Here is a 72,089-nt window from a genome sequence, read left to right on the forward strand (position 1 = left end):
AAAAATAAAAAACAAAATTTTAAAGTTTTGATCTAGGAGTAAAATTAAAAAAAAAACAAAATTAGAAGTTGAATTGAAATTTCAGAAATTAAAAGTAAAAATAAAGTTGAGAAAATTATTTCTTATGGTGATTTTCCAGCCTCCGATTGTCTCGGTTCGCCTTAGGTTAAATCATTGGCTTTTAAGTGACCCTTCTTAAGCAAAATAAGCCAGTTATAGTGGAAGAGGACGCCTACGACCACCAGCTCCAAGAATTTAGACTTAAGATTTGGTGGAACCTGACTCTAGCCAATAATCGCTTTTGTGAGACTATCTTATACTAGATCATCATCTCCCAACAGCGAATACCACGCCATTTTGTCTCTTAGAATCGCCAACCTCTGACATAGAAAGCCAACGAACTGACTGTACAACCTTCCCAAAACGTACAAAGCGGCCGTTCCTTGCACAAGTTGAAAAGATCACCTATTAAGGGATATGGACGGAAGTGTCAGCCCCGTAATGCAGAGAAGCAATAAATACCCTGTTGAGAAGACTAAGCGCGGATTTTAAGCCTCATGAACCCTTTTTGGGGAATTTTGGCAACCTTTGGTTAGATGGATTTAGTGGCTCATGATTTTTGGGAAAGAAATAAATATAATGGAAATGGAAATTTTATTAAAGAAAATATGGAGAGAATAAAAACTAAGTTTTTTGGGGGAGAGAGAGTTTACAGAAAAAGATGTGTCCAATTTGTGTCACTCCATCCCCTATTTATAGTATTAGAAAACCTAGTCTATTCCTAATTAAATCCTAAAAGATAAATACAAATAAATAAAGATAATTAAAGATAATAAAAGATAAATGAAAATAAGTCCTAAAATTAAATCTAAATAATAATCCTTAATAATTATCCTAATATAATTGGAATTAAAATGGAGTCTTATGCTATAAAATCTCTTCTTTTGTATTTTTACCCCAAAAGTCTTCCACACTTTGCATTTTCAACACCACTTCTCTCCTACTTCGCATGCTGACGCAATTCATCTTTAATTTCACGATTTTTGCCCACAAATTTCCTTTTGCCTTCAATTTAGTCCCTACAAGACAAAGAACCATAAATAGCCCAAATTAGTAGGATCATACTCAAAATAAACATGTAATTAGCACATAAAAATATGACGTTCTAGAATATTATCACTTACTTTGGGTTATTTTGGCATGTTTGAATCATGTATATATATGTGCATGTGATGCTTGTGGATAGTTAGCATAATAGATATCTGATAGCCAAGTTTTGATTGATTAACATACTTGAGAAAATATATCAAATGATGCATAGTTGATAATGGTCATATTTATGAATTGAGGAAGTAAAGTTTGGTACAAATAGTATAGCATATTTTGGTGATTTGTGTATATGTAAAATGGAAGTATAGAATGTGTATGATTTACGTTTGAATTGACTAGTTTAAATGTTTATATATGCTATGTGTTGGTCCCAATTGATGTGGTGTAAATACATATAAGTTTGGGTGGAAAAATTGGCTTAGTAAATAGCCTATTTTTTTCCACACGGGTAGAGACACGGACATAACAACATAATCATACAATTCAATTCAATCATATTAACATACATTTTTAAGTTATACGAACTTACCTTGAAAATGGTTCGTTTTTGAATTTCAACTAATCCGAAACCTTTTTCTTTCCTCGATCTAGTTCCGTAGTTGGTCTTTCCGGATCTATATGGATAAATTTAACTATTAATCTATCACATTTCATATACATTTGCATTCTATTGCATCCTAGGTAAAATTACCATTTTGCCCCTATCATTTTCAAAAATTTTGATTTCGTCCCTAGGCTCGAAAAATGAAATTCATGAAATTTAACCCTCTAAATTTATAAACAACATTTACAACAAACATTTTTCACAAATTTCAGAATTTTCATGGGTTTTTCACCATTTTTCATTTTAGTCCTTAAATCAAGTTTTCATCAAAAATTGCTTTGTAAAAGTTGTTTATCTATGAATAAATTTTCATTTTCTACCATAATTTCAAATTTTCAGCATATTCATCCATGACCCAAATTTCATACCTTAATAACTTTTCATATTAATACCCTAAATAGAGAGATTAGACTATCCTAGTTTCAAAAATATAAAAGTCATTAAAAACGGGACTTGATTTCATACCTTTTCAAGCTTGGTAAGTAGTCTTCCTCTCTCCTAGGGTTTTCATAGAAATTTTGGGAAAGATGATATGAAATTAGATGAATATTTCTTTTTATTTAATTTCCATCTTTTACTTTTAGTGACTTCCAATTTAGTCCCTTGCCTTTTCTAATTTTTCCATGGATGAGTCAATAAAATTAACTTCAATGGTCTAATTACCAAATAAGGACCTTAAGTGTTGAATTCTACAGCTATTTGATACCTATAGCTACTAGAATCTAACTTTTACATTTTATGCAATTTAGTCCTTTACCTAATTTACCACACAATCGATAAAACTTTCGTATCAAAATTTTCATGTGACCTTTCTATCATGATGCCAACCATAAAATAAAATAAAATTATTTTTATTTTTAACTTGGATTTGTGGTTTCATAACCACTATTCCGACCTTATCGAAATTGGGTTGTTACAGTCTAGGCTAACCTAAGCTCCTTAATAATGCATTGAATTGTGTTAGAAGCAACATGTAACAGCCCGATTTAGGCCCTAGTCGGAACGGTGGTTTCAGGACCACGAATCTGAGTCGGAAAAATATTTAAAAATTTTATTTTGTGTTTATTATGTATGAATTTATATGTGTGAAATTTTCGTGATTTAATTTTGTCGTTTGAGTGTCTAATTAAATAAAAGGACTTAATCGCGTAAAACAAAAATTTGATGGTTAATTGTAAAAGGTCCAAATTTTTGTTGTCTTTATAATATGAAGTATTTATGTTGCAATATTACATTTTTTTAGGTGATGGACGGTTATAACTATGACTTATAATGGTTTTATATTTTATTTTAAAGGTTTGGTGTGTAAAATGATTATTAAATTAATATATTATAAAACATAAAAAAAAGCCATTATATGTGTTTAGATTGTGTTCTTGTCGAAACTAAAGAAAATAAGAAAGAAAAGAAAGCTTTAAGGGTTCGGCAACTTGCTAAGCTCAATTAAGGTATGTAATTAGCTCGATTTTTGATAATTTTTACATTTTTGAGATCATTGCTAAGTTATCTACAAGACCCATGCTTGAATTTTTGATTTTGAAGAATATTTTGAGTTATGCCATTGTTGATAGCTTGTGATTTTTGTTGTTTAATATGAAAGATATGTTTTAGTTTAACATATTTTGTATTTGACTTTTTGATGATTTTGAGTAATTAGGACTAAATTGCAAAAATAATAATTTGAAGGACTAAAATGTGAAATAAATGAAATATATGGGCTTGTATGAGCACTAGGAATAGTTGGCCAAACATGGGTATCTTGAAATTTTGAATATTTTGTGTTTTGTGTAATAGGGACTAAATTGTAAAAAGTGTAAATGCTAGGGGTAAAATGTTAATTTTCCCATTTATGTATTTTTGGACTAAATTGAATGAAAATATGTTTGAATTAGCTTATTTTGAATATGTTTAGATCAAGAACCAAAGAAATCGGATTTGGATCGGAGAAAAACAAAAGTTATCGACTAGCAGCCCTGTCTCATTTTATAACGTCCAAGGTAAGTTTATAAGCAAATAGACATACTTAATTTTAATTAAATACACAGTATATATGCTGTAATGAAATATATGAATTAATATATGCTAATGTCGAATGTGTATAAGCATGGTAATTATATTCATGCATTCGTTTCGACTGAGTTATAACATTTGGAAGTCCGTATGAACTATATGGAATATCTGAAATTTTTGATACATGAATTGTTTATGAGACAACTTTATAATAGTGATATTCGGGATTTGAGCCTAGCAAGCCTTGTGCTGGTGAATTAAATCAGGCTTATGCCTAGCAGGCTTATTGTCGGTGTATAAAATCAGACTTAAAGTCTAGCAGGCCTTGTGCTGGTGTGAGATTCAGGCTTAGGCCTAGCAGGCTTTATGCCGGTGAATTTTTATAAGTTGAAGCCTAAAAGACTTTATGTTGATGTGGTAATTGAATACGTTAAACGAGCTAAATGATCAGGTATGAGTTAGCTTGTTGTTTACTTGAAAATAAGGTAAGCTGATCATTTGATATGTGATACAAACAATATGTGTGATGTTAGTCTGAAATTTGTAAGTAATTGTGAAATATATTCAGCCAAAGTTAAGTATAATTATGTGGTACGAAGATTTGAGACATGAGTATATGAAAACAAGTGTTTAAAGATTCAACTTTATGCATTGATAATATGATTTTCATAGTGTATGACATTTCGGTATAGATACATGTATATTCGATTATACGATAAGTGTAAGTATGAGATATTAAAGTTTGATTCAAGAATATATGTTTGTGGGTGTGTATATTCGATTATATAATGGTATAATGGTATTATGGTTTTGAAATTGAATGTTACATTGATAATAGTTATAGTACATTCGCTCAAAGGTTATGTATAGTAATATCATATTGTAACCTATGTGCAAACTTATATAAATGATTATATAAGGCCTAAATGATGTAAACAAAGAATAATTATAAGTGATTCATGAATATATGTATATGAGTTTATATATATTCGGTTAATTATTGATATTGTGGCTTTGAAATTTGAATGATATATTAATATTAATTGTATGGATATTTGGTAAAAGTGAAAGTATATGTATTATATGAAATTATAAGTTTGAAGTTAAATGTGATTAAGATAGTATAAATTGGCTTGGTAATTAAATCGATATTGACAATGAGTTATTTATTTGCTTATAACTTACTAAGCTCTTAAAGCTTATTTTGTGTGTTTTTCCTATGTTTATAGATTTTCAGAAATCTGCTCGGGTTGGAAGTCAGTGGAGATGACATCACACTATATGGTTATCATTTCAGTAAATAATATTTTGAGATTCAATTATGTGGCATGTATAGGCTAGTTTTATAGTTAATTGTTTTGAATGAGTATGTATTAAAGCCATGCGAAAATGGCTTAACTATCTTGCTTGAAATCGGTTATGTTAAATTATGGTTTGTGTTCATTTTAGTGATAATATTAGGTGCTATGGTTGAATAATATTTATGATATGTGTTATTGTGCATTGAAGTTGATTGGTGAGCTGGATGTGGTTTGAATGATTTGGCCATGGTATACTGGTAAGTATGAAGTATATTTGTTATGTTACTTTTGGTTGAAATGCTTCGGTTATGACTTGTAATGATAGTAATAACCTCATTTGGTTGACTAATACATTCAGTTAAATGATAGTAAGAGATATTGACTATAATTGATTATTAGTTCGACACACACACACACACACACACACATATATATATATATATATATGTGAAATGCCGTAGTTTATATGATAAGGGATGTGTTAATATTTGGTCTTGAACTAAACTTATGTTAAAAATATATCCAAGGTACTATAATGTTTATGAAATTGTTTATGTGTTTCGGCTACATGATATATAATGATTGTTAAATGAGCTAAGTATATCACCTACTAGTTAGGTGACAATTAAGATACATGCATAGAGTATATTCGGTGTTCCATTATGGTTCGAATAATGATATGTATAATTCATGATTTGTTTATTATGGTAAAAGATATGTACTAATTTAATCAGATATGCTTTGTTAGTTGAATTTATAAATGTATATGAACAAATGCACTTATACTATGGTTGGTATATGTGTAAAATCGAATAATACTTGTCCTTATGATTCAGTTTATTTTGGAAATGCATATGCATATATCATGCTTATATGATTTGTAAAATAGGTACAATTGATGAAGGTAAATATTGAGTATGTGTTAGGAATGTATTGATAGAAAATGGTTAATTAAAAGTAACATATATATGTATATATATTTTTATGCGGATGTGCAATTGGTAAACTTTTAATTTAAGTTGAATGATGGAATTGATATTACCTAAATGTTTAGTGATATATTATTGATTATTTATGAAATTGATAATGCCTTGTAATATGACTTAATTGGTTAATCCTGCATGTACGTAATTAAGAAATAAAATCTTTAATTTTTATTTTAGTATTCACTTATCATTAAAGTGATTAACCTGTGATTTGTATATGTAATATACTTATATTTAATTTATTATATGCTCTACATATATATAAGAATATGACTTGTGATAATATGAGAATGTTCAGAACTGTGCTTATGTTCAGTAATGCCTTGTGACCCTAGTCCAGCGACGAATACGGGTTAGGGGTGTTACACAACAATTCCGATCACTCACCGACTTTCGGTTGAATGTCAAAGGCTAGGTAAGCTTCTCTTTGGCTTTTATCTTGCTCGTAGAAGCTCCCGATTGATCCAGCACTTTGAATACATAATAAAAACATTACACACTTATTAATTACATACTTATTCCCATCCAAACCATAGCAAAAATACAAATCTGCACTCTTTTATTACTACCGAAAATTAACTAGTTTTATCAAAATAAGAGATTCCTTGCCAAATTTTCATTTTTAAACCTCGAATTTGATTTCAAACATCCTAATACCATTCAATTACAGATATAAGTCTTCAATTTCATCTAATTAGTCGGATTTAACTTTTCCAGAAAATCAAGCTCTCATGAACATTTAAGAGAGAAAAAATTCTATTCTTAAAAGTTCATTAACGATTTATTAAATTGATTTAAAATACCTTCTAATTAGTTCAAAATAAGTCAAAAATCACTTTAAAATAGTACGTTTACTTATGATTTCTGGATTCATCATTTTTGAATCAAAGCTTGGTTTAAAAACGTTGGATCTATCAAAATCTCCATACAATCAATTAAAACTAGAATTGAATTAACAACATGTTTTGTTTGATCATAAAAAGTCAAAATGTTACCTTAATTTGTTAAAAAAGGCAAACTATGGATCTAATTCAATGATGAACGTGAGAAGAACAATGGTGAAATTGATAGAGAAATCATAGTTTTTTCTTTGAAATTGGAGGTTATTTTGGTGTTTGGGAGGCTAGAGAGTCTGAGTTGTTTGGCTAATTTAAGAGGAAAACTTAGATTTGGATTTTTAAACACTAAGGTGTTTAAAAGCTAACCATTTTTCAAAAATTGGGCAATTTCCCTTTTAACCACTTTGGATTTCCACTCTTTTTCAAACCAAACCAAATTTAATTAAAAACTCATTTCATCAATTATTTTCAAAACCGGCTTTATATTTAGAATCCGTTTTAAATTAATTAATAATCAAACGCTTAATTTTAATTTCCCTACCTAAATTTTAGTCTCATTTATTATTTTTATATTTTTACCTAATTATTACTACGATCCTAATTCTAGTATTTGGTTCACTAACGCGATTCTACTAACCTAATTTTTAGGATGTGACACATCAATCCATTTTAATATGACTTACACTTAGGTTGAATTAGGTAAAGTAAAATTCTTGAAGTACTTACAATCAAATGCTTGGATGAGCTCTTTCTTCTTCCTTCATTCTTTTGCTACTTCTTTCCCCTTATCAAGACCTTGTTGATCACCTCTTTTCTCTTTCTCTTCATTAACATATCACACACATACAATATTTAATATAAAAACCACAATCACGCATCATTTCCATGCACCTTTAATGAAATAAACATGAAATCCTTAAAAGAAACTTCGTCATCCTTACCTTAAACTTTAACTTAAATCCCTAACTTCACTTTTTCTCTCCATAAATGTGAACATTAACTAACTTTACAAGAAACTTAGCTTGCTATGAGGTTGCTCTATTGATTTCACTAGGAATCAATGGAAATTTTGATATTTTTGAGCTTGAGGAGGTTGGAAATGGTGAAAAGGACTATAATAAAAGAAAATGAAAATTGGCTATAAAGAAGGTGGAAGGTGATGTGAAAGAGAATGGATGAAGATAATGGAGAAGATTTTTCTACATCTTTCTATATTAAAATCTATTTAATTTAATATTTTAAACTATTAATAATATCTAATTAAAAAAAATCTAAACATCATCATACACATCAAGTGGTACACATTCAATTTCAATCTCATCCAAAATTTATTGTAGTTCTTGGTTAAATTATACTTCTAATCTTTCCTCTTTTTCCATCAATCTAATGCAATTATTCTATTTTAAAAAAAAAATCATACTTTTACCCCAACACTTTTCATATTATTGCGATTTAGTTAATACCTCAATTTAATTTTTCTCAATTCAAAAGTCTTGTTAATTTCCTACAGGATCCAACTACATTCTCTACTCATACTCATAATTCCTATTTTATTTACTTAGAAAATTCTAACACATGCGAGTTCCAAAATAACACTACTCTCATCTTAAGGGGTATTACAGATATTACATCTATGATTTTAGTTCAAATTCATATAAATGTATAATTTTTTTAAAAAATTCTTATATTTATATTATGAAATAATAGGTACAAAATCTTTTCATATTTTTATTTTTGAATACAAATTTTCATTTTCATTTAAAAACATGTTTTTAAGAAAGAAAATTTAAAGAATTAAAATTATTTTCGAAAAATGAAAAGAAAATACAGAAACAGAAACTATTTTCCTAAACCAAATGGAGGTGTGTTTGGTTTTAGAAAATATGGGTTATTTTGTTTTATTTTTTGGAAAATAGATTTTTCTTTTTAAATGTTAGAGTTGAAAATTTTGAAAAATATTATAAAAATGGAAATATGTGAAAACTACAACATAAAAAAAGTGTTTCATTATTTCCGCTAAAACTATTTTGAAAAATTAGAAAATACATAATTTTTAATTTGGATTTAATCGATGAATTTATCCTAATTTTAATCTATTAAGCCAATAACTTTTCTTAACGAATTAGTGACCCTAGTTTGAGTTCGCAATAACTTTTTTTTATTTTTTAAAAATAATAAATATTTACTTTTTATTAAAATAAAAATATTTTATTTTCTATATGATCACTTATGTTTATTTAAATTAGTTTTATTTTATCATATTAATAACATTTTTATTTATTAACAACCTTTTAATATCAAATCATTGATCATGACTTGAGTCTATATACATGTAGGGACTTCTTTTATTAAAATAAAATATTTTTACTTCAAATTTTATTAAAAAATTCTCATTACAATTTATTTTTAAAATTTTCATCACTTATGTTTATTTAAATTAACTTTATTTTTATTATATAATTAACATTGTTTGTTTGTCTTTTAATTTAATTACTATTTAGTAATTGTATTTCATATTTTCATTTAAAAATATATGTTTTCGATTTATAAAAATTAAATAATGAAAATTATTTTTTAAAATAAAAATAAAAAGTATTTTCATTACTTTCAGTTATTAAATAAAATAGTTAATAAGAATAAATAATACTAGATTTTCTACGGGGTGAAAGGAAAATTATATTTATACAATATTTTTTTTGAAAGTCTTTAGACTGGGCTTATTATTAAAAAAATAAAATACACAATATTAACCCAAAATATATAGCAGAAAACCAATAAAAATAGATAAAATAAACCGGCCGGAACTAAAGTGGCCCAAAACCTAAATAGAAAATATCTAGATATTTTCCGAATAGTCTAGAATGCTAATTAAATGTGCGTAATCAATGTCCAGTCAGAAAATGCTATGAATCATCTTGTTATCTAAGTACCATTTTTGCTTTTTCTTTCTTACGATTCATTTTTTGAGGAAAGTTTGTTCTTTCAAAAATCTTTCTTCTGCTATTCTTTGCTTTCCTCTTTTATCTTTTTGCCCTTTCATTCTTAATCTAGTTCTCTTCTCCGGTCAATCCTTCGTTGAAGTTCAACATACTCCGGGACCCTCATTTTTAGGTACATTTCTTCTTCCCTTTTTAGAGTTTCTGTTGCCAATATATGCGCAAGGTGTAATGGCGTAAATTCAATGTTATCAGAACAGTGGTTTCGTAACCACAAATCCGATTTAAAGAGAAATTTATTTCAATATTTTTGCTTGAAAATTTATATGATAGGAAATCGTATGAAAATATTGATAGGAAAATTTTATCAATTTAGTGATTAGTTAGAAAAAGAAATTATTGAAGAAATTGGGTAAAATAAGGTATCGGGACCTCTATCTCGTAAAACCGAGTCAAAAATAATTTTGTAAATATTTATGAAATGTTATTAATGTGGTATTAAAATTTCGTTAGGAAATTTTAATGTTTGGGTAGTCAATTAAATGAAAAGGACTAAATTGTAATAGGTGTAAAAGTTGCTAGAGTGATTAAATAGCTTAAGAGTCTAATGAGAAAGGATTTAAAAGGCAATTAGACCCAAAAGTTATTTGGGCTGGACGGCAAGGGTATGAAATCAGCAGAAAAATTGATAAATTAAGGGTAAAATTAGAATATTGCAAAATTAACTAAATAAAACTAGGACTAAATAGGAAATATCTAGATTTCTCTTCATTTCTCTTCAATTCCAGCAGCTAAAAACGCCATAGGAGGGTTCTCTAAGCTGGTATTTCATAATTTTGCACCAAGTGAGTTAATCCTTGCCTTTTTCTTGTAATTTTGTGTTTCTAGGACTTTTACAACTAGATCCTACTATTAAATTCATTAGTTTTTGATTTCATGGATGAAATTGAAAGTCACCATGGTTGAGTGCTGTAAGTTTATGATGAAATAGAATGAAATTAAAGCTTTAATTTGTTTATGAGATGATTTTATTAGGCAATTTCAATGGAAATTGATTTTTAGGACCTAATTGTGAAAATGTTTGGAATTAAAGTCTATTGCTGAAATTCTGATTCCTAAAGGTTGTAAACTAGTTTAAGGTGATAGAATAAAATGTTAATTGAGAAAAATCAGCTCAATTGAGAGGCTAATTGAGTAGGGACGAAATTATCATTTATTAAAAGCTTAGGGGAAAAATGGTAATAAACAGCTTGCACTAGAACAGTTTGGACAGCAGCAGTAGACTAAATTTGAAAAATCACCAAAAATTGTAGGAATTGAATTAGAAGATGAACAAAATATGGAATTAAATTTTATTGAGTCTAGTTTCTCATAGAAGAAATATTGTAAGCAATGGATTTGTAAATTTTGAGATATAATGAATTTTGTGAGACAAGGTCAGAATGAATTCGGGTTCCCCTGTTCTGACTTTGAAAAATTATAAAAAATTGAATAAAAATAATTAGGGACTTAAATTTATATGTCTAGAATTATGAATGAGTCTATTTTTAATAGAAACAATCAAGAACATCATTTGAATTCTGTATAAAGATATAATTTATTTTTAGTGAAGAAGGGTCAGAACTGTTAGACAACAGAACAGGGGTGACTTTGAAGAATAAACTGTACTGATTGGCTAAACCAAAAATTCTGAAAATTTTATGGTAAAAATATATATGAGTCTAGTTTCAGGGAAAATTAACGGATCTTAATTTGGAGTTCCGTAGCTCAAGTTATAAATAATTTAGTGACTATGACTCAAGTAGACAGCTTTGAATGAACTATAAATAATAGTTGAATTATAGAGAATGTTGCATATGAACATGAAATGTATTAAATTGATAATTAAATTTATTTATTTAGATCCAGAAGATTCAAATACGAAGCTAGATCGAGGAAAGAAAAAAGTTCCGGATTAGTAGATTTTTACTGTTTACAAACAAGTATCAAGGTAAGTTCGTGTAACTTGAATTATATTCTGAAATGCTTGAGATTGTATGTTATTGATGTGAATATGATTTGAGTGTTCATTGTATGAAAATTAATGAAACATTGATATATTTGATAAAATGGAAAGAAATCCCGTTTGAATGAAAGGAAAATTTGATGGATCTCTGAAAAGGAATTGACGGTAAAAAGGATCTAGCCCGGATGGGTGATCCTATCTGATATAGCCCTCCCAAGAATATGTGTAAAATGGATTTAGCCGGACGGGTAATCCGAATTAGGGTCTCAATTTAGCTCGACTGGTAATTCAGATCCAAGCTCATTAGAGTAATTGTCGTTGCAGGGATTTAGCCTGGGTGATAATCCCGACAATACTCTATGAGTTTATATTGCGAGGATTTAGCTCGATGGTAATCCCATTGCAAGGTTGAGGTTCATGAGTGTGCTCTCGAAATGGAAATGTGCACACATGAATATGAATTGACGGACCCGGAATTGTACACTAAAAGTGTACCTCTGAAAATCCATCGAAATTCTGATAAATTCAACGAGATAAATATGAAAAATAATAAAGGAATGAAAATCATGGTATTGATGAGTACATCAATCATGGTATATATTATTGGTACATGGAAATTATTGTACTAACTTGAATGTTGAGTTTGTGCATATTAAGGTAATAATGCATTGAATGGATATATGGATGTTTATTATATTGTATTGAAAATATTAGGTAAGTATAATTCTTGTTACATGAGCTTACTAAGCACAAAGTGCTTACCCCGTTTCCTTTTTCCCTGTTTTGTAGTATTAAGAGCTCGGAGGTCGGATTTGGTCGGAGGCACATCACACTGTCAACCTCAGGATTTCGGTATATAAAGAAACTTTATTTTGGAAATTAATGGCATGTATAAGCTAACAAAGTAAATGTTAACGTGAAATGAATGTAAAGTTAGCCATTAGTATGGTTAACAAGCCTGGTTATAGATATGTGATGACGTTATCTTATATAAATGCATGAATCTATCATGAAAATATGTTGAATTGATTTGGTTGATGTGGATTGGTCTCGATTTAATATTACAGGGAAGGTTAGATATTTATAAAAGGGCTATATTGAATATAAAAAAAAATTTAATTCGTAAACTCCAGTAATACCTCGTACCCTATTCCAGTAATGAATACGGGTAGGGGTATTACACAAGGGCATTCTCTGATCTGGGTGTATGTTTAAAAATAAAGCTTCTAGATCTATTAACTTTTTGTTGAATATCGTGTATATATGCCCCTATTTGTGAACGATCTTGACTTTTGGTTGCACATTTTTTTATTATTGTGAGGGAGTCACCTTCTATCAGAACCTTCGACCACTCCTGTTCCCCTCCTACTTGGACCGCTTTTCTACATGCTATTGCTTCAGCTGCAAAGGCGGACGTTACCCCGTGGTGGATCTCGGAGCAGGAAAGTAAGACATCCCCTTCTTCGTTTCTGGCAACAATCTCTGAGGCAGATTGATGGTGATTCGCATCATACGCATCATCAAAATTTATTTTGACGAACTCACCAGGCGGGTAACTCTATCCTACTATCATCTTCCTTTTTGTTGGATTTTTTATTTCTAACCCATCAAGTTCAGCAATATAGTTGTTTATGAAGTCTACTACTTGCTAACCTGTAGTGTTTTTCTGTTCGTGTATTATTCTGTTTCTTTCTCCCCATATAGTACACAATCCACAACAAAAGAGACAGCTCTGGTGTGAAGAAAGCTGGTTAATGATGTAGGTAATCCATTGTAGAAAATCTGTATAAGGCTCCCGAATAATATTCTGCATTTTTAATAGTGTCTAAACATCCACTATGACAGGGCATTCACGAAAGATATGGTCGATCGTTTCAGCTCTTTCTCCACATAGGGGGCAGCTTGTATTGCTTACAAGCTTTCGATGCTGCATATTAACCCATATCGAAAAATAATTCCATGAGATTCTCCATATTGTAATCTTGATTTTATTTGGTAGATTTAGGAGCCATAGTTTTTTGTAGAAATTTCTGTAGCCGGTTTGTAAAGGTAAGCTCTAGGGATTTCATCAAAAGTTAGTAATAGTTTATAGAAGTTGCGGACCGAAAACTCTCTTGAATGCTCGCCTCCCCAGACCAGTAGATCATCATGAGGTGCGCTTGCTAAAGGTATTTAGAGGATTTTTCCAGCATCATCCTCTAAAAAGGTATTGTTTATAAATTCTCTTCTCCATGTTCTTTCATTACTGTCGATCAATTCACTGACCTTGGCATCTTGCATAAAATTAACAACTGGAATCCAAGCATCAGCATTTATAAAAATATTTCTGCCTGTGCCAACCCTCCAACACATTTTTTTTCCAAGACACCTTTGGCTGCCCATATGCTTTTCCATATATAAAAGCTGGTTTTTCCCAACCGACACTTTAAGAAATGATCATTCAGAAAATATTTTGCTTTAAAAACTTGCGTAACTAAAGAATCCTGATTAGTAATGATCCTCCACCCTTGCTTAGCAAGTAGAGAAATATTGAATTGTGCCATATTTCTAAATCCCAATCCCCCCACTTCTTTTGATCGACACATGAATTTCCATTGACATCAGTGTATCCCTTTCCTACCCTATCCTTTTTGCCACCAGAATTTAGCAAAAATATTTTCTAACTCCCCACATAACGATTTTGGTAAAAGGAAACATGACATAGCATAAGTTGGAATTGCTTGAAGAACTGATTTTATAAATACCTTCTTTCCCCCTTGTGAAAGTAACCTAGTACTCCAGCTTACAATTCTCAGCTTAATTTTATCTTTGAGATTCTGAAAAGCTTCCTTCTTTCGCCTTCCTACAACATTAGGAAGTCCTAGATATTTTTCCATATTTGTGGAGCTTCTCATACCTAGCAAACTCGATATTTCTTCTTTCTCTCGTTCTGTTGTATTTGAGCTGTAGAAAATTGTTAATTTGTTGTAGTTTACACATTGACCTGAGCACTGTTCATATTCCTTCAAAATATATTTGAAAATTTTCTCTCTCGTTGTGTCGCCTCACCAAACAGTATACAGTCATCTGCAAAAAGCAAGTGTGATGTTTCAGGTCCTCTTCTACTAGCCCTTACTCCCTTCATCGATCCCTCATCTATGGCCATTCTTATTAAAGACGAGAGTCTCTCACTACATATTAAAAAAATAAAATGGCTGAGCGGATTACCCTGATGAAGCTCTCTAGTAGGCTTAAAAACCTTTCCTCTTCTCCCATTGATGTTCACTGTATAAGAGACTGTAGATATGCATTTCATGATTAATGTTACCCATTCTCTAGCAAATCCTATTTGAAGCATAACTTCTTTTAAAAAAACCCACTCAACTCTATCGTAAGCCTTGCTCATATCTAGCTTAACTGCCATTAGCCTTTTTTTCTCATTCCGTCGTTGACGTGGTGTATGCAAGAGTTCATAGGCTATGAGCACATTGTTAGTAATTAACCTTCTGGGAAGAAAATTACTTTGAGTCTTATCAATACATTTTCCAATGACTTTTTTAAGACGATTTGCAATTACTTTTGCCACAATTTTGTATAGAACTGTGCATAAGCTGATAGGTCTGAAGTTAACAAAACTTGTGGGGTTTGGTAATTTTGGGATAAGCACAATATCTGTAAGGTTTAAAGAGTCAAAATCTCGTCCGTCGTTCAGTATGCCCAAACAAAATTTTTCAACATCTTTACCTACAATGTGCCAGAATCTTTGAAAAAATAAAGCTGGAAATCCATCACAACCAGGTGCTTTAGTGGGCCCTATTTCTTTCAAAGCTGAAAATACCTTTGCTGCTGTAAAAGGTACTAGTAAATCTGTGTTAATATCAGATGAGATATTAGAATGAATACCTTTTAGAATATGTGATAGATTCCCAGTACCGTTTGACGAAAATAAATTCTGGAAGTAATTTGAGGCTGACTCATTAATTGCTGATTCATCAGAAATTTCCCTCCCATCATCAGATTCCAGCCTAGTAATTGTGTTCGTTCATCTACGAGCTGTGGCATATTTGTGGAAAAAGCCAGAATTTTTTTCACCTAATTAAAGCCAATTGGCTTACGCCCTTTGTTCCCAGTACATATCATCCTTATCTATCTCCATATTAAAATGAATTTTAGTATCAATCAGTTTTACTATTGTGTCATCATCTCTGTCGCCTGCCAAAAGATCTTCAAGTTCCTTTGTGAGCTTACTCTTCAACCCATCTCTACCCTTTTTTATTGAGCTTACCCACCTCCTCAATCTTGTCTGCAGTTTTTCTAGCCTTTGAGCAATAGTTCCATTTGATGACTCCTACGATGTTTTAATCTCTCTTTCAATAGATTTCTCCATGGTCCACCATGCCTCGAATTTAAAACTTGGTATCCCTTTATAGCTCCTCTCATTGTTATTATTGATTAGTAAGGGACAATAATCTGAAATTAAGTGTATTAAATGCTGAATAACTCCTTTTGGGCCAGCCATTTTTTATTCGCCACTCCCCTATCCAATCACTCTTTAATATTCGCTTCCGGTAGATTCCCTCGCTCTCACGTAAACCAAACCTCCGAATATCCCACATCTATTAGTTGACATTCTTCTAAAACCCCGCGAAAAGCTTCCATTTTTCTCGTCCCTCGGTTGACCTCTGCTTTTTTTGAACGAATACATTATTTCGTTAAAATCACCACATCCAACTATGGGTGATTCTGATCCTGACCCAACTTCCTTAATAAGTTCCAAGAAACATCCTTATTGGTAGCATAAGGTGATCCATAAAACCCTGTAAACCTCCACTCTTCATTGACATTGTCCTCTTTTACAATCACATCAATATAGCTTTTTGAGAAATTGTTTAGGCAAACCGTAATTTCTACTTTCCATGCCATAGAAATTCCACCTCTAGAACCTGCTGCTCCTACATCGATTCCATTCTCAAAACCACATCTCCTCCTGATTTTTTCTATGCGCTTTACATCTATTTTTGTCTCCATAAGAAATACCATTTGGGGTTTATGTTGCTTCAGCAAATACCGAAGCTTCTCACTGCCTGTGGACTCATCAATCCACAACGTTCCAACAAATGGCTTTCATTGTGTCTGGTCGGCTTGCCCATTGGCAGCTGTCGATCTATTTTTGTTGGTAAAACAATCATGCTTGAGAGTTTCTGCTTGCTGATTTATACCTTTCACGATATGAAAATCTTAATCATTATATTTCATTCTTTTTGCTTCCTCTTTATAGTATATTCTGTGACAGCCCTAAATTGACCCTAGTCAGAAAGTGGTTTCGGGACCACTAAACCGAGTCATAAAAATAATTAACCGTCATAGTTGATGCTCATTATATGTACATATGCATGTGTGAAAACTTCATGTTTGGATTTTGTTAATTGTAAGTGAATTTTATCAAATAGGACTTATGTGAGAAAATTTAGAAATGTGCTAGGCAAATGTAAGGTGGCCTATAAATGCATGTTGTGAAAATGATGGGTTTGCATGTCAATTTACCCAAAATTTAAACATAGTGGCCGGCCATGCTATGAGTGGAAACATGTTGCAAACATGTTTAGTTAGTGATTATGTTAAAAAGAATAAAATAATGAAAAAGGAATATGATGAAAACAAAGAAAAGAAAAAAAAAAGTGTCCATCCTTTCACATTTTTTGGCTTGGCCGAATGTTCTAAGAAGAAGGGGCGGGGGAGAGCTTGAGAAAATCAGCCATGGGAGTTTGCTAGACTAAGGTATGTTTGATGTTGTCCATGAGATTCATGCATGTTTTTAGTTGTTAGTTTGAGTTCTACCTAGCCCATGGTTTAAATCTTTGCTATGAGATGGGGATGATATTCGGCCATGGGTGTTGTCTTCTTGGTTGATGTTTGATGTTTGATGTTGTGGTGATGAGGCATGAAGATGAGTTAAGTTTCGCTAAGGTGGATTTGTGTTGATGTCATTTGCATGCTAAGTGTGAAGCTTTGTAATGATACATGTGTATGGTGCTTTTGATGTTGTGAATGGAAGTAGAGGAAAAGTAAAAGAAAATTTATGTAGAAATGTGATATATGTGGATTTATAGGATGTTACAAATATATGTGAAGCCATGCTAGATTAGGAAAAATTCAGTCAAGTGTTCATGAGATGAAATTTTGTGTTTAGGTGAATTAAAGATGATAGTATAGTTGATATATATATATATATATATATATATATATATATGCATATTCGCCATCAAATTAAGAGCATAGGTGATGATGAGTCTAAGCTTTGTACATTCGGCCATATATATATATATGCATGTGTGATTGGATTATTGATAGTAGGGCGATAGCATATGGTTATTAGCCGAATAGCTAAGAGCATAAGGTAGCAAGATAAAAATTTTACCATGCCGTTCCGTATGTCATAAAATCATTAAAATGTGAATACCAATATATGTAGCAAAGCGGTTGAATGAGTTAATTTATTTGTTTAAGCTCAAGATCCTAAAGGAGAGGCATCCAACAAGGGGAAATCGAAGGTCATCGAGTAGCTGACTTGGAATTATTTTACCCAACACAAGGTAAGTCATTAAGCATATAGTTGGTATTGATTTAAATGATCGTAATACCTATGCAATTGTGTTTAATAAGATGAAATGTATACAAATGTATATGTATGTAGAGATGAAATTGTCAAATGTAAAAAGGAAGTGAAGCGTATATAGTGGCTGGTTTTCGGCACTAAGTGTGAGGGCAATAAGTGTTCACGGTTGAGAGAATAGCACTAAGTGTGCGGGCTTGAAATACATGGCACTAAGTGTGCGAGTTTAAAGTACATGGCACTAAGTGTGCGTGGTTGATTATTAAGCACTATGTGTGCGAACCCACTATATATATATATATATATATATTTTCTATCAATTATTTATATTAAGGGTGCGACCTTACCGAGTCGATTTCGGACAGCGGAAAAGGTAAGTACCTTGAGTTCATGGCTAATAGGTGCTATGTTTATATATGGAGTTGAGCGTGGTAAGTTTTGAACCTATGTGATGATTATAATTGAAGTCACGTACATAAGGTTCATCGTGGAATAGGTGAAAGTTCATTTAGTTGTATGATTGTAACGAAAATAAAATGATGTATGGAAATGCCTCAATTATCCTATTGAATAGCGTATGAAATGTCAATGTAGGACTTGGAATGAGATTGAATCATAAGGTCTAAGAAACTATGGCATAGTTCGGTATGGATGGAGTACTTAGCCTCCTTTCGTTGTTTCCTCTTGTGAAAATTTTATTAATGGATGGTAGTGTAATGCTTATGACTTACTGAGTTATATACTCATTCGGTGTTTGCTTGTCACCTATTTTAGGTTTCTTGGACTCGACTTTTTGCGTATTTGGGACCTTCATCGAAGTCATCACACCAACTTGCAACTTTTTGGTATCTTCTTCTTAGTTGGTCTAAGAGAACATTTCGGCATGTATAGGCTATTATGTTTTGTTTGAACTTTGGTATGTAAAACTTTGGATAGCCATGCGAAAATGGCTTATATACGTTTTTAGCATAGTACTATAATCGTTTTGTATGTTGATCACTAAGAGGTATGGAAATGTTTGGAAACGGTTAGCCATTGGAATGGTTAATCATGATTATACTTTGTGCTATGTATGCAAAAAGGGCTAATTGAATCATGGAAACTATGAAATAGGTAAAGTCTACCTTAAAGGCAGATGCTGACAGCAGCAGCGACGTGGATGTGAAAAATCACTAAAAATAGTAGGAATGGAATTAAATAGTGAATAAATTATGTAAATGAACCTTGATGAATCTACTTTCATATGGAAGAAACGAAACGGTCATATGAGTTGTATGTTAAGAGATATTTAGGTTTTCGTGAAACAGGGCCAGAACGGTTTCTGGATTCCCTGTTCCGACTTTGGAAATTCATTATAAATTAACCAGAGATAATTAGGATTCATGTCATATATGTATAGATTCCTATTTGAGTCTAGTTTCTATAGAAACAAACGGAATCAGTATTGAAGCCCTGTACAGGGAGATATCCAAGTAGTAATACGCGAAGGTCAGTGTAGTCGATCCCTGTAACATGGGAGACTTTAACTAATAAACTGTACTAATTGGCCCGACCAAAAATTCTAGAAAAAAATTTGTAGATGGATATATGAGTCTAGTTTCAGGGAAAAATCACGAAACTGATTTTCGAGTTGTAGAACTCAAGATATGATTTTTAAGGTGACAGTGACACAGTTAGCCAGCTGTCTGGAAAATTTTTTTTATGAACGGTGAAATTAAGTGAACGAAGTCTGTTAACCCCTCGTGTCCGACCCCGGCGACGGTCTCGGGTATGGGGTGTTACATATTCCTTTATTGTCATCTTCAATTTTTAACTCCTCCGATTTTCTTTTCCTCAAAATACTCTCACTGTTAGCCATGTCTGTCTCTTTAGTTGCCTCAATTCTCTTCCAACTCGATTTCTTTGCTGGTTTTAAAAGACTTGCGCAATTATTGTTTACCCCACATTCGTTTGCTTCCACATTAGTTATCCTGGATTTTTTGGCCCATCTCACTTCTATCCCTCTCTTGAAAAATTTGCTCAGAGATTTTCTCTATAGCACCTGTATATGAACATTGCATCTGCATCTTCTTTGAAATGGCATTAAGCTTTAAACTCTCTTTTCCAACAAAATTGACTTCTGCTTTTAATGCTAAAGAATAAGGAGGATCATCTCTAATTTTATTTTTTTCTACAGGTGTAAACGTGAGGCATTCATTGAGCCCATGCCCCATCCTTCCAAAGCCAAAATAGAAAGTTGGTAATTTTTAATATTTAAATGGGATCCAGAACTTACTTTGATTTTCTGTTAAGATGAAAATACCCCTGCGCAAGGGTTTTTTCACATTTAACTGAACTCTAAGTTGACAGAAATCACCATTAATTGTCGATCTCAGAACGCCTCCAAAAGTAATCCCAATAGCATGCATTAAATCTTTTTTTTATCAAATTCTGGTAGACATGGGCCAATCTTAATCCAATATGGGGATGAATTAAGTCAAATTTGACTCCTCTCTATCGATTTAGTCAACCGATCAAACAGCACTAAGTTTTTTTGAAACAACCAAGGCTGCCCCTCCATAATTGTCTCCAACTTTCTTCACCTTCAACACTATCAAGAATAAATTCTGCTCTGCCAATTGGATCTCAAACTTTTTCCTCGTCTTCCATATACTTTTCATCTGTGCCCTAAAACTATCTGGATTATAGGATTTTTTTTTCCATATAGGGCAAAGTAGGGTTGGCTTATCGCTGGGTACCACCATTGAGCTTTTAACTGATAACTGAATGAGTTCTTCTGCCAGAAAGGAGACCTCCTCTCCTGTAAAACCCTCTTTGCCACCACTTTCCTTCATCCCAAGCCGAAGAAAAACCTGTTCTCGCTAGGATCCTAAAGAAAACACTCTTGACTAGGGTTTTTAAGGCTGCTCGAACTTAAACTTAATTGATGATTTATATTTATACAATATTTAACAGTATTTGAATTAACATTTATTTAATAATTGAAGATATAAAGTATTTCATGTATAAGTCTTCCTAAAGCTCAAATTCAGTCCTTAATTTATCATTTGTTTTATTAATATTTAGTAAAATTAGTTTATAAATAGTTTAATAAGTATTTAAAAAATAATTTTAATGAGTGATTAAAATCAATTTTAGTTATTCAATTGATGATAAGTTTGATATATTATTTAAGGAGTAAATTATATATTATTTAAGGAGTTAATTAAAATACTATCATTTCTATTTTAATTAATTTAAAATTTTTTTATTAATTTAGTCACTGCTATTAAAAAAAGTTTGTTCAAAATGGTCACTCAATCTTTTTTTCATAAGGGAAAGATGATCGAAGATGCCACATCATCAGTTTTTCCACCTATTTTCCACGTAATTAAAGGGTTAGAAATTTAAATAAATTTAAGACATGTTTTTTATTTAATTAGTTTATTCAAGAAACATAAAAGGAATTGCATTATTTCCCCGAAATCTCTAGTAAAGATTAGATGATGATGACGACGACAATGGCCCTCCTTCTCCCTCTCCTCCATTATTTTCGTTCTCACCTGACATCTTTTCTAAAGATTTCCCTTTCGATTCAGGAACCAAGAAAGTGAAGAAGCCTTGTGCATTGATTGCACCTAATACAATAAGTGAATTCTCGACTCTAATGCCTGCAGGGTACCCTGCATCTGCCATGGCCTTATCCTTATTCTGCGCCAAATACAAGAACCCAAATGCACCAAGCTTTCCTGCGGCTGCTGATATACCATGGCAAGTGGACCTCAACCTTGCAGGGAAAATCTCATCCGGTGCCACAAATGTTGTGGCGTTGGGTCCGGAATTCGAGAAGAAGAAGGCTAATGAGTACATCACAACGAAACCGATTCGGCTGTCCTTATGAGTCCAGTGGTTGTAAGGGAAGGCCAGTGCAAGCATGAACATAGTCATGAACAAGAAGCCCATCAATTGGATGGCAAAACTTCCCATAATATGTAATATCAGTGAACCAGTAGCCTAGAATGGTGCTGCAAAGAGCAATCAGTGTTTGTTCCCTTGCAATTTTGTGAATTTCTTAGAACCAGCAGAAATAACTTCAAACCTGTTGGGCACCCACAATGACATGCTGGGATGGAATTTCATTCATGCACCTTCTCCTCTGGTCTAGGTTCTACGAGATTAAGAAACTCAAATTTGCAGAAAGAGTTGAAGAAATTTATTTGGAAAAAAACCTTTTATGTTTCTTAAATAACCTAAATAAATAAATAAAAAGTTTTAATTTTATTTAAATTCCTAACCCTTTAATTACGTGGAAAAATTGATGATGTGGCATGCCCGGTCATCTTTTCGTTAGGAGTAAACTGTTGACAATTTTCCTCGGGACTAAATTGACAAAAACAAATTTGAAGTGATCAAATTAAGAACTACACTATTTCAGGGTTACTAATGAGCTAGTTTACCCATTATTTAAGTATAGATATAGGGTGTGAGACGGCGAATGCGAGTTTAATATCTATTTTGTTGAGGCATAACACTAACAATCGCTGTTGTGAACAAACAAACGCTGACTTGAGCTTCAATGGCGGTGAAAATCTTGATAGCGTCAATCTTAGTAATTGCAGCATCTCTTTGCTGGGTATCGTCGGCTGATTCGTCTGAAGCTGCATTCGTCAAAAAGACCATCTCTGCCCACAAGATCGTCATCTTCTCAAAGTCCTATTGCCCGTACGATTTCTTCACATCAATTATGCTTTTTTTAATCAACCAAAGTGACAACAAATCAATTAATATGCTTTGTTTTTCTTCCCGATCTATACTGTTCTGACTTTTCTCTTAATTTTTTTTCTCATTGGTTTTTATTAATACTCATATTCGATATAATTTTCCTCTTTTCAAGTAATAATACACTGTTCATTGTTTTACTGAACAATTCCTATATATTTTGGTGACCGAGTTTGAAGTTTGGGCTAACAGTTATTCTCCTTTGGTACTGTGCAGGTACTGCAGGAAGGCAAAATCTGTGTTCAAGGAGTTGAAACAAGTTCCATTCGTTGTGGAGCTTGATGAGCGAGGTCTTTTGACAAATAAATTCCCATTTTTATATGCAGGCCAAATTACTGTTTAGCTACAAAGTTCGTTTTGGTTGTAAGATAAAAAAAGTTGAAAATTGGTATAATAGCAAAGCCTTATTTAAAATATATTAGCAGCTCCATATTGACTTATGGAATATCACTCCTTGGTTTTGAACTTATGGAACATCAGTCCTCAGTTTTGAACTTGAAATACTTTGTTAGCTTCAACTGAAATTTACAGTATCTGCTCCATATTTACATATGGAGCATTATTTCTCGGTTTTGAACTTGAAATACTTGAGAAGTTAAAATTGTTTACGAGCTGCAACTGAAATTTACAGTAGCTGCTCCATATTGACATATGGAACATCAGTCCTCGGTTTTGAACTTGAAATACTTAAAGTTAAAAATAGTTTACTAGCTTCTACTGAAATTTACAGTAGCAGCTCTATTTTGACATATGGAACATCATACCTCGGTTTTGAATTTTTAAATACTTGGAAGTTAAAATAGTTTACTAGCTTCAACAGAAATTTACAGTAGCAGCTCCATATTGACATATGGAGTATCAGTCCTCGGTTTTGAACTTGAAATACTTGAAGTTAAAATAGTTTGCTAGCTTCAACTGAAATTTATAGTAGCACCTCCATATTGGTATATGGAACATCATTCCTCGGTTTGAAACTTGAAATACTTGGAAGTTAAAATAGTTTCTTTTCTTTTTTATTTGACAGATGATGGATGGAATATTCAGGATGCCTTGAGTGAGATTGTTAGTAGGCGTACTGTACCACAGGTTTTCATTAATGGGAAACACATTGGGGGGTCAGACGGTAATTTCTTCTTTTCTTTACCTGCAAATTTAATCTTTCTATCTTCATGCAATTGAAATATGTTTGGAAGATAGTATCTGTAGAGGAATTACAAATTCTATTCCTAATTTCCAGATACTGTTGAAGCATATCAGAGTGGAAAATTGGCTAAGCTGTTGGGTATTGAGGTAGGGAACAAGGATGATCTCTGAGTCCATAAACAAAATTGAATGTTTGTTGCCAGGGTAAATTTTGATTTTATTGCTTTTAAGGTACTTTATTTTACTTCAACTTTGAACTGTGAACCTTATGTTCCATGCAACTTTCCGATGTCCTAAAAGCTTTCATACTTGAAATTCTGGTGTTCTTGGTGATGCTTAAGGATTAGGTAAGAAAACTTTAAGACAGAAATTTTACTATTGTAATTGGGATTCTCATTTTTTCTTTCTTCACTGAGTATATGTGTTCATTAAAAAATATGATAGGAACTGTTTAAAAAATTTAGAAGTTGGATATATGACCATTTTGCAGGTATCAGTGGGTATCAATCCAATTAGATTGATCTTTAAGACATATACCAACACTAAACAGAGCTGGTCTTGGGGTTTTGAGATGATCTGCTGGGTTTTCTGTAGTGGGGAAACATGACAGGTTGCTTGTATTGGATTAATAGTGTTCTAAATACTTTTTCTATGAGCTTGAGTTGGATACAAAGATCAATGGCCCGGTTCATCAGAAACCGCTAGGTTCAACTTTATATATTTTATTGAATATTAAGAAATCGTAAAGAATCAGGAAAAACCGGAAATTGGAACTGGAAAAAATAAGGTAGAAAACCAATAAGACCAGGTTCATTTCAAACTTGCAGCTTATTTATTATTAGGGATAAATAATTTTTAACACTTAAACTTCGCAATTAGTTCCACTTTGTTGCTTGTATTTTTTTTTTGTCTACTTTGGTTTTTGAACTTGGCAACTAGATCTATTTGGCTCCTTGAACTTGAATTCTGTCAATATTTGATCATGTGGCCATTGTTAGTAGAATACGATTGAATCAAGACAAATGGAGAACTTATCGATATAACAATACTAACAAAGGGGATTGAACTAATTGACTTAGAAACTACTAAAAATTGGTAAAACTAAAAAGTTGAGACAAAAATTGACAGTTGAACATGTTGAACTAAATAATTTTTTTTTTAACTTATTTGATTTTTATGATTTTTAATTATTTATTCAATTATTGTTGATCTGGCGGTTGAATTAGTTGAATTGGAAACCTTGGTTTGACCTATTCAACCACTGATTCGATTATTAAAACACTAAATGTGATACTCAAATATTGTACATCATTTTTTGAAAATTTATACCATAAAAATCTATATAATTTTTAATTTTTATGTAATGATGTAACATAATATTAAAGTGTTACATTTATATTTTTGAAGGACTAACCTGTTTTACTTATTCTAAGAAGTCAATTTTGTACTGATATTTAGTAGTAAAGTAGAAAAATAAAGTTTAGCTTTCATTTTGGTTGATACCAATCGTATGGGTGTGTGTTTTAATTTGTTTCAGTCTGTTCTAGTGCGTATCAATTCGTGCTGATTAGTGCAATATTTAATATTTTTAATATTTTATCTTAATTGTTTTTGTTTTTATAGTTATGTCTAAAATAAAATATAATCATAAGCAATAATTCTAAATTTAATATTTTATAGGTATGTAATTGGCATGTAATTTGTATACGAAAAATATTTGAATAATAATTATAAATTTAAAATGATACATCAAATTATATTAGTATCTGTATATATCAATACCAAAACGAATACAATATTGATTATCTTGTTTTTACGAAATAAGAGCAATATGAAGAAAGACAAATTACGAAATAAGAGAGAGGAGTTTCAGAATAAAACGAATCAGAGAACTATTTTACTTTTTAAAAAAATGATCATTTTTTAATTCAAATGGACGGGTTAATAATTTATTTGAAATTCATTTGAATTGTAAAATTTAATTAAATATGAAAAGAAAATTGAAGTTACATGAAATACGAAAATGGAAGTAAAAGATTTTGCACTTTTTTGTTGCTGAGTATTGTGAATAAAACATAAGTATAAATCCCTAAATTCTATAAAAATTTATTTTACCCATTCATTTAATATTTTTGGATCTTTTTACCTCTTAAGTTTATATTATTTGTTAAATTACTTTAAAATAGATGAAAAAGTTAATGTTTGTTAACTTTATTGATGTAATATATACGTAAATTGTCATGTGTATGTCACGTCAATAATTAATATTTATATTTATTTAATAATTTTAATTTAAAAATATTTTTTATAAATTGTTTAAATTAAAAAACAATTAATTGTTAAGGTAGCATCCATGTGGCAATCTATATATATGTCACGCTAGTAAAGTTAACAAACATTAATTTTTTCATTCATTTTAGGCTGATTTGACATATAACACAAATTTAAGTATTAAAAAGACAAAAAAATAAATAAATAGAGGACTAAATTGATTTTTTATAAAATTAAAAATTAAATAAATCATTATGCCTAAATATTAAGAAAGGTGAATAGAGTTTTTGTTTTACTCGGAACAGCTTGCAAAAATAATTTCTAAAAATTGCTTATTATTAAAAATTAATGTTAAAAATTATTTTCTAAAAGCTTATTTTGTAATGTGATAATATTTTATAAAAATTAATATTATATATAAATTTAATAATCAATAATACTTAATTAAAACTTAATTTAAATTACAAATATTGCATAAATAAGAGTGGATAGAAATAAATAAAGCTAAGCATAATTTCAACAAATACTCATATTTATATAATTAAAATATTCATATTTTACACTATAAAAATATTTATTATTACATATTTATTATTAAAATATCAATATAAATATTCCTTAATAATATATTAAGAATATTATTTAGAATTTAAAATTATTTTGTTAAAATTTATTATTAAAGTAAAATTGTAATATTAAATAATTTATTAAAATAATATAGTATATTAATTATATTAATAATTTATTATATGAAGAGATGAATAATGAAATATGTATGTTGTAGGATAATATTGAACATTAAAATATTTTTAAAATTAAATTAAAATTTATTATTAATATAAGAGTATTAGACTTGATTCAAGTTACTTTTTATATATAAAAAATTCATAAAAGAGTTCTTTTTCTAAAATTGACTTATCATTTTTAAAATGGTAAGTTAATTTATAGGAAAAAAGCTCATTTTCTATTGACCAAGCTATTTTCTATGAAACAAACATAGAAAAATGTAGAAAATATTTTTCATAAGTCATTCGCCTTGAACAAATGGACCCTAAATACATACCCAATTAAGTCCCTATCATTAATTTAAAAAAATCAATGAAGCCCTTTCGTTAACGATTTTCGTCTTCAACCACACTGATCATTAAAATCAATTGATGAACCAATCAAATGGTTACATGTGACAACTTTTGATTTAATATTATATTGTCTTATAAAAAATCATTAAGTTTATTAAAATATTAAAATTGATATAAACTTATAAAAATTATAAAAAATCATAAAACTTTTATAAAAATATAAAATTCATAAAAATTACAATAAATTATATTTTTTATAAAATTAATAAAACATATTCAAAATATTTAAAATTTTATAAAAAACTTATAAATAATATAAAATTGTAATAAATTAAGTCCTTCTTTTAACAATTTTCATCTTCAACCACGTTGACCATTTGATGCAGTCGTAAACCAATTAAAAATTTGACAAGACAAGTGCACCTATCAATTAATAGTATAACTATGGTGAGTAAAGATATTGTTCCCATGAAGACTAAAAGTACTAGTAATTACCGTCTTTCTATTATTTAGCCGACAAATTAGAGTGATTGATTAAAACTAAAATTAACTAAATTAAATAACTAAAGAACATAGAAAAGAACAAATCAGGAAAATAATTGATTAACAACCAAAAAGCGAGACAATTCTCAGGAAAGAATTCACCTAGACTTCATCTGTCATTATCAATCTAAATTACACAATTTTTTCACTTCGTATCTTGATCCATAAAAATCCCTAAATTATGATAATATCTCTTTTGATGGTAAGAGCAACTGACTCTAAGTTGATTAATTGAAATTTCTTTCTAATTAAAACCCATATTATTGCATTAACTCGATCTATGGATCCCCCTATTAGATTTGCCTTTAATTTGGTAGGTTTATATAGTCTTATTTCTAGAATTGCATGCAACTCCACTCAATTATGCTAGATCTACTATTAAATAGGGACTTTTTCTCCTCTAATTTAAGCACATCAAACATGGATTAATAATTTAGAAATTTTAAACCAAGTATTTATTGCGTAAAAATTGAAATCAAATAACATAACCCATTGTAAGGTTCATCTCCTTAGGCATTTGGAAAATTAGTTTATAATTGCAAATAAAAACATCCAGAAGGCAATATAACCACAAGAAATAAAAAGCTCATAATAAACTTCAAAGGAATCAAGAGGAGATTTTCAATCTTGATGGAAATCTGCTTCAGATTCGGCTTCAATGGTGTTTTTCGAGTCATTTTATTGAGTATTCTCTGACGACTCTCTCTTATCTTCTTATTTTTGTCATATATAGGTCACAGAATGCCCAAAAAACCTAAAAATTGTCTTTTTTCGCATGTTCAAAGTGCGATTTGCGAAACCCACACGGTCTAACACTTGGCCATGTGGCTCACATGGTTGTGTGTCCAGCCCGTGTGGAATGACCCAGCCCTTGTGGCTTCTGAAGCTTACTCCATTTCCCAATTTTTGCTCGTTTTTCGCTCCTTTTGCTCCCAAATACTCTCTTAAGTATAGAAACATGAATTTCAATGATTAGAAGCATAAAATCCACTATTTTAAATCGAATAATCATCCAAAAACACATTAAGAATGAGGTTAAAACATGTTACTTTTGGCATTTATCACCATTAAATTCAATTGACAAACTAATTAGATGATGATACGTGATAGATCCTGGTTTAATATTATATTTTCTCATAAAATTATTAAAATTGATATATACTTATAAAAATTATATAAAAAATTGTATAAACTTATAAAAATTATAAAAAATATAATTTGTTTATAAAATTACTAAAACATATTCAAAATATTTAAAATTTTATAAAACTTATAAACAATATAAAAATTCTAATAAATTGTAAAAATATAAAAATATATATAAAAAAATCATTTAAACCGTTAAAATTATAATGAACACATGGTATCAAACCAAATGTTGAAATGAGAATCCTCATATCATTAGCATAATTTTCATTTTGAATAAAATGTTCTCAATCTTCTATAAATAAAACGATAATTGTGAGACCTCAATTTTATTGATAAATTATTATATTGTTTTTAAAATTTTTATGAACTATAGTGCAATAGTTTGGACATTGAAAAGTTAAAAATTGTTAGTTAAGTATTGTATAACATAAAGTAATTTTATTACAGTTAGATACTATAAAATCAAAACTTCATTAGCATGTCGTAATGAAATATTCTAACTAAGGTTTTTAAAATCGGACCGTGGTCAAATCAATTAGGTTACTTGATCGTTGATTCGATTAAAGAAATCATTAAAAATTTAAAAATATTAAAAAAACAAAAATTTGGTTCAATTGCCTGTTCAACCCATCTGTATCGATTTTTAAGTCAACTGATTTAGTGACTTTCTCTGGACCAGTACCCTTTTCAATTCTTAGTCCAACTAATCTGATCGACCGATACAGTCTCGTATAACATTGGTTTAGGCAACTATTCCCATTATCCAATGGTTAGTATAATGTCACATTAATTTTCAAAATGAGAAACCAATAAATGAATTATGATTTTTATTATTTTATATTTTTATTAAAATTATATATTTAATTTATTAGGACTTATTATGATTTTTATAAGTTTTAAATATTGATAATTTATTACAAATTTTATTATTTTTATAATTTTTTTATAAGTTGGATAAGTTTATAAAATGTTTTAAATATTTTAATATGTTTTATTAATTTTAAGATTTATTATAATATTTATAAATATTTATGAATTTTATCAGTTTATATAAATTTTAATATATGATAAAATTAAATGAAAAGCTGTTACGTGCAGGGGCAAAGTTAGAAATTCTTGTAGGGATTAAAATTAAATTGAAATTTTTACGATAATAAAATATAATTTTACCATTTTAATAATCTATATCTTTATAAATTTTGAAAGATTAAATCTAATTTTATTATTTTTAGGAATTAAAATATAATATTATCTTTATTAATTTTAAATTTTAAAAATTTTAGGGGCCTACTATCCCTACCTGTTCCCCTAATTATGTGTTATGTGAATTGATTTTAACAGTGGCTTAGAAATAGTATATAATGTAAAATTATGATATTGGGTTGGGCTTCGGTTTTTGAGTTGAGGCGGAAGGTGATGGGACCAGCACGCAAGGGATGAGAACAGGAGATGGTGTTCAGGCAAACAAGGCCGAACTGGCCGAGGACATTCCCTTTATTTCATTCATACGCTTTATCCCTTTTCTTATCCAAATCTCGCTCCACCCAGACTTCACTCCCCTCTCACTGCAACACTCATAGCACACTATCCACACTTGCTTTCTTTGCTTTGCCTTCCAGTACAGCCTCATTTTAAAGCCTTGGAAAGCAGGTATGACGTATTGTTTCTTCTGTTTAATAATAAATGAATGATAATCATGGTTATGTTTTTTGATGATATTTGTTTAAATTGAAACGCAGACAGACAGCATTAAGGAATCTCGAATCTCAACTGGGTATGGCAATTACTGCAACGGCTATGACTATGACTGTCACTACGGGATTACAGTTTGCTGGTTCTCTCAATCATAAACAGACTTCTTTTTTAGGAGTTCCCTTGAGGCTGTCAATGTCAAACCCTCAGCCATCTTTACCCTCTGTCTTCCTCAATGTTCAAGCCAAAGCTCGCACCCGAACAGAAGATCGTGAGGCCCGCCATTCTCGCATTAGGAAGAAGGTTACGACTATTTCTTTTTAAGCATGATATTTTATTTGTTTAAAGCGAATCCTATTTCTTATATCAGTTATACTCTCATTAAGAAAATGCAAATTCCTTTTACATTTATCTCCATTTCTTAGCTTATCAAGTACTGTTTATCTTTCAAATTTACTCATTTATTAAAAATGATGTTTCCGTACATGTTTTGGGACCAAATGGGGTTAGATTATTTTGTCCATAGGATATATTAGATTAAGGAACCCTGTTATCTTAAGCTGTGGTAAAACTTTGTAAGAGCCATGCTATTTTATGTGCCAAAGAAACAAATAAGAGCTATAATATTTTCTTCTTCTTATATAGAAGAATTGATGGGAGTTAAGTGTAAACTTCATCTTTAATAAGTTAGAAAAGAGGGGGATGGGCGGATAAATGAGATTCTTTTGATCATCATCATCATCATCATCTTTCTTAATGGTCGGTTTCCTCTCCGAATGGATTTGATATTGTTATAGTGAAATCTATTGGCTTTGGTTACTATGGTTTAAGTCCCTCAAGCATACAGAGTATCCCCTATCTTACTACAGGGGGTTTCTTGCTTTTGTAGATTGAAGGGACACCAGATAGACCAAGACTGTGTGTCTTCCGTTCCAACAAGCATCTCTATGTCCAGGTCATTGATGACTCAAAGATGCACACACTAGCTTCCGCTTCAACAATGCAGAAACCGATTTGTGAGGAGTTCAACTACACATCGGGTCCTACCATTGTGAGTTCATAGATAAAATTAGTTGTCAACTGAATCATTTTCAGCTTTTTCTACCTGGCTTTCATTCATTGCTCTGGCTCTGAATGATAACTAAAGGGTTTTTGATTGGCCTGCTTGTTTTACTTAAGCATATAAATTGCTTTAATAAGCAGTTATTTATGTTTTTTGGGTGTGCTTCTTATTTCCAATTGGTCAAAAGAAATGCTAAAGGAAAAAAAGTGCTTGAGTTCTGTTGGTGAGTATTGTTCTGGATGGAAGAAAAATGGAAAGAAGTGGTATTTAAGCCTTCAACTGTCTCAAAAATTAGGCCCTTTTGGGAGTTATCAATTATTCTTGATTTTCCATTCTCTCCTACGATTACCTTCTCCCTGCAATTTTGAATTTGAGTCCATACATGTTGAGTCTGTGCTGATAGTTATTTCGTTTTGTTTATGTTTGTGTCCATAGTTGAATTTACTTCTCATCATCCTTCATTCTGTTTCAGCGTGGAGCTTGATCTATCTGTTGTACAATTTCCTTAGGCCAAATCTGCTTGATGTGTTGCTCATGGTTTATTCCATTTCCAACATGTATTTGATAAAATTGCCTAAAATTTTCAATCTTCTGGCTTCAGGAAGTGGCGAAGAAAGTTGGTGAATTCATTGCAAAATCTTGTTTGGAAATAGGGATCACAAAGGTTGCCTTTGACAGAGGTGGATATCCCTATCATGGACGTGTACAAGCCCTTGCTGATTCTGCTAGGGAGCATGGGCTTCAGTTTTAAAAGTTGTGCAGTTAGCATTCTTTTGAACTTTGTCGCTTTTCCTTGTTTCGTTTTGTAACTTTCCTTTTATTGTTTTTCCAAATCCTTTTACTAAAACAGCATGAAGAACGCTCTTTCGTATCATCTCTAGAAGTGTATTTGATGACTTTTTTGCTTCTCTCATGAGCTCATTGTTGGAACCTGAAGTTAAAAAAATACTTTAAAGAAAATTGAAGGTTCCAGTTCAACTCCTAAATTGCTGCTGTTTATTAGAACTTGGGAATAGTAATATATTTTGTATCATGTGATAAAGTTGGCACGGGGCAGCACAAACAGGACGAGGATTTGTGATATATAGGTTGCTAGAGTTGAGATGCCAACTTCAAATGATTCTTTAGAAATGAGCTATTATATAGTTTCGAGAAACTTTGCTGAGAATTGAAGGTGGGAGATATGATGGCAAAGGAGGACTAAAAGAACATTTACATGTCCTGGCAGGAGAACTAGACCCGATAGTTGTCTGTTAATGATAGTCTTAGAAGGGAAGTCTCATTTTTTGCGCAGTGTTTCAACTGAATGAAATAATCTTTAGACTGCCAACATTTTTGTCTTTTGGTCTTGGCCTGTTGGTAGAATGATGGGTTTTAATTCCAGTGATCTGCTCTATATATTCGGGCCAAAAATTCTAATCGATGTTCAACATGGTCATTAAACCAGTGGGTTAGTCTTAGTCAAATGAGTCTGCTGTAGATAAGGTGCCTATGTTTGGCGGTGTAAATCTGGATTTGGAAATAAGCTTTTTTTTTTTCTTTTTCAAAAATTTAGAAATATTTAGAAATAATTTGAAATTTTTATTATATTTTTGAATTTCTATAATCCTTAAAATATTATATAGTGTTTTTCATTTTTTTTCTTTTCAACCGATCATGGAAGCATACCGATGCATTTCACTTTTGAATAGTGTAAGGTGTAAATTGAGTTGTATAATTTGAAAAAGGATTAAATTGTTTCTAATTTAATAGTTAATAGTTTATTAATAAAAAATTTACGATATAATCAGATGTATTTTTGCTTTTTTTTTTAATAGTATATGGGTTAAATTGTTGCATTTATTTTAATAGAGTTTAAATTACTCTTAAACCTTATGGTACAAGAACTATTTGAATAGTTATTTATTTATTTTTTCATTACGTCTTAGGAAAAAGGGACCATTAGAGTTGGCAAACTAGTGGGCTTGGTTCGAGTTGTCTTTGGATTGAAATTATTTTGGGCTTAGAATATCCTGGATTTGGATTAGTCTGAGTATAGTTTTTTGTAATTCCCTTTACTCAGTTTAACGATCAGGATAAAAAATGCTACAATAATACTTTTATAACATATACACAAATTTTCTTTTAATAAAAACATCCATTTCACATTCTTAGACAAATTCCTCAAGTCATTTGCAATGTTTAAATAGATTTAGACATCATTTTGTAACATTATGAACGTAAAGGAATAGAGATTTACAACAATAAAAAACCATTTTTATACTTCACATACTTATATAATGATTTCTAAGGTTTTAAAACTTTTTTCAGAACATTTCGAAAGTAATTACACAAAACTATAGTGTTTAGGCTTCGTTCGGGGTGGTTTTGGGGCATAAAAATACAAAAATTGAGGTACACAAAATCCACAATCAGTCTTATTATTCACATTAAATGGTAGACAATTGATCAATATAATATTCTCAATATAAAAATCTTTTAAAATGATCAAGGGATAATGGCATATTTGTTCCCAATACTTGGGCAAAACTTTTTGTGTACCTAAAATTTTTAAGTCTTGAATGTGCCTCTTATACTTTGCTTTGGTCTTCCAAAAAGGTACATGAGTCTACCAACATTAAAATATAATGAACTGCTACTTTAGGTTCTCACAAAAAAGAATCGTTTATTTCAATATTCATTTATTGTTTGTTAATAACCCTAGTAATTGTATCTAGTATGCGTATTCTGATAGGAAATAAAATATTTAATTGATTTTTCATCGAATGACTATTCATCTACTGTACTTTTATGAAAATAGAGGCAAGGAAGCTCTATGGAAAAATCATGATTCAATTTGATCTTGTCTAAGGGAGAATTAGAATACAGATGTGGACTAAATAAATCAATGGATAGCCGCCTTGGTCCTGTTAAAAATACTACTGTAAACGAACACCCGACTAGAAATGATACGGATAAAAACATTCATGATAAAATTATAACCTAAACTATTAATTTCTTTTCTTTCCTCTCCTTGCTAAATAAAACTTCTTTTCTTTTTGGGAAAATCTGAATCTTTTTTTTTTTCTTTTTGAAAAAAGAATAAATGTTTCTTTTTTTTTTTATTATAAAATTGATGAACGATAATCTAATTAAGACACTTGTATTGATTTCAAGGAACAAATAAATTATCTAAATCATTTGTTGTGAGAAAACCAGAAAAAATGAGAAAAGAAACAATAGAAAGAAGAAGAAGAAGAAAAACAAAATTAAATTTTTTCTCAATCTTTAATCATTTCCCATACAACCATTTCATAATGCAATGGTTAGGAGAGTGGTTACCGTGGCTGTTACTTGATAGTCGTGCACCCTCTTATACGCATTATTTCAATAATGTGAGAAAACATAAGAAAACACACCGTTTTCCTAAGGCTCTTGAAATAGCTAAAATGCGCCGTTGCAATTAATTGGTTCATTGAACTAATACGCTGTGCATTGACAATGGTCTAAAAGCTTAGCAAACTAACAAAAAAAAAAAATTAACAGAATCAATAGAAAACATTCCTTCCATAACAAATACTTCCTCCCTTAAAGAGATCCGAATCAATAGAAAACATTCCTTCCATAACAAGTGCTTCCTCCCTTAAAGAGATCCTTCTCCTTAAGGATTTCAATTTGGGAACTTCACTTGTAAATCCCGCAGCACTTCCCAGGTAGAATTTTCAGGGAACGTATTAGCCCATTCTACCAGAACTTTAGTGATGGCATGACTCTTTCTTTTTACCAATCTCCTATTCAATAATCGAATTGGTTCCTTGGTCATGGCTCCGTCTTGGCCAACCAGTGTTTCTTGTGACTTGGTGTTTTCCTTACATGTTTCTCTAGTTGAGAAACATGGAAGGTAGGATGGATCCAGACCCTGCTGGAAACTTCAGTCTATAAGCTATATTCCCTACCTTGGGCTCAACAACATAGGGTCCTGTTAGAGTTTTTCTTAAAAAGAAAACAACAAAGGCAAGAGGAATATAGAAATAATTTTTATGGAAAATGTATATTTTGTTAAACTGAAAACTATTGTTTATATAGGAAAAAGTTCAAAAACCATTGACTAAAAATAGGCTACTAAAAAATTCATAATCTCTAAAAAATCTCTAAAAGTCAACAACAAATCAAAAATTGATAAAATTAGCTAGATTATTTTTCTATAGTAGTTGAAGCAAATCTTCAACACACCTCCTTGCTTCACTTGCTGCAAACTCCAAGTTTATCTCTAAGAAACTCAAACTTGCTTATTGCTAGCTCTTTTTGAAGCAGTAGAGAATGCTTACACTTCTCTGCAAGTTGAACCTTTATGTACGAAGCTCATGTTCCATATCCAATACCTTGCTTGGTTGGTGCAACATTTTGATCCTTCTAGCCTCTTGAACCTCTTTCATTAGTTCTTCCAAGTCCTGTCTGCCTAAAGCTCGAGACTTTTTTTTTTTCTGTAGAAGGGCCTCTTCCACTCACTGAGCTGTTGCTCTAGCATTTTCAATTTCAGCACTATTAAAAGCTCATTCGTCATCTACAAGTTTTTTAGCATCTTCCGAAGCTTGCTTCAGAAAAGTTGCTAGTATCTTCACTTCTACGTTTTTTTGAATAAACTTTCATTCTCTTTGAGTAAGTTGAACCGCCAGAGCTTCTACCATGGCAATAGTTTCCTCTACATCATCCTTATTTCTTCCAGCCATACATTATTTTAAAGATTCCAATGCATCTCTAAGCTTTTTCAAATAGACATGTTTCCCTAGTGATCTTTAACTAGGGTATCAAACTTTTCCTGAAAGTTCACCAAATTAGTGATAGTGGACTGTGGAGCCAAGGTAACTTGACATCCGAACATGTCCTCTAGATTGTTCATTATCTCTTTTGCCATTAGATAGCTCTCATGTTGCTTTTGCAAAGTACTGTTACTGCTAATCAGGATGCAGCAATGACTTATCTCATTTGAGTCCCTCCAATAGGCTCTTGCCTCGCTTTGGTTAGTGGGAGGGCATTCAACATCAAGAATGAGCTTTTTTTTGGCATCTTAGAACAATGTGTAAGTTTCATTTCCATTCATTATAGTTGTTGTTAAACTTTGGCTTGCAATGCAATATGCAAACCAGCATTGGAGCTGAACCAAATGAAGCAAAATCATTTTGTTTATTTGTAACTTGATTTCGTTACTTTGTAATCTAAATTTTAAGTTAGTAGGATTTGATCAAGATTTGAATGTGATAGCTGGTATGTCAGCTACATTTTATTTGTAATTTTAGCTAAGCTTTTGACAAGCATTTATGGGAGCAGTTATGTTAGGTAACTGTCATTTTTATTGTAACATATATACTTTATCCGGATGAAATAGAAAGTAAGAAAAACTTATTTCTTCCAAAAATTTCAGCTTTGTTGGTAGTTACTCTGCAAGTCTCAAGTCTTTGAAGTTCAAACTTCTTTCATATTTTATCCTTGTTAATTACGTTGTTGCTTGTTTTTCTATTTCCAGACAGAGCTTCATACTTCATTCGGATTATTTGCTTTTGTTTTCCTTCTCTACTGTTAAAACTCAACAAATGGTATCAAGAGCCTATCATCTTTGAGGGCCTCTGTTGTTGGTATTTTTCTTTGTGGAGAAAACTTACAGAGAAAGAAGTTGAAGTTGTTTTGTTCTTTGCAAGATGAGTTTTACACCACCACCACCACATGTTTCTTTGGAGAAAACTACCACATCTGGGTAGTGAAGATGAAGACATATCTCCAAGCACACGATTTGTGGAATGTTGTAGAGAATGATACTGAACCACCTCCATTGAAGGCCAATACCACTATTGCACAAATAAGGCAACATAGTGAAGATTGTGCCAAGAAGCATAAGGCTATGGCTTGCCTGTAAAATAGAGTATCCGATGTGATTTTTACTAGGATAATGGCATGTGACTCACCAAAGCAAGCATGGGAGAAGCTAAAGGAGGTTATGGGGTTAGAAAAGACAAGGCAGCAGCAGATGATCAACCTTAGGAGAGACTTTGAGAACTTGAAGACGAAAGAGTCAAAGACCATCAAACAGTACTCTGATAGGATAATGGCCATAGTCAACAGCATTAAGCTCATTGGTGATGATTTCAGTGAGAGCAGAGTTGTTGAAAAGGTCATTACAACTCTCCCTGAGAAATTTGAGTCAAAGATTTCTTCATTGGAGGACTCGAGGGATTTATCAGCCATCTCACTGTCTAAGTTGGTAAATTCCTTGTATGCACTTGAACAAAGGAGGCCCAATAGGCAGGAAGAGCATCCTGAAGGAGCTTTCTAAGCAAAGGTCAAATAAGGCTCAGGTTCAAATCAGAAAGGGAAGAAACCATGGCTTGACAAAAGGGAAAAATCAAAAAGGGATTTTGAAAAAAAAAGAGCTTTCCACCATGCATTCACTGCAAAAAGACCGCACATTTAGAGAAGAACTGTTGGCATAGACCAGATGTTCAGTGTTGGAGATGTAAACAGTTTGGTCATGTTGAGAAGGTGTGCAAGAACAAAAGGAAGGTACAAGGTCAGCAGCAAATGGAAGCTAAGGCTGCTGAAGACCTTCAAGCTCAAGAGGAGCATGTTTTTTCTGCATCCTGTTATGCAACCTCAAACAAAATCAGTAAGAACTGGTTAGTTGACAGTGGTTGTTCTCACCATATGGCTTTAGATGAAAGGCTATTCAAGAATCTTGACAGAAGGTTTACTTCCAAAGTCAGAATTGGAAATGGCAACCTTATTGAGGCCAAAGGCAAATGAGATGCAGTGATCAACACACATTCAGGTAACAAAGTTATTTCTGATGTACTTTATATGCCTGAAATAGACCAAAACCTGCTTAGTGTTGGTCAACTAATTGAAAAGGGTTATTCACTAGTTTTCAAGAATAACTCCTGTGTTGTTGAGGATTTATTTGGTCAAGTACTGGTTACAGTGGCTATGACTGATAGATGTTTTATGCTGGATGTAAATCAGTTAGAGAAAAAGGCCTATGCTAGTGCTACTGACTTAGCTAGCTTATGGCACAAGAGGTTAGGCCATGTCAGTTACAAGTCACTTGGTTTGCTGATTAGATTGAATTTGGTTGAAGACATGTCCAAAATTGAGGTCAGTGATGATGTTTGTGAAGTTTGCCAGCTTGGTAAGCAGGCAAGACTTCCTTTTCCAGTTAATAAGGCATAGATAGCTCGAGGCAAGCTCGAATTAGTTCACACTGACATTTGTTGACCAATGAGGTCTTCCTCCTTGAATGACAGCAAATACTTTGTGCTGTTTATTGATGATTTTAGTAGATTCTGTTGGATCTATTTTTTAAAGAAAAAATCAGAGGTGTTTGAAGCATTCAGCAAATTTAAAGCTCTAGTTGAAAACCATCAGACTGCAAGATCAAAGCTTTGAGATCAGATAATAGTACTGAATATTTGTCCGAGAAGTTTCAGAAGCTGTGTGAGCAAGCTGGAATTCATCATCAGCTAACAACAGTTTATACTCCTCAGCAAAATGGAGTTTGTAAAAGAAAAAATCAAACAGTACTCGATATGGCCAGATGTCTGTTATTTGAAAGTAAATTGCCAAGTAAATTTTAGGCTGAGGCTGTCAATACTTCAGTGTATCTGCTCAACAGGTTGCCTACCACTGCTGTCAAGGACAAAACTCCTTTTGAAGTTTGGCATGATTTCAAACCAACAGTGTTACACCTAAAGGTGTTTGGTTGTGTCTGCTACACTCTTATACTAGCTGAAAAGAGAACCAAACTTGACAAAAGATCTATGCCTGGAATCTTTGTTGGTTACAGCAGTATCAATAAGGGCTATAGGGTATTTGATCCCTCAACAAAGAAGATTTTGGTGAGTAGGGATGTGAGGTTTGATGAAGAGAAGGTTTGGAGCTAGAATGATGCAGATGTAAGGTTGATTGAAGAAGATCAGCTAGATAGCAGCTTGGAACTAGCTGAAGAAGAGCCAGTTGATGATAATTTTGATGAAGCACCTGTGAGAGGGACAATGACTATTGCTGATATCTACCAAAGATGTGATGTTGTAATAGTTGAACCTTTAGATTTTGAAGAGGCTGCTAGGGACAAATATTGGAAGAAGGCCATTGAAGCTGAATTGGAAATGATCCACAAGAATGACACTTGGGATTTGGTTGACAGACCTGATCATAATAAAGTCATAGGTGTCATGTGGGTGTTTAGAGCTAAGTACAATGCTAATGGTTCATTGAACAAGCACAAGGCAAGACTTGTAGTGAAAGGCTACAGTCAGCAATATTATATAGATTTCATGGAGACATTTGCTCCAGTAGCAAGGCTAGACACAATTAAACTTTTGTTTGCCTTGACTGCACAGAAACAATGGAGAATTCACCAGCTCGATGTCAAGTCTGCTTTTCTGAATGGCTTCCTCAAGGAAAAAATTTTTATTGAACAACCAGAGGGGTTCAAGGTTCCTAGTGAGGAGGATAAAGTTTACAAGCTGAAAAAGGCCTTGTATGGTCTAAAGTAAGCATCAAGGGCTTGGTACGATAGGGTTGATGAGTACCTATCTAGGCTCGGGTTTGAGAAAAGTGTTAGTGAACCTACACTTTTTATAAAGAAACCAGAAAATGAAACTCTTCTGATTGTCTCACTTTATGTGGATGACTTACTTGTAACTGGAAACAAAGAAGAGTTGATTAATGAGTTTAAGGTGAAAATGCAAGAAGTCTTTGAGATGACAGATTTGGGAATCATGACATACTTCCTTGGCATAAAAGTGAACCAATCTGATCAAGGCATCTTCATTAGCCAACATGCCTTTGCTTTGAAGATTCCCAATAGATTTTGCATGTCAAAATACAAAACAGTCAGCACACCAGTGGCTCAAGGGGAGAAGCTGACTAGTAGTGGAGATCAAGAAAGGGTTGATGAGAAGGAATATCGAAGCTTGGTAGGTTGTTTGCTTTACTTAACAGCTACTAGGCCTGATATTATGTATGTTGTTAGCTTACTGTCCAGATTCATGCATTGCTATGATGTTGTCCATTTTAAAGCAGCAAAGAGAGTTCTCCGATATTTGAAGGGAGCTTTGAATCATGGAGTAAATTTTGAGAAGGCAAAAGAGCTCAAATTGATAGGGTATTCAGATAGTGATTGCGTAGGGTCCATTGATGACATGAAAAGCACCTCTGGATACTTTTTTACTCTTGGATTGTGAGTTTTTTGTTAGAGCTCAAAGAAGCAACAAACTGTTGCTCAATCTACAGCTAAAGCAGAATACATTGCAGCTGTTCCAGCTGTTAATCAAGCCATTTGGCTTAGGAAACTTTTGTGTGATTTGAATGAAGAACAAGTTGAAGCAACTGAGATCAGGGTTGATAATCAGTTAGCAGTTGCTATAGATAAAAATCCTATTTTTCATGGAAAAACCAAACATTTTAAGATTAAATTTCATTTTGTTCGAGAGGCTGAACAATCAAAGGAGGTAAATCAGGTTCACTGTAGCTCAGAAAATCAGTTTGCTGATATTCTAACTAAGTCTCTCGGTGCCACACGATTTGAAGCTTTGAGAAGAAAGATTAGAGTTTGTTGCATACAGTCCAAGGAGGAGTGTTAAGCTTTGGCCTACAATGCAACATGCAAACCAGCATTGGAGTTGAACCAAATGAAGCAAAATCATTTTGTTTATTTGTAACTTGATTTGGTTACTTTGTAATCAACTTTTAAGTTAGTAGGATTTGGTCAAGATTTGAATGTGATAGCTGGTATGTCATCTACATTTTGTTTGTAATTTTAGCTAAGCTTTTGACAAGCATTTATGGGAGCAGTTATGTTAGGTAACTGTCATTTTTATTGTAACATATATACTTTATCTGGATGAAATGGAAAGTAAGAAAAATTTATTTCTTCCAAAAATTTCTGCTTTGTTGGTAGTTTCTCTGCAAGTCTCAAGTCTTTGAAGTTCAAACGTCTTTCATATTTTATCCGGGTTAATTACGTTGTTACTCTATTTCCAGACAGAGCTTCATACTTCATCCGGATTACTTGCTTTTGTTTTCCTTCTCTGCTGTTAAAACTCAACAGTTGTTCTGTTCAATACATTTTTTCAATATATTTTTTATAAGAATATTAATGAATGGATTTGAAGTGATTTTGAACTGAATAATAAAGTTTCCATCAATTAACTATTTTTATATTAAGCAAATATTTCAAAAACACTTTGCGATTAAGATGCATTAATCATGATGCATGCATCTTACATTAAACCTTAAAAAATTTGTAAGTCATTACAATAGTAATTCTCACACTTATTGAATTAAGTTACCGTGAAAAAAATATTAATCAACTAGTAAAAATATAGATTTTTATCCAATTAATATGTGAATCTAACCCTTAGACATCACACATATTAATAGTCGTTTCACATTTGACCATTATTCTAACTTAAATAAAGTTTCGTAAAAAATTCCTCAACTAAAACAATCTTTGATATTCTGTTTTATGAGTTTCTCACAATGATGGTAAAAATAGTCACACATCCATTTGGCACTTATCCAATGACTTGGCCAAATCACTAATTAAGTGTGCATCCTCACTCCACCTCACTACAGCGTTCTCCATATTTATTTAATATATTCTTCTTCTTTTGATCATTATTCTTAGGGAACATATATATATATCATTACTTTTTGACTACTTTTACCCACTTCCAAAATTCTACCATTTTATCGAAAGGAATTATTTCCAACTCATCTTTCCCATTTCGGAATTTTTCTTCCCTTCAAAGTATTTCTTATAAAAATTAACATTAAGCAGGGAAGAAAGTTGGCTGGAAAGCATTTTCTACTTATTTCCTCTAACCATCTTTGTTTCTATTTATTTATTGAATTGTTGTTTCCTTTACGCTTTTTTAGGGGGAGGGTGGGGGAATAATTTTTCTTTTACACTTTCAAAGAAAATATTATGCTTTAATTTATCGTGTTAAACAATCAAATTTCTCATTATTATTATTATTATTATTTTATATCAATTTAGAAATTTTCATAATATATTAATTTACTTTTTTTGTTTTACAATTAATTTCATTTTAAAAAATCATTAAAAGAAAATGTATATCCTAAAATTACTAATGAATTGGGTTTGATCTATGCAGGAAAATTTGATTTTAATTTAATTTTAAATGGTAAAACATGACATTATTTTAAATATACTTATTGCATAAAAAATATTTTCTTAACATATAAATTATTGGATTTAGTTTTTAAACGTGGATAACTAAATAAAAATTAAAGCTATATATTTGTAACAAATTAAAAATTCCGTACTATTAAGTTTTACAAAAATCTTTACTCGATTGATGCATTCCCTCCTGTTGAACAATTTTTCTGTCGAGGAAGATTTTCAGCCTTGGATAATGCTGATTTGAGGGCTCATAGTGCTAAGGTTTCAATTGATGAAGTCTAGAAGACATTCTTCAGCATGGCTCTTTTGAAGGCCCCAGGGGTGGATGGTTTTCATGCAAAATGTTATCAATCACAGTGGAAGATGGTGGGGAAAAATGTGTTCAATCTCGTTTAAAGTATCTTCAAGGGGTATCCGATTGATCCGAGACTCAACAATACTGTATTGGTGCTAATTCCTAAAATGGAGGGGGCAAAAACTTTAACATAATATCGTCCAATCAGTCTATGCAACGTAATCTACAAAGGCATTATTAAAAATTTAGTTAATCGACTTCGGCGAGTAATGCAGAAATTGGTTGGACAACATCAAGCCAGCTTCATAGTTGGGCGCAACATGTTGGACGACATTATTATTGCCTAAGAAGCTATTCACTTCATGCGGGTCATGAAAAGCAAGAATACTTGGATGGCCATAAAAGTTGATTTAGAGAAAGCATACGATAGAGCATAGTGGGATTTCCTTAAAGATTCATTAGAAAATGTTGGGTTCCCATCTTTTGTTATTAATGCCATCAGGCAGTGTATCACTTCGGCCTCCGTGGAAGTGCTCTGGATTGGGGTCACCATTGATGCTTTCCTTCTGAAAAATGAGTTAAGACAAGGGGATCCCCTATCCCGTTATCTTTTTGTGTTGGGCATGGAGTAATTGGGACACGTGATCGATTTGGCGGTTGAGAATAATGAGTGGGAGCCTTTTCTTCTTTCTCATCGAGGTATGGGTCTATCCCATCTATTTTTTGTTGATGACTTGCTTTTATTTTGAAGAGCTGATAATAAAGGTGCAGATTGTGTAAATGACATTTTAGACTATTTTTTTTGCCCATTCTGGACATAAAGTCAATAATCGCAAGACTCAAATCTTTTTCTCTAGCAACATCTCAAAAGATGTGGCGATGGCCATCAGTAATAGACTTGGTTTTGTTAAAGTTAATGACTTGGGGAAGTACCTGGGCATGCCACTGTTTCACACTTAAGTATCTAACACTAATTTCCAGTTTGTGGTGGATAAAGTCGGAAAAAAGTTAAATGGTTAGGACGTTCGATGACTCTCTCTGGCTGGCTGAATAGTGCTGCAAATTCAGTTTTCTTGGCAATTCCAACTTATTTGATGAGCACTGTGAGATTTACAATCACTGTTTGCAAGGTAATGGAGAAACTAGCAAGGGGTTTTATTGGGGGCTCTACTATTTCAGGAAGAAGGTCAACTTTAGTTAATTGGGAAGATGTGTGTTTACCTGTTGACAATGGTGGTTTAGGCATCTGATCACTTACGGATCAAAATAAGATTTTCTTACTAAAGATGGGTTACAACATCCTAACCAGTACTAATGCACTCTGGGTTCGTATGGTAAAGAACAAATATAATGTCCATGGGGTATTACCCGAATTCATTGAACGAAATAATTGTTCGCATCTCTGGCGTTCGCTTTCCAACCAGTGGAGTGAGATTAAAGAAGATACCATTTGGATGATTGGAGATGTCTGTCTAGTCAATTTCTGGAATGATTTCTGGGTGGAGAGTGTAGGCCCTCTAAAATCTTTTTATATAGGCAGGGGTTGTATTGATGAAACTCTGAGAGTTTGTGATGTGGTGACTGACACTGGCTCATGGGATTGGAGTTTGCTTGAAACTAAGCTACCAAGGAATGTCATCGTTCGCATTGCTACAATTATGCCACTAGCCATAGAATTTGCCTTCGATTGCTTGGCTTGGAGGTGGATGTCGAAAGGTGTTTTCTTTTCAGCTGAAACCTATAGTCACTTTATGGAGCAAAGAGAGCTAGCAAACTACAGGGTTCTTTCAAGTGTTTGGAAGAGACCTACTCCATAGAGGGTGAAAACCTTTCTTTGGCTATTGCTACAAAATTGACTACTTACTAGTGAGATACAAGTTAAGAGGGGAATGACAGGAGATGACCATTGTGCATACTGTGGTGGTTTTATTGAAACAACTCTACATACTATTAGAGACTGTCTATATGCGACTGGCATTTGGAAATCATTGGTAAATCAAAATGTTTAGCATTCATATTTCTCTTCTTCCTTGGAGGTCTAGCTTAATACAAATATGTGCAATTCTTATGGACTCACAGTTGTTTATGGAGAATCGAAAACTCTGTTTTCAACTGTTTATTGGCTAATATGGAAGCACAGGGATGATCTTGTTTTTAAAGATACATGCTATAGCAGTGCTACCTTGATTTCCACTACTATAACTTGGACTAGAAACTTTACTTATACCAAAAATGCAGTTAGTCTTCACAACAATATACATACAAAAAGTGTCTGGCAACCACCATTGGTAGGTTGGGTGAAAACTAACACTGAGGATCGCATCTCTTTTAAAAAAATCCTATGTTGCAGTAGGGGGAGTGTTTCAAAATCAAGTTGAAGGCTAGTTACTTGGCTTTGCAATGACAATTGTAAATCAAGAGTTTTTTAAATCGAGGCAAGGACAATCTATGAGGGATTTTCTATTGAGTGGTGTAATAGCCAATTTTGACCCATGTTTTTAAAACAAAATAAACCAAAAATGGGTGAAAATCCAAATGTTTATTAACAGTCCCTTTATACATTAAAATGGCCCAAATAAGACAATACCCAAACCTAATTCACAAACCCTAATAGTCCAACCCCACAACACAAACAAAATTTTTAGCAAACCCTAGCCACCAAGCCTTCAGCCACCGCTCCCCACCAGCATGGCCACCAACGCGCGCCGTTTCATCGCACCACACGCCACCTCTTCCATTCGTCGCGCAACACCTGCAACCAAATCAAAAATAGCAGCAAAGAAAGCACGCGAGAAGCAGAGGAGTAAATAGCAAAAAATAAAAACAAAAGGCCAACGGATTGTAGATCGGCTTTAAAAGCGAAAATATGTTATTTGTATTTTTTTTACGCATACATTTTAATCAAAAGAGCAGAACAAATAAGGTTGATTTCGATTCTTATTCTTGTTTTCTATTCGTTTTTTTATTTTCCTTTCATTTTATTTTTACTACAAATCCATTTAAAAAGTGGGCACAAAAAAAATAATAAAAAGGAAGAAGGTCTCACCGGAATTGCTCGTGATTTCGTTGCGGAGGGCTCTCCTCCGTCACCGGGATTGGACCGAATAAGGAGGGGAAGACCCTTTCTTTCGCAACTTTTGGGTTAAGAAGGCTTGGCCTTCGGGGACACCTCAGGGTAGGCCAGCTCGCACCACCCTTACCACCACTTGTGGTGGCACCGTGGCAACAACGGCGATGAGGGGTTTCAAAACCCTAGCTGCAAGAAAAGGGAGAGAGAGCAAGAAGAGATCTCTACTATTTTTTTTTAAAATACTAGGGCTAAAAATGAAACAAACAAAAAATTTGGGCCTTTTATCAAGCTACAAAACGGCAACGTTTTGGGTGGGGGGTCTAGGTGCCGAAAATGCATCGTTTTGGTGTGCCCATGCGTGACCCGACCCGTTTCAGGGGGGTAGGCGTGTTTCCCTTGGATGGGAAATTTCCCACTTTGGTCCCTCCTCCTTTTCTGACCTTTGATTTGATCCTGATTTGTGTTTTTTTTTCTTTCAAATAGCGCCTGATTATTTTATTTCATTTTTAATTTGGTCCCTGAACTGGACAGGTGAAACACAGCGCATTTGGGGCTTGGGATAATGTCCCATTTCATCCTCACAACCTTGAGCGCGTTTTGATTTAGTCCTTGGCACTTTTCTGTTATTATAATTTATAACTTTTCTTTTACTTTGATTTTAATTTAATCATTTCCCTTTTTATTTTAAACTGTTTTGTTTTATTTTATTATATGTCCCATTTATAATTTATTTAGATATTATATTTTATTTAGTTTCAAACTTTATATGATACTTTTAAATTTGTCATTTGTTTTTTTTAAAACTGTTTTATTGTTGTTTATTCCAAGTTTTACATATTAATCTTTTAAACATATACATATGTTATTTATTTTATTTTACTTTTATAAACTGTTTGTTTCGTTGCATTTCTTTATTTTGTATGTCTTTCACATGATATTTTAAATTGTTTTATTGATCAATTATGAATACTTTATACCATTTTATCTTATGTTAAAATATTATTCATAAACATTATTATAAATTGTCATATTTTTACTTTAAAGTACTACCTTCTATTTCAAAGTCGTTTCATGTATTATTTATTTAAAGCTATTTAGTACTTTAAATTGTTTTACATGCCTTTCAAAATCCTATTTATTTATTTTAAACATTCTTTTTATTATTCATTTTATTTTATTTTTGTTACCCATTTTATACTTTTATGAACATATATGTGTATTATTTGTTCTAAAATTTATATATATATATATATATATATATATATATATATATATGTATATATCATATTTTCTTAAATTGTTTTATGCATCATTGATTTTAGAAAATTAATTTTTACTTTATTTATTTTTAAACTTATTTATTATCATTTTAAATAGTTTTTACGTTTTATTTATTTTGATTCGCTTTATACTATTTTTTATTGTTATATATGTTTTTATTATTCCTTGGTTGTTAATGTTAGCATGTAAATAATGTATGTCGAGTCATTATTGTCCTTGTATGTACCATAATTTGTTCACTTGTATTTCCATATGATTGTCATACATTTGTGCGATGTTATTTACGTACTATTGTCCACGCTCATTAGTATATTGTATTTCATACCATTGCTTCATAAAGTAAATCCCAATACATTTATCTAACAAATTACTTTATTTTAACTTAAACAAATAACATACGTCGTTTAAATGCCACATTCGCTACTATTCAAAAACAAAAATTTCAAAATAAGGCATTTTGCGTTTTAGAACATCGAAGAATTTGCCCTAACTTACGGGGTTTCGGTTCTCTTGTTGATTCTAAATAGCTAAATATCCTTTTGAGTTTTAAAATACACGGAATTCCAATTAAAATTAAAGACGACCTTGTGCTCGGGAGTTCATAGTATTGTGTCCTAACTTACGGGATGTGATACTCCGATATCTCGAGATAAGGAAATCTTTAACAATCGTTTTGAGCTAATTCAAGAATTTTAAAATCGATGTTAATAAAAAAGGATCGTATTTAAAATCCATTCCCGATTTTCAATTTTCGACATTAAGACACTAGCTAATCAATTCGGTACCAATTTTTGGGCGTGTCGAGGGTGTAATTGACTCCCGAACTTGTTCTTCTAAATTTCGTAGACCAAAATGCCGTTTTAATAAACTAAAATTGTTTTATTAAAACAAAGGTAATCCGATCACACCAAATAAAGATCGGTGGCGACTCCCGTTTTAATCTTCGCTTTCGAACAAAGTCGATGCCCGTTTTCAAAAAATGGTTTCGACAAGTGGAAGGAAGGGTTCAAATAAGTTGAAGTGGAAAGTGATAATGCTATTCTGGTTTATACTATCAACAATGGTTATGCAGTGGATAATAGCTTTTAGATTCTGGCATATTCCAAAGGAACAAAATAAGGTTAGGGATTGCTTAGTGAAGATGGCTATTGGTGATTTAAATACGATTTGCACTTTTACAAAGTCTCCAACGAATGTTTGAGGATTGTTGTTGGCTAAAATTTAGCAACTCAAATCCAATATGAATTCCTATTAGAGTTATATTGATGTAGTAGATTCCTGCTACTTTTGTTTCTAAAAAAAAAAAATTAAAAATTCCATACGTATTATTGTTTTAGACAAGTGTAGTTTTATTATAAATTCCAACTTTGCCAATTTTAGCATTTGATGCCATTCTATCCATTTCTTTGATAATATAAAGAAAGCAAAAGGGAGTTTAACATTTGAATACGTTCTCTTCCGACCCAATAAATTGTGTAGGTAGAAGGTTTTTTGTTTGTGTACTTACCACTTATTGGTTTTATATTTTCTGTGCCTCACAATTTCATATATGATTAACTCTTAATAATAAGATTTATATATTTTCAAAAAAAGGTTTATTTTAAAAAATTATGCATTTTTTAAATATATATTTAAAGTTTTATTCTATTACCACTTTAAGTAGTAATCATGAACTCTTGTTAAAAATAAGCTTTGAATTAATTAAATTATGATACATGACATTATTAATTAAATAAAATATTTAAAATTAGCATTAAGTATAAATTAAATTAAATTTAAAATAAAATTTCATATTTCATATGTCTCTTTCCTTTTCTTCCATTCTTTTCTGTCTTTATCGTCTTAGATAAGTGTGAAATAAAAGAAAAACCCATAAAAATAATCTATCATAGCATCAAAAGGAAAAATAGAGGGTTTTTTTTTTCTATTGTTAGTTTTAATATTAGAAACAGGATTTGTTTCAATGGCAAAGACGATGATGGTTTATTTTAATATTGAAATTTGTGATTTGTTTTAATGAGAGAAATTTGAAATAAAGTTTATTTCAAAATTTTGTACTACTTTCTTACATAGAGAAGATGAAGATGGAAGGAGAGAGATTGAAAGATATATATATATATATATATATATATATATATATATATATATATATTAAAAATTAATTTTATTGGATCTTAATTTTAAATATTTTTGTTTAATTAAAAATGTCACCTGTAGTATTTAATTGGTTCAAAAGTCTTTTTAATAGTAGTTAATAGTTGTCAGGAGTGAAATCAGGGAGGCTGGCATGGGCCCCGGCTTCCTTAAAATGTAAAATTGCATTTTAAGCTATTGAAGTTTTTTTAAAAATTTTAAATTAGTAAAGGTAAAATTACACTTTGTCCCCTCTAAAATTATAAAAATTGATTTAATTTTTACAAATTATAAAAATATAAATTATAAAAATTAAAATTTCATCGACCCTCTAAAATTTTTTTAGCTTCACCCTTGATGGTTGTTACGTGGTAACAGAATTAATCTTTAGATATTTAAATATAGAAAATTGCATAGGTTGAGCACCTATTTTATATAAGCTTAATAATAACAATAATAATTTAAAAACTATTTGTATAATTTATTTAGATATGCGTAGGTATGAGAGTAAAAAGGCCCTTTACCTTAAAAAAAAAACTTAGAAAAATACACTTAATTAAACTCTCAAATGTTAAAATTTTATTAATTAAACATTTTCATCAACGGGTTTTTGTGGTTGACGGACAATTTATTTAAATAATTTAAAATAAAATAAAATATTTAAAAAATAAATTTAGAATGAATCTAGATAAAAAGATATCCAAGTTTATTTGAATTATGTTTAAATTCATCTAGATGTTTTAAATATAAAAATTTTAAAAATTATAAAATATAAAATAAAAATTTTAAAATTCAAAATCATTTAAAAATTGAGTCTAAAATAAATGGGGATAAATTTATATGGAGATACAATTAAATTTAAACAATCATTTAAATTATAGAATTCTTTTAAAAATTTAAATGTAAATCATTAGTGGAGGTGTTGGATTTTCCAAATATAAACTGATATAAATTAAAATAATTTCCACTTCAGTGATTCTTCCTGGAAAAAGAAAATCCACTAAACCACGCCTCACTAAAACACGAATATAATCCATTTACCGGATCAGATAGTGGGCGCGCACTATGATCCACAACTCAAAGTGGGTTTTTTCAACCTTTCCATATTCTACATCAGAGGAAATGGTGACAAGAATTTTATTTATTTTAACATTCATCCTATTTATTTTCTGTTAAAGGGCTTTCTTTTAATTATTTAATATATATTTTTTATTTTATAATTTAAGAGTAATGTAAAATGAATTTGGACAAATGATTGTTAGACTAAGTTCATTTTGTACTTTAATATGTAGAAAAGTTCTAATATTTTTATTTTTGAATTTATATTTCCAATGATTTTAATAATGTTTTAATTTTTTTAAAAATTAAAAATTAAAATTATATCTAAAATCACCTTCAACATATGATTGTCAACATAATATGGATAAAATAAAATGGAATTTAGAATGGTTCTTATTCGCCCAACAAATCATATATATATTTAATATAACAAAATACATATCTTTGTGATAAGTGGTGCACATTTTTTTTAACTTCTATTTCTTTAAAAATAAAAGAAACAGCATTTTTCTAAAAAGAATATAAATAAAAATTACTACAAAATTGTAATCTTTCCAACTCGACCTAGTCGATTAGCCCAAATTTGAGAGATTACATTGGTCACCGAGACGACTTAATTGTTATAGTATGCCCAAAGACTAATCATGAGATGATTGTAATTACATACTTGTTTTATCTTGTTTATTAATATAAGACATTGCCATTATTATTTCAGTTTCTTTATATATATATATATATATATATATAAATAAATAAATAAACTGAATTATAATAAAATCCTAAGAAAAAATGATTATTCTTAAAAATGTCCTTAGTCAAGTATTATTGTGGGCTTAGACAAAAATAATGTATTGAGACTAATGTGTAGTTGATTGATGACAAAGTATTGTCATTGACAAATGGATGTCAAAATCAATACATCAGTATGTGCTAGAGAGCAACATATTGGATTGACCTGCTATGAGTATATTTCTTGGATTATTATGTGATAGTCACAATATTACTCATAGTGATAGCTATGTATATGATCCTCAGACTTGAGATCATCATTGTCCCATCATTGTGAGTCATATATTTTGATACAGTCAAATGTTTACCGTAACAGGTTGTACTATAAAGACTGATGTTAGATATACCACAATCCATGTAGTGGGATATGGTTGATCAAGATAAGAATTATCCCTCCTACATAATGAGAGCAATATCTTAGGCTTCTTGATGGAGTGAGACTAGAAATGCATAGTCATGCTCGAATAAGTTGATATGAGATATCACACTTATTTGTTTATTGTAGTCTGCTCAGAAAATCAAGAAATATGAGATTGAATTATACAAGTGTGACTATTCCATGTGTGCCCAATCTAGATATTAGGGATAAAATGATATAATACATGAAAATATTATCACAGAAATGTTATGTCGAATTACGACTTTTTGTAACTTGGGTAGCAATGATGCATTGCTTGTAATGTTATGTCCAATCTAGATGTCACTCATTACTTGTAATGTTAGAAACATTCTAGTATTATTACCAACATTACAAGAGCTTACAGGGTCACACCTTATAGTTGAAGCGAACAGAATCCAAATGCATTTGATATTATATTTAGTTGTCATATGAATTAAATTAATTATTGAATTAATTTAATTTGATAGTTAAATATTAAACATTTATATGTACAATCTGTTGTACACAGATAGAGAACATAGATAAAACTAATATATGAATTTGATTCATACAAAATATTAATTATATATATTTTATTAAAATTATTAATATAAATAATTATAATAATTTCGTCAAAATATAAAAGGACATGGAAAGTCTTTTGGAAAGAATATAGTCTTTTCTAGACTTTCCATTTGTTTCTCTAATAAGAAGGGAATAATCTCGTTTTTATTTTCTGAGATGTGATATCAAAGAAAATAAAAAGGAAACGAATCCCTTTGCCCACGCCACCATCAATATCTGATTTTCAGAAAATAGACAACCTCTATTATGTTCCTAAAAATATCATATTAACTGGATTAAATAAAAAGATATTTATTTTATTTTTAATCTAAATCCTACTAAAACTTAAAAATAAAAAAAATAAATAAAAATAAATTTGAAAAAAAAAAGGGAGTTGCATTCTTTACAACTGGAATTTTGTGTATACAAGTTGAGGGACTCAAACCCTTAATGTCAACTATCGTCCATCTGATCACCTCTTTATAATCTCTAAGAACTCGTACCAAAATTTTCTCTTCTACCTTCGAGAGTTTACTCGAGATTATTACCGGTAAGGTATTTCCTTTGTCCAAAAAAACGTATTCATGGACGGCTTCACTGTGTATGGTGAAGTCTTTTGAGGTGTGTTTTTCAAATCTTGCAAAATTTTTGGAAATGTGCCTAGAATTTAACCTTATTCTAAATTATGAGAAATGACATTTTATGGTTGATAAAGGATTAGTTAGCTGTTTGACCCAATTCTTCTCTCTTCCCCCCTCCCCCTTGCCTTTTTTTTCTTTTTCGTTGGTTTTTTATTTGTTTTATTTATATCCAAATGATTTACTAAATTTGGCCTAACTACTCACTACACAAAATTAGAATTAAATAAAAATAAAATTAGATTTCCTTTTGATTTTAGCTTTTACAAGGTCAAAAGAAATCTAATAAGTCATTGACTATTTCCAAGTTCCTGATTCGGCCCCACTTTATTGACAGTGCTACAAATTAGTCCTTTTTTTACTCATTTTGACTCATAGCATCCCAATTGCATTCCTGAAAGGATTAAAACATAAAATCACTAATTTAGCAGGGATCAATTCAAGAATTAACCAATTTAAACACAAAAAATCATGCAAATTTAACATGTTATCACCTTTAGTGTGTTAGGGTCACCAAGAAAACACAAAAAAGGGGTCTAGCACTTGTTCTTGAAATTCTCTCTGAAAAGTTTAAGAGAATTTTGTTGTTCGTTCTTTGACTGGGTGGATTATGTAGAGGTCGGGACGTTTTCGTTGTGGCTTGGAATCAACATCTAATCAACAACATCTTTTCATCATTTTTCAGTTAATAAGGTATATCTTCAATCTTATTTCAACCTGTTTCGTTCCTCGTACGTGGATCATGGTTGAGGATCGCCGCAATAATTTTTTCACTACGCCAATGGGCGTACCGACGGTCCCAACACTAATGCGATCGGAGATTTTAAATAGTCAAATTAAAACATTTGTTTATATTTAGAAAGACCTAATCTATTTTTAGAAAACAACTATGGATTGATAAAATATGATTAATTTAATACTTTTTCTTGTAAAAGATGATTACCATTGAAAAATAGTTAACTTCTAGTATATTTACTAGACATAATTTAATTATGACCTAGCAGTGAAAAAATGATATTTTCTTAGTTTTACTAACATCTATATTTCATGCATAATTAATTCAAATGAATATTTCATCATCTTAGAAAAAACAATTTAAATGTCATGTAAGCTGTAATAGCCCTAACCTGTCTCCGTCGCCGGATTAGGGTTATGGAGTATTACCAAACAATCGGGACAACATTTAACATTATAACATTTAATAAGTTAATCTAAATCAAAACCTATCAAACATATGCATTTGGTCCCTAAATCAAGAATTTGAAGCCCTAAAAATAACTTAGAAGCAATTCAAGACTAATTTGAAACAAAGCAGAAGATTTAAGAAAAATTGTAAAAATTTGAAAACAGGGGTCACACGGTCGTGTGACATAGCCTAGACCGTGTAACAATTGAACAAAGGGACACACGACCGTGTCCCAGCCTGTGTCTTCACCCGTGTAACTCACTGAGTTGGGTCACACGGCCGTGTCGCAAGCCGTGTGCTAGACCGTATAACTTTCTGACTTGCGACACACAGCCGTGTCACAGGCCGTGTGCTAGGTCATGTAACTCACTGACTTAATACACTAAGAAATTTCAAATCACACACGGCTTTATAGCTAGGCTGTGTGTGTCACATGGCCGTATGATAACCCGTATGATCCATAAATTGACCCTAAATTCAAGACATTTCAAGGCCAAATCATACCTAACCAACTATTCCATTTTAGCACACATTCAAGGGATTTTAATATCATTCAAACACAACTAAACATACCATTTCAAACATTCTATTTCATCTAACCAATATGTTATTCAAAGGTACCACATTAGTATCAAAACATCATTGATAAAATGAGAGCAACATAGTCACATTTCAAGCATTGAACCTAGCTCTTTTATCTACCAAATGATATCATATATGGCCATTTACATGCCAACACAAACATGCCAAAGGGTCTTATATACAAATACATAAAATTGGTCAAAATGACCTAACGTGGCAAGTTTCCAAAGCTCACCAAAACAAACATGAACTTCAAAAGTATATACAAACCAAATCAACCATTACCAATTCAAGAAATACCATATATAAGATCTTATACATTTCATCTATAACCTTGGCCAAAATGCACCCCAAAACTACCAAAATGGTTGCTAAATAGTGTGATTGATCCTCGAAAAGCTTCCAATTGATTGAGTTTTCGATAATCTATAAAACAAAGGAAAGTAACTACATATGCAACTAATGCTTAGTAAGTTCGTATAAACTCAAACAAAAATTACCATTTCATTAGCACAATTTATAAAATAAGCATAATGTCACTACCAAGACCATAAGCTTAGTAAAAGCCTATATAAGCATCATCAAACTCACAAGCTAGTAAATTCGTTAATGATATATATAAATTCAATCATATAGTAAGTAGATTTCATATATATATCATTTAACTCATAAACCTTTTTCATAAGATCATGAACCATTTCAATTGTATACTTACCATGCATTTTCTTTTACTTATCCGTTGAATCATCTAGAATTACATCGGATGCTTGAGAATGCTCATACATAGTGTGCCTTTCCATATAATCGTAACCTTTCCTTTTCAATAGTGCTCATACGAGCTGTAAAATGAGCCTGCTCACACGAGCTGTGGAGAATCCGCAACAAATGCAGGACTTCAGTCACTGGTAGGACATTCAAGACCAGCACTCGAAACATGAAAATCCCTAATGACATGTCATTCGTATCCTAAGAATTCTTAAGGCTCAAACGGGATTTGTTATACGTTAATTATTCATGCATCGATACATATACAATTTCAAGTCCGTTTATATTAACGTAACATAGCAAATAATCAATTTAACTAACATTAATACAATCATAATTCATACAAACTTACCTCGATAACTTTGATCGTATAAGTAGAGTTGAACACTAATCCGAAACTTTAGCCTTTCCTCGATTTAAGTCTGGTTGTTTTTTATCTTGATCTAAATAGATAATTTCATTCAATTAAGTACTTCTAGTATTCAATTTAAACCATAATTCAAATGTATGTAAAAATTATAAAATTACCCCTAACATTTTAACTTTTCATAGTCTAGTCGTTAAGCTCATAATTTTAAATTAACCATTTTAATCCTCCATAAAAGTTAGCGGAATTTCTGAGGGACTCATACCAACCCACTTAAATCATCATTTCATAATTTTACCATAAAATTTTACTATTTTCATAAATAAATCTCTAAATGCAATTTCATCAAAAATCATTTAACAAAATATGTTTATTTTACAACCAAGATTAATAATATATCAAATAAATTCAAAACCTATTAAAAAAATATGGCAAGTCCCTCAGCCTTTAACAATTTTGCAAATTAACCCTTGGGCTAGCTAGATTAAGCTTAAACGAACTCAAAAACATTAAAATCATTAAAAATGGGGTATAAAATTATACCATGCAAGAAGAAACTCAAACCGAAGCTCTCTCCCCTTCAAAAATGGTGAATTCAGCCAAATCAAGGAAGAACTGTGGAAGATGATAGTATTTACTTAATTTATTTTTGGTTCATTTACTAATTTACCATTTTACCCTTATTAATAATAAAAAATTTCAAGTAAACCTTATTCATATTTGTCCACTAACTCTTTTAATGGTATAATTATTATCTTAGTCCATTAGTTTAAGATTTTATGGCTATTTGACCCCTTTAACTAATAGAATTCAACTTTTACACTTTTTACAATTTAGTTCTTTTACCCAATACCCTTTAACTAATAGAATTCAACTTTTACACTTTTTACAATTTAGTTCTTTTTACCCAATTAACCATTTAAACTTTAAAATTTCTTAACAAAATTTTAATATGACCTTAAAATAATCCCGTAGACCCTAAATAAATAAGAAAATAATAATTTACTCATTGAAATTGTGGTCCCAAAACTACTGTTTTTAATACCATTGAAAATGAGCTGTCACACAAGCTATATAAACCCAAAATCAAAACATAAGTCCCATTCCATAGTTCAAATAAAATAATACAATATTTGAATAATGATAAGATATCAAATAATAACTTAAAAATATTTTGGAAAGTAAAATCAATTCAAGTTAAGCCCTCTGTGTGCCTAGTCCACATCCTAACCTAGTGGGTTATCTGTAAAGATGAAAATAAAAGGAGAGTGGACTATGAAACTCAATGTAAGTTCAGTCACAAGAAAATTGGAACAGAACAACAAACCAACAAAGTACATGAATTAGCAATTATGAGATTAAACAAAACCATAAAGCATCTGAGATTAACGGTTCTTCACATAAAACACTTCACTTCACTATTTTAGTATTCACAATTTTATATGCACATCCTTATGCATGCATTGGAGTTTCAAATTAACAGAAAATTTTTACCTGACTTAGCTACACACCTTACTTATGAGTTCCCTAGAACTCATCTACCATATCACTTCAGATTGTAGATAAGCCACCACTGATTTGCAGTTAAACTGCCACTTTGTAAAGAAAAACGTGGGCAAACCACTAGTATTTTAGATAAAACATTTGCAATTATTGCCACTTGTTTTAAGTGCACAAAATATTCACAGATTAAACAAACTGCCACTGGGTTTTGTGGACGAGCCACCACTTGTTGGTAGACTTAATAAATTGTCACTATTCCTCCGTACAATGTCCGCCCCATGCAATGCATTATGTCATGTTATGTAACAAGTCAACACTGGTAGTAGGCATGTAACATCTACTCAATTCATCACTAACACTTAACATGTTATGTTCTTCACAAGGTGGTAACAATATTATCACTTTCAATTTAACAGTTTCACTTTATCATAACACACATATCATTCACATATTATGTGATGTAATAAGAGCACTTACACCATTAAACACAAATTTCAAAATTCACTCAATATTAGAAACTTAACTAAGCAAGGTTAAACTTTAAAAAAATTTAGAGAATGCACAAGGATTAAACTGAACATGTCATTCTTTTACATAATACTGATAATTTAAACCAATCAATCATGATTTCTAGCTTAAATCATTCTATTATGGACTTAATTAAACAAAATTAAATATTAAAAACAAAGTGGGAATTAATCAGAGACTAAATTGAACAAGATATAAAATTCTGGGTCAAAACTGTAAAATCTAAAAAAAGAGGCACATAGCTGTGTGAGATGCCTTAGGTCGAGTGGAAAGGTTACACGAGTATGTGGCCAAGTCGTGTTGTTTATGAACTACATTAGGGTTTTCAGGGGACATAGCCGTGTGGTAGGCCATGTGGTCTACCTGTGTGATCCACATGCCCGTGTGGCATATCGTGTGGAAGTAGTGCCCATGTGAGAAGCAAACTATCCTACGGTTTACAGGGGGACATGGTCGTGTGGTTAGGCCGTGTGGTCCACATGCCTGTGTGGCCCTATCTTAAGCACGATTTTGCTCGATTCACTTGTGTTCTCGATTCACTTGTAAAAGAACACACATCTGTCATTGAGGTCTCAACCAATGATATTCAAGTCCACAATTGATTCGAGATACCTACAATGGGTCTTTCGGTCAACAAAAACACAAGAATTAATATCAACTTTTAAGATTTATCGAAATTACCACGATTTTTAGGAGAAGCCATAAAAGATTCGCAAAAGATCGTTGAATTGATCTTGAAATTAATGAGAACAAGAATTCTATAGGTATTTGAGATCTAAACATCGAGATTTAGAAATTTCTTATTGATCTTGGCAACAATAGAGACAAAATTTGACAAGTTACTCTAAACCGATAAGAAGAATTGTTGAACAGAGATTGATTTCAGGTTCGAAATCTAAATAAGATTTTCAACAATGAAGCAAAAATATTTGCAAAAGGAAATATGAAAAAGAAAGCAAAACTTCTAATTCAATTAGAAAGGAAACTAGAGTTCTCTTTTGATTTTAAGAAGGGATTAAATACCTAGGTTTTCAAAATTTGAGGGGTCGCTTGGGCAATTAACCTTTATTGTCGAAATTAAAAATGGAAAAAGAAAAGTTCAATTAGAAATACTATGGCCATTTGAGCTACTACATGTAGTTAACACATTTTCACTCTATTTAATATATAATATTATAATATATATATATTCTAATGTGATTTTCAACATTACTCCCTGAAAGGGAAATGAAAAGGTACGAGGGAGGTGGGTTTTGAACCTAGTATCTCATAAAATTGTACAAGCTATTTAACCATTAAGACTAAAGCCCAATTCTTAATTATTGTTTACAATTAACCACTATATTTTAGGGTGTTACAAAATAGTTTTAAAAATAATTTTTGGTAATTATTTTATTTAAATAATTTTAATTTTTTCCTAACAGTTATAAACGTTTTTACAACCTTGAAAAATATATATTTGAAATAGTTCTATGATTTTATTTATGAAAAAATACAATAATTATTTGGAAAAATAGTTTTTAAGTAATAAATTCAAATTAAGTAAATAGATTAACAAATTTCGATTTAGAATTTTTATGCTTCCAACCTTAAAAATTTGATTAAAAATTATTTTAATTTATTGATAGTTTGAAATCATTATATTTTATTTTAAACAAAAATAATTATTTTATCTTTTAAATTATTTGTTATTAGATAAAATAAAGAAATTTGAAATAATTTTAAAACAAAAATTATTTCAGCAATTATTTTATTAGATAAATGCTTTTAAGTTTAATTTCGTATAATTTTACTGACTATAAAAAAGAAAAGAAAAGATGAAAGTGCTTATATTATTCGACTGCAGTTAGATCAATCTAATGAATTTATTTGAATTCAAAAAGTTGGTGGCTAAGTAATTTACTAGGATGACCTTCTTTTTTTTTTCCCCTTTTCTAACCATTATTTATTTTTTAAAATTACATCTAATCTTTTGTTTAATTAATCTTCAGGTGATATTATTTAAAATCGTTCTTTATATTGAAGTCTAAAGTGGCAATAACGAAAAAAAAAAGAATAAAATGGAATCTTTGATAGCGGTAAGCGATGAGTTGTGAGACTTGAGTTTTACTCAACAGTGTTGGGATGCTTCCACTTATTAACAAAGTTGGTCTTGATTAAGCAACGTCATTGTTAATTTTATAAATTTCATTTTTTTTTACTATATTCAATATTCCTTCTTATAGAAACTATATCGCAATAGTTTGAATTTAGATATATGCTTAAAGTTCACATCATAATTTTTTTTTTGAGTGTAAACGATAAGCAATAACTCAATAAATTTTACTACAATCAAGTTAGAATTTAAAATAAAAAATATATATATTGGGAATTGACCGTGCATAGCATACAGTTTATTTAAAATTGTTAATTGTATTACTTAATATTATTTTCAAGTACAAATTTGAAATTTAAATCTAAAATTTAAATAAACTATTTTACCATATGGTGACTTAATACAATTTTATCGGTTTAAAAAAATCACCCTTATCATTATATTTTATGGGTTTAAGAAATAATAATTTTTTACTTGAGTTGTGGTAACTTAATACAATTTTATGAGTTTATTAAAAATCATGTTATTTCTATTCACTCATGCATAAAATAACACTCAGTTAATTTTGAACCTAAATTTTACTCCTAAATAATTGGGGTAAGGGTTTTTTTATTATTATAACAAAACAATTCTAATTATGTACCAAAAATAATTTTAATTTAAAATATTCCCAATTATCACAATGTAATTGATTTAAAATTGAAATTTGAAGTGATAAATTTAAAATATTAGTTTTACGTGATAAAACCTAATTTAAAGCACGGATTCAAAACATATCTAATATAATTTCATAAAATTAAATTTAATATGTTATGTTGTGAGAATACATATAGTGTACTTTATATTGTTTTTCGAATACATTATTTTACAATATTTATGTGAATGAAAATTTTAAAAAATTTAATATATTATATTTAACACATATAATTAATTTGTGTATCACACGGAAATAAAAACTAATATTATATATTACAAAATACACTTACATCTTGACAACAATCATGAATGAATTTATATTATGACAAGTGATAAACTCTTTAATCGTCACATTAATAAACAATTAATATTAAAATATAAATTAGGCCCTCTATTAACCTTGGTTATGTTATTATAACATTTATTCTTAAAATAAATTGATTAAATAACAATTTATTTATAACAATAAATAAAAATAAAATACATCAAGCCACCTTAGAAATCATAAAATTTGATTCGATTCAAAAAATTTTAAAAAATTTAAATTTTGAGTTAACTTAATTGAGTTATTCGAGTCAATTCAAATAAGTAATTTGAGTTTCGAGTTCGAATCGGGTTGAATTTTACAATTTGAATAACATATTGGTGTAAATACCCTTTTGATCCCTGTCAATTTGAAAATGAGCAAATTGATCACTCTCTCAACAAAAAATACAAATTAATTCAAAATAAATAAATTAATGATTACGTTTATCATACTAAAGTATCTTTATTATTATTAATATTTTTCTTTGAAAAAGTTTTCAAATATATATGATTTCAAATTTATGTGCTCTGACATGAAATTAGTTATACTGTAACAAGATTTTAATTTGACATGTTTAATTTTTTAATTTAACTCGGTTAAATTTGATTTGAATTTCATTTCACTCGACTCGATTTGAAAAAAATTTAAATTAAATTAGAAAGATAAAATAGAACTCGTCAACTCGATTAACTTGAATTTTTTTTTTCACTTAAATTAGTCGAACGCTCACCCCTAAGAATTAGAAGGAAATGAGTCAAGGACCGAGAGAAAAAAAAAAGAATGAGAAAGGAAAATAAAAATAAAAGGAAAGAAAGAGGGAAAGAAAGTGACCAAAGAGAAAAAAAAAGTATTTTTATTTTTGTATTCAAAATATGAAAAGGTATTTTATATATTATTAGTGAAATGAAAAAATTACCAGCCCGTTTAACATATTATGATACGTCCTTATAAAAATAAAAGGACACAAGGCAACATTTTAATCCCTTTTATGAATTTTTATTTCGTTAATAGTGTGTAAAATTATCTTAAATTATTATATTTTTTTCAAAATATTATTACATCACACTCCAAAAATTACATTAGAAGAATTGAGTTTGTGAAAACTGCAAGTGATCATGTCCTGATTTATAAGGTTATCTTTGTGTATTTTAAAATAAACCGAGGATTTGAAATAGATGTTGAAATTAGGATCATAAATAATTAATTAAAGTATTAAAATAATATAATCAAGTTAGATTTTTCTGTTATTGACACGCATAAGCAATGCTCAAATGAGCTGCCAATTTCTACTATACTATATGATTGCTATTGTACTGAAAACTATTATTATGTATGCTTGGCTTATTTTTTTGCACTGGTTTTCTTGTGATGAAACTCACATTGAGCTTTATAGATCACTCACTTTTATTTTAATCTCTACAGATAACCCAACAGATTAGGATGTGGACACGACATCTGGAGGGTCTTAACTCGGTTTTGTTTTATTAAAATATTTTAGAATTCTTATTGATATTTTTAATATTCGGAGGCTCTATTGCTTCATTTTTGAACTGCAACACCCCAAATTTGATCTAATAAGTCGGATCCAAATCTTGAGTGTTACCATTCTAATACATACGAAACTAAATTTTTACTCCTACAATTTTTAACTAAATTAAACCATTGATTACGAGAATTTATAATGAATATGAGAGTATAAACCAATGAAGGACTATACTAGTTACACAAGGTGTTAAATTACAACTATGACTGGTTCGATACTCTATGTAACAGCCCGTTTTTGGGTCAAATCGAAAAAGTGGTTTCGGGACCACAAATCTGAAGTAGAAATATTTATTTTACTATTTATTTAAGGTCTACAGCATGATAGAATAATTGTGTGAAAATTTTGTTAAGAAATTTTATTGATTGAGTACTCAATTTGACTAGAAGGACTAAGTTGCAATAGGTGCAAAATTTGAGTTCTATAGGCTAAAGGTAGTAAATTGTTATGAAATTCTAAATTAGAGGTCCTTAAATGGTAATTAGACCATTATACTGGATGGACAAAAATAGACATGGAGTAGGTAAAATTTCAAAGTTTAAGTGAGGGCTAAATAGGTAATTTGGTAAATAAAACCAAAATAACTAAATAAAAGATGTCATCTTCTTCAATTTAGGCCATTATAATCAAAATTTTGGGGGAAACCATAGCTAGGGTTTTGGCCAAGCTTTTAAGCTCGATTGTAAGCTCGTTCTTGCAATTTTTACATTTTTGAGATCGTTGTAACTTGATTTAGCTATTTGAAGGACTAATTTGAAAGAAAGTTAAAGTTTAAAATTTTACCCATGTTGAATATACTTGTATTTTGATGATTGATGGTAGAAAATGCATGTTTGATGTTTGTTAAATGACTTTTGTAAAGTGATTTTTGGTAAAAAATCAAATAGGGATTTATTTGTAAAAGTCTATAAAATGTGTAAAAAAGTGTGAATAAATGAAAAATGTGGGCTATTATGAATACAAAAAATATTTGGCTAGGCTTGGGTTGTGAAGAAATTGAATGAAATTCATTTTACGAGTCCAGGGACTAAATTGTAAAATATTGAAAAGTTAGTGGCAAAAATGTAAATTTTACCATAATGTGTTTTTAGGCAGAATTGAATAATGTGATGATTAAATAAGTTAAATGTGACATTATTGATTAAGAAAAATAAAGTTTGGGTTTAGATCGGGGGAAAAATAAAGTAACTGACTAATAGATCCTTTTAGCCGTTTTTGTAACCGAGGTAAGTTCGTATGTTAAATAAGCTTTACTTTAAATGCGTTTTAAATGTTTTTATTTATGCATGAATTGTGTAATCGACCTTATGGACACATTTGATGACGATTTGGCAAGCGAGAAATCCCAATCGAACCTGAGGAATAGATTATGATACGAGTCACATGTCACTAGGGTTTTATGTTATATGATCCGGGTGCTAGTCCTGTACGTCCTATCAGTGGTTGAGTATACCGGCATATGTTGAGGTTACTTAACAGCTTGTGTGAGCAGCACCGAGTAGCTACGTCTTGACTGATAGCTTGTGTGAGCAGACCCGTTGTTGGCTCGAGAGCGAGCATATATGTGATATGATATAGATGTAGCAATGGCTACATATGTCGCACCTTGTGTGCAAGGTTTCTCGAGTATTCAAATTTATTATTTCGAGTGGTTCATTGGGTATGTCAATAATGAGAACAAATATGAAGCTATTATGAGATGGTACAGGTATGTACGTAAAACTTATGTTTAGAAAATTTGTGTAATGATGATTCCAAGGTAAGTTGTGATGGAATGAATTATGGTCATGAGATTTTGGTAAATTACATTACCTTATGTTAAATTACTTGCTTGTTAATGTATGGTAAAGTTAGCTTATTTCTTTCATACGAGCTTACTAAGCAATATAGCTTACTCCGTTTTATTTTCTATGTTTTATAGTGTCACCAAGCTAGCTCGGATTGGAGATCGTCGGAGATCGCATCACACTATCAATTGTCATTTTTGGTATCGATGATCTTAACATTTTGATAATATGGCATGTATAGGGACTTGGTTATTTTGTTATATGTGTCATTATGATTTGAGCAAATGTATTGGCTTGTAATTGTCAATGGCTTGATGTGGTATTTGGCCATGTAACTTGGCTCATTTTGGTTGAATTGGTTGTAAGCTTATATATATATGCATGCATGTGCAACTATCTCTTGTGTGATGTGGTTTATAAATGCTTGATAAATGGTTGAATGTGGCTTAATGAGTTTGGTATGATTTGGATTGGTAGAATATGGTGTTGAAAACATGTTGAGTGCGGATCATGAAATGACATGAATTGGCCTTGTTTTGTGGATACATTGGTTGTCCAAGTGTGCTATGAATTACGCCTTGAACTTGTGCATGTGTAGGTGTAAATGAGGGTGACAAATGGCTTGGTAAATAGCCTTTATTTTGTCCACACGAGTAGACACACAGGCATGTGTCTAGGCCTTGTGTGACACACGGCTTGCCTCATGGGCATGTGTTCCTGCTGTGTGTCTTCTGTACCTTAATTTTGAGAAATAGAATGCTCAAAATTGAGCATACGGGAAGAGACACTAACTGTGTGAGGGACACGACCTCAGGCATGGGCATGTGTCCCGGGGGTGTGAAGTCTACACCTATTTTATGGAAATTAAATTAATCACACTGGTGTGTGACTTGGCCATGTGACCTCAATTTGTTCATGCTGCGCAAAATAAAGAGTTACACGGGTTAGGGACACGGACGTGTGTGACCACACGGCCTGCCCACATGGGCGTGTCCTAAACCACACGGGCATGTCCAAAACCACACGGGCGTGTGACCCTGTGAATGGCAAAAATTTTCTAAGTTTTGTAAAATTTTCCTAAGTGCTCAGTTTAGTCCCGAACCACTTCCAAAGTATGTTTTAAGCTTCACAGGCTCGAATTAGGTACTTTATGTTTGAATGTAAATGATTTTAATTCGGATGAAAATTTATGACTCGAAATTGTATGCTTGCTTGTGATGTGAGTCCGGTAATGCCTCGTATCCTATTCCAGCTTATGGATAAGGGGTGTTACACTCTGATCTAGGGGTTATAAATTCACGTAGGGAATTTAATCTTATCTTATCCATGACAAGGTTGATTAACTTGATTTTATACCTGTCTCTTAAGAAGATTGTACAATATAAACCAGACTCAACCTCGCCAGCTAGCTAATTTTGTATGCATAACAGCCTAATATGCCATCCCCTTAGCGTAGTACTGGCATTGTCCCACCAGGCACAAATCCATCAAGCTCACCTGAAACAATAACATACGAAGGTAAGTTCGGGAGAACTTAGTGAGTGTAACACCATGGGAGAACTTAGTGAGTGTAACACCATTTACCTGAGTCAAGTTTGCTCATCTCGTTTGACTGTTTGATGACTAATTCATTACTTTTGTCCCTTAGATCATCACTAGCGAACACTTCCTCACTTTTCCCTCACCATTACACATGTTCATTGCCACACTTTACTCTAAGACCATTTCATTCTTTTTAGTGTTTGTTGGGTCTTACTCACATTTTTCAAACACTAAGTCGTGAGTTTGCCAAGTCTTGGAAAGAGATCTCCGCATTTCTTTTGGGTGTGACTACTTCTGACAATTTAAATTGTGTTTCCATCTAGTAAATGGATCCCAGCCGTTAGGTAGCCGATGATGTTGAAAGTAATGTGCTGGCTCCCGCTTAAGGGACAGCGACATCTGAAAGTAGACCAGTAACGGTTACTCAGGGAGGAGAGGCTAGAGAAGCCTTCTTCCAAAGGATGAACGAGTGGTTTGCGTTTGTTCGAACAAATCTGGCTGCCCAACATCCTCCACCCCCACCTAACCCCCAACCGATTCCCGTAGCTCCCCAAGGTGTGGAATTTTAAGACTAAACAAGCCTCTAGTTAATAAGATTCAGAAACAAGAGGCTGAAGAATTTAGAGCCAATATTGATGATGGCCCCGAAAGAGCTGATTTTTGGCTTGAGAACTTTATCAGGGTATTTAGTAAGCTTTCATGCGCACTGGATAAGTGCTTGAAATGCACCATATCACTACTGAGGGACTCAGCATACTAGTGGTGGAATACTCTTGCATCTGTGGTACTGGAAGAAAGAGTTACCTGGGGTTTCTTCCAAGAAGAGTTCAGAAATAAATATATTAGTCAACGGTTTATTGATCAGAAACGCAAAGAGTTATTAGAGCTGAAAAAGGTCTGTATATTTGTAACATCCCGATTTCAGGCCTAGTCAAAATAGTGGTTTCGAGACCACAAATCCAAAATAGAAATATTTGTTTTATGATTTTTTTGAGATCCATGACATGTTTTCATGATTGTGTGAAAGTTTCATGAAGAAATTTTGTGAATAAGTGTCCAATTTAACTTTTAAGACTAAATTGCAAAAGTTGCAAAATATGAGATTCTAGAAGTTTTAAGTATGAAATAGCTTTGGATTATTAATTAGAGGTCCTTAAATAACAATTTTCCCAATTTCTAATTTTATGGACAAAAATGGGCATGCATGAATAAAATTTGAAAGTTTAGTAAAAAGGGCATTTTAGTAATTTGGTTAATAAAAGATTAAAAAGGGAAAAATCAAGCAAAATTTGCTCATTTTTCTCCTGTGGGTGCCGAAATTTCTAAGGAGCCATAGCTAGGGTTTCTTCACTTTTCAAGCTTGATAATAAAGAAAACCGGAGCCCGGACCTAAACCGAAGGAAGAACAAAGCTGTGGACTAAATCAAATAGTTAGCCATATTTTGGTACTGAGGTAAGTTCGTGTGTAAATAATTCAACATCATGTTATTATGTATCTAATGCTTTGATATTGCATGAAATGTATATTTGTTTCTATGGATTTGGTTAATGATGACTCAATGACGATCCGATAAAGATTTGGTTCTTCGAAATCCCGGCTGAACCTTAAGAATAGATAGGATACAAATGTCATGACATTAGGGTTATTGAGATTCCGTATAAGACCATATTTGGGATATGGAATCGGCATGCGATTTCGTGTAAGACCACGTCTAGGACATGGCTTCGAAAATGAGACTTTGTATAAGACCATATTTGGGATATGACATCGATATGAGACATTGTGTAAGACCATAGCTGGGCTATTGACGTCGATATGTGATCCCATGTAATACCATATCTGGGATATGGCATTGGCATCTTACTATGTGTATGAGATTTCCTGGGTATCCTTTAGTATTCCAAGTGGTTTAACGGGTAATCCAAAGATTATGTCAAAGAAATGACCAGATATGATCATGTTGGAAGGGTACAGTATGTACAAAAAGCTCATAAATATTGAGATTATGAATCGATGAGACCTTGGTAAGAAGTGAATGAATGAATCATGATCATGAGTTTTATTGTACACTATGAAAATGACATGATTTAAGATGTATCTATGATACTTGATGACATTGTGATAAATTATATTATGTTATGTGTATAATAATGCATGACTAATGTTAATTATTTACATGCTAACTTATTAAGCTTAAAGCTTACCCCCTTCCTTTTTATCCCTTATAGTGACGCCAAGCTAGCTCGGGGATCGAAAGTCGTCGGAGCATCGATCACACTATTAACTTGGTCATTTGGGTATAATTGGTTTTGATATTTTGAATATGGCATGTATAGGGGACTTGGTCTTTTTGTTTACGTGTCATATTAATTTGGCCAAGTGTGTTGGCTTATAATGATTTTATGATTCAATTTGTATATGGCCATGAGATATGGCTTATATTGATTATTGGGTTGTGAGCCTATTCATATATGCATGCATGTGCCAAGGTAATACATGATATGGTTAAAATTTTTGGTATGGTTGAATTGTGGATATGATCATGGATGTTTGATGATGGAATTGTGAGTATATGGCATGATGATAACTAAGATATGAATGTGTAGAAATGGAGTAAATTGATGTTACATATTGCATGTGATATGGTAAGCTTGGATTAATAAGGTATGGTAACTTGAGCATGTATAAGTTGATATAGTGTTGCCAGGAACATGACTTATTCGATGATGTTTAAGTACTTAATTATGCCATGTTAAGTGCCTTTGAAGTCTTGTATGTGTTGGTGCAAATAAAGGTGGCAATTGGCTTGGAAAATAGCCTCAAAGTTGTCCAAACAGGGGCATGTGTCTAGGCCATGTGTGACACACGGTTTGCCCTATGGGCGTGTGATCCTACCGTATGTCCCCTGCATCTTAGTTGTAAGAAATAGAATGCCCAGTAGTAAATAGACGGGTATGAGACACGTCCGTGTGTCTCAGACGTGTGAGAGACACGGCCTTGGGACATGGGTGTGTGCCCTGGTTGTGTGAAGTCTGCACCTTATTCATGGAAATTCATGAAATTTAAATTCACCACAAGTCCTAGCACACGGGAGTGTGACTTAGCCGTGTGATCCTATTATGTTGATGACGTCATAAACAGAGAGTTACACGGGCTGAGGACATAGGCGTGTCCCAAGCTACACAGGCGTGTGTGTGACCACATGGTTTATCCACACGAGTATGTCGCCCTCCAAATCAAAATTTTTTTCTAAGTGTTGTAAAAGTTTCGAAAGTTCTCAGTTTAGTCCTGAGCCACACCCAATGTATGTTTTGTGCCTCGTAGGCTTGTATAAGGGACAATATGCATGTTAATGAATGGTTTTAATTTGGACAAAGTTTTATGGCTCGATTTTGTATGAATGTCTATGTTTTAGTCTGGTAACGCCTTAAACCCTGTCCCTGCGTCAGATACAGGTAAGGGTTGTTACAATGTCTGTGACTGAATATGAGCAAGAGTTTGTTAGGCTCAGTAAGTATGCTCGGGAATGTGTTTCCACCGTGGCTATCATGTGTAAGAGATTTGAAGATGGGTTGAAGAAAGATATCAGACTGCTAGTTGGGATTTTAGAGTTGAAGGAATTTGTCGTCCTAGTCGACTGAGCTTGCAAAGCCGAAGAGTTGAGAAAAGAAATGAGCAAAGTTGAGTTTGAGGCTAGAGATTCAAGAAAAAGACTGATGAATAAGTCATTTCAGTCTTCATAAAAGAAATCAAGGGATTTGTATACTTGTTCAAATGCTTCAGCTAGGTATCCTAACAGAGACCGTGGGAAGCAATATTCAGGTTCTAAGCCCCAAATTACGTCAATAGCAAGCGTGGGTAACGCTAGGTCAAATAGACCTAAATGTCAACACTATGGTAGACAACATCCCGGTGAATGTAGGATGAATAACCGGGCTTGCTTTAAATATGGCTCCCCAGATCACTTCATTCGAGATTGCCCTAAAATGATTGAGAAAGATAATTTTCAGAATGCAAGACCGGGTAATATTTCCACTAGAGGGAGGCCACCGAGAAATACTGGAAATGGGAATAGTAGCAGAGGTGTAACGAAAGATTTAACTGTGAGATCAAAGGTCAGAGCACCTGCTAGTACCTACGCTATTCGCGCTCGCGAAGATGCGTTTCCCCTTATGTTATCACTGGTACATTTTCTCTCTATGATACTAATGTAGTTGCATTGATTGATCCTGGATCGACTCATTCTTATATTTGCATGAATTTGGTATCTAGTAAGCATTTGCCTATTGAGTGTACTGAGTATGTGATTAAAGTGTCGAACCCTTTAGGCAAATATGTTATAGTTAATAAAGTTTGCAAGAGTTGTCCTTGAATGATTCGAGGTCACTGTCTTTCGGCTGACTTAATGCTTTTACGTTTGATGAGTTCGATGTAATTCTTGGAATGGATTGGTTGACTCTACATGATGTAGTAGTGAATTGTAGATGAAAGATTATTGAATTGAAATTTCAAAATAATAAAATTCTTCGGATTGAATCGGATAAGTCAGGTGAGTTTCCTATTATGATTTCGTCGATGTCGGCTCAGAGGTATGTAAGGTTGTGAGGCTTATCTTGCGTATGTACTGAATACGAAAGTGTCTGAATTGAAGATCGAATCCATGCCAATAGTTTGTGAATACCCAGATGTGTTTCCAGAAGAGTTGCTTGGATTACCACCGATCAGATAGGTTGATTTTACTATTGATTTGGTACCGAGAACTTTATCAATATTGATAGCTCTGTATAGAATGGCTCCGACCGAACTGAAAGAATTTAAGTCTTAGTTGCAAGAGTTGACAGATAAGGGTTTTGCGAGACCGAGCTTTTCACCCTGGGGTGCACCAGTGTTATTCGTCAAGAAGAAAAACGGATCCATTAGACTTTGTATAGATTATCGTCAGCTTAACAAGGTTACGGTAAAGAATAAGTATCCTTTACCAAGAATTGATGATTTGTTCGATCAGTTGAAAGGGGCAACAGTGTTCTCGAAGATAGACTTGAGATCAGACTATTATCAGTTGAGAGTTAAAGAGTTGGATGTGCCGAAGATCGCGTTCAGAACGAGGTACTGGCATTATGAATTTCTTGTTATGCCATTTGGGTTAACTAATGCTCCTGCAATTTTTATGGACCTGATGAATCAAATTTTTCAACCGTATTTAGATAAGTTTGTGGTTGTTTTTATTGATGACATTTTGATTTATTCCCAAGATGAGTCTGAACATGCCGAACATTTAAGAATTGTCTTACGGACTTTGAGAGATAAGAAATTATTTGCTAAATTCAGCAAAAGTAAGTTTTGGCTCCGAGAAGTCAGATTTTTGGGACACATTGTTTCAGCGGGTGGTATACGGGTTGATCCGACTAAGATTTCGGCAGTTGTTGATTGGAAACCACTGAGAAATATATTCGAAGTTAGAAGCTTTTTGGGTTTGGTTGGTTATTATTGACGTTTTGTTAAGGGATTTTCGATGATTGCTACACTTATGAAAAGATTGTTACGAAAGATGTGAAATTTGAGTGGTCTAAAAAATGTCAATAGAGTTTTGAACAGTTGAAAACCTTGTTGACTGAGGCACCAGTGTTAGTGCAACCTGAGTCGAGAAAAGAGTTTGTGATTTTTAGCGACGCATCATTGAACGGTCTTGGCTGTGTGTTGATACAAGAGGGTAAAGTGATAG

General features: G+C 31.6%; 3 protein-coding genes and 2 long non-coding RNA genes across 6 annotated transcripts; 4 read left to right on the plus strand and 1 right to left on the minus strand.

Moving 5' to 3' along the window:
* Positions 1 to 9,758: 9,758 nt before the first annotated feature.
* LOC128279503 (uncharacterized) lies at positions 9,759 to 13,334 on the plus strand. Of its 2 annotated transcripts, XR_008269703.1 has the most exons (4): positions 9,759 to 9,961; positions 11,689 to 11,776; positions 12,581 to 12,643; positions 13,113 to 13,334. It is a non-coding gene; the product is annotated as an uncharacterized LOC128279503 (long non-coding RNA). The 2 variants fall into 2 exon arrangements; XR_008269702.1 differs by lacking the exon at positions 13,113 to 13,334 and having other exon boundaries at positions 12,581 to 12,881.
* A 172-nt stretch (positions 13,335 to 13,506) lies between these two features.
* On the plus strand, positions 13,507 to 19,479 carry LOC128296255 (uncharacterized). Its single transcript, XR_008286802.1, has 4 exons — positions 13,507 to 13,554; positions 13,637 to 13,997; positions 18,278 to 18,363; positions 19,158 to 19,479. It is a non-coding gene; the product is annotated as an uncharacterized LOC128296255 (long non-coding RNA).
* A 2,372-nt stretch (positions 19,480 to 21,851) lies between these two features.
* LOC108462324 (inorganic phosphate transporter 1-4-like) lies at positions 21,852 to 22,349 on the minus strand. Its single transcript, XM_053032083.1, has one exon. It carries the CDS (start codon positions 22,347 to 22,349, stop codon positions 21,852 to 21,854), a length of 498 nt encoding a protein of 165 aa, XP_052888043.1.
* A 477-nt stretch (positions 22,350 to 22,826) lies between these two features.
* Positions 22,827 to 24,599, plus strand: LOC108461822 (glutaredoxin-C4). Its single transcript, XM_017761772.2, has 4 exons — positions 22,827 to 23,084; positions 23,358 to 23,431; positions 24,166 to 24,264; positions 24,379 to 24,599. Exons 1-4 carry the CDS (start codon positions 22,939 to 22,941, stop codon positions 24,453 to 24,455), a joined length of 396 nt encoding a protein of 131 aa, XP_017617261.1. The 5' UTR covers positions 22,827 to 22,938; the 3' UTR covers positions 24,456 to 24,599.
* Positions 24,600 to 30,746: 6,147 nt separating this feature from the next.
* LOC108461492 (50S ribosomal protein L18, chloroplastic) lies at positions 30,747 to 33,041 on the plus strand. Its single transcript, XM_017761349.2, has 4 exons — positions 30,747 to 30,976; positions 31,066 to 31,321; positions 31,908 to 32,069; positions 32,683 to 33,041. Exons 2-4 carry the CDS (start codon positions 31,103 to 31,105, stop codon positions 32,830 to 32,832), a joined length of 531 nt encoding a protein of 176 aa, XP_017616838.1. The 5' UTR covers positions 30,747 to 30,976; positions 31,066 to 31,102; the 3' UTR covers positions 32,833 to 33,041.
* Positions 33,042 to 72,089: the final 39,048 nt, after the last annotated feature.

The sequence above is a fragment of the Gossypium arboreum genome, chromosome 8 (assembly GCF_025698485.1).
Source record: "Gossypium arboreum isolate Shixiya-1 chromosome 8, ASM2569848v2, whole genome shotgun sequence".
Taxonomy (NCBI): domain Eukaryota; kingdom Viridiplantae; phylum Streptophyta; class Magnoliopsida; order Malvales; family Malvaceae; genus Gossypium; species Gossypium arboreum.

What these genes read in the sequence shown, in the direction of transcription:
- LOC108461492 (XM_017761349.2), top strand. Translation starts at nt 31,103, where the DNA reads ATGGCAATTACTGCAACGGCTATGACTATGACTGTCACTACGGGATTA. An exon ending in ATTCTCGCATTAGGAAGAAG is followed by an intron (nt 31,322 to 31,907) that starts GTTACGACTATT and finishes TTGCTTTTGTAG; the next exon opens with ATTGAAGGGACACCAGATAG. An exon ending in ACACATCGGGTCCTACCATT is followed by an intron (nt 32,070 to 32,682) that starts GTGAGTTCATAG and finishes TTCTGGCTTCAG; the next exon opens with GAAGTGGCGAAGAAAGTTGG.
- LOC108461822 (XM_017761772.2), top strand. Translation starts at nt 22,939, where the DNA reads ATGGCGGTGAAAATCTTGATAGCGTCAATCTTAGTAATTGCAGCATCT. An exon ending in TTCTCAAAGTCCTATTGCCC is followed by an intron (nt 23,085 to 23,357) that starts GTACGATTTCTT and finishes GGTACTGTGCAG; the next exon opens with GTACTGCAGGAAGGCAAAAT. An exon ending in ACACATTGGGGGGTCAGACG is followed by an intron (nt 24,265 to 24,378) that starts GTAATTTCTTCT and finishes CCTAATTTCCAG; the next exon opens with ATACTGTTGAAGCATATCAG.
- LOC108462324 (XM_053032083.1), bottom strand. Translation starts at nt 22,349, where the DNA reads ATGGGAAGTTTTGCCATCCAATTGATGGGCTTCTTGTTCATGACTATG.